At 42.8% G+C, this 72,089-nt stretch overlaps 1 protein-coding gene across 1 annotated transcript; it reads right to left on the bottom strand.

The window, feature by feature from the left end:
* Nucleotides 1-45,048: 45,048 nt before the first annotated feature.
* On the bottom strand, nucleotides 45,049-65,007 carry LOC142497807 (IgGFc-binding protein-like). Its single transcript, XM_075606156.1, has 11 exons — nucleotides 64,942-65,007; nucleotides 62,423-63,649; nucleotides 61,753-62,105; nucleotides 59,866-60,242; nucleotides 59,130-59,320; nucleotides 57,661-58,253; nucleotides 51,605-52,175; nucleotides 50,350-50,948; nucleotides 49,083-49,656; nucleotides 48,363-48,562; nucleotides 45,049-46,211 (listed from the first exon to the last, which is right to left on the bottom strand). Exons 1-11 carry the CDS (start codon nucleotides 64,991-64,993, stop codon nucleotides 46,014-46,016), a joined length of 4,935 nt encoding a protein of 1,644 aa, XP_075462271.1. The 5' UTR covers nucleotides 64,994-65,007; the 3' UTR covers nucleotides 45,049-46,013.
* Nucleotides 65,008-72,089: the final 7,082 nt, after the last annotated feature.

Raw genomic sequence — 72,089 nt, 5'->3', positions numbered from 1 at the left:
TTAATATGAGTGCCTCCCTGATTGGTAAACTCCCACTCCCCGCCGGGGTGCTGACAGATTTTCTGGGGCCCAGGACTAGAGTTTCAACTGCTCCCACCCCTGCCCCCTGGGTCGGCAGTCTTGCGAGCTTCTCCTCCCTCCCCCATTTATATCTAATCACTCTCCCCGTCCTCCTCATGTATTTATCTCCCCCCTCAGTCTTTCACTCTTCTCCCCTCTATTCCTCATTCACTCCAACCCTCATCCCTCTCTTCCTCACTTCCTATTTTTGACCACTCTCTCCTCCCACCAGTTGCGGATTTCCCCATTAGGTCCCATAGGTCTGGGCATAAAGTGGCAAACTTTTGGGGCGGCAAAAATGTCTGCCCCCATATACATTTGAGGCACTCTCGGGCCTATCAGGCCTGATGGGAAGGCATTTCCATGTGGTGGCCGCCTCTTTGCTGCCGCCCACTTTCTCCTTCCAAATCACAGCATCAAATGACGCTGTGGATGTCCCCACCTTGACATCACAGCAAGGAGGTACCCACCACATGTAAGTGCCATGGGGCTGTGGATCTTGAAATCCGCCACTGCCTCTCACATTTCCCCCCTCTACTCACTCGATTAGCCCCCTCTCACTCAATCCCGCTCCCTCAATCTCCCCTCCTCATACTCATTCCCTCCTCCCCTGCCCTCCCACACACACACACTCACGCAAACCCCCCTCCACACACAATCCCCTCCAATACTCATTCAACGCCCCACAATGCTCACATGAACCCCCACAATAATTACCCCTCACAATACCCACACAAAACCCTCCCAAATAATTACCCCTGACAATACACACACAATAATACCCACCCACACACTAATCCACCACACAAAATACATACAACACTACCCCCATCCCCAAATACATACAACACTAACCCCCATCCCCAAATACATACAACACTAGTCACCCACCCCCACATTAACAAGACACTTCCCGCATCCCCAAATACATATAACACTAACCACCATCCCCAAATACATACAACACTACTCCCCCATCACCAAATACATACAACACTACTCCCCCATCCCCAAATACATACAACACTACTCCCCCATCCCCAAATACATACAACACTACTCCCCCATCCCCAAATACATACACTACTCCCCCATCACCAAATACATACAACACTACTCTCCCATCCCCAAATACATCCAACACTACCACCCCATCCCCAAATACATACAACACTACCACCCCCATCCCCAAATACATACAACACTACTCCCCCATCCCCAAATACATACAACACTACTCCCCCATCCCCAAATACATACAACACTACTCCCCCATCCCCAAATACATACAACATTACACCCCCATCTCCAAATACACACACTACTCTCCCATCCCCAAATACATACAACACTACTCCCCCATCCCCAAATACATACAACGCTACTCCCCAATCCCCAAATACATACAAAACTACTCCCTCATCCCCAAATACATATAACATTACACCCCCATCCCCAAATACATTCAACACTACTCTCCCATTACCAAATACATACAACATTACACCCCCATCCCCAAATACATACAACACTACTCCCTCATCCCCAAATACATACATTACACCCCCATCCCCAAATACATTCAACACTACTCCCCCATCACCAAATACATACAACATTACTCCCCCATCTCAAAATACATACAACATTACTCCCCCATCTCAAAATACATACAACACTACTCCCCCATCACCAAATACATACAACATTACACCCCCATCCCCAAATACATTCAACACTACTTCCCCATCCCCAAATACATACAACGCTACTCCCCAATCCCCAAATACATACAAAACTACTCCCTCATCCCCAAATACATACAACATTACACCCCCATCCCCAAATATATTCAACACTACTCCCCCATCACCAAATACATACAACATTACACCCCCATCCCCAAATACATTCAACACTACTCCCCCATCACCAAATACATACAACATTACACCCCCATCCCCAAATACATACAACACTACTCCCCCATCACCAAATACATACAACATTACACCCCCATCCCCAAATACATACAACACTACTCTCCCATCCCCAAATACATACAACATTACACCCCCATCCCCAAATACATTCAACACTACTCCCCCATCACCAAATACATACAACATTACACCCCCATCCCCAAATACATACAAAACTACCCCCTCATCCCCAAATACATACAACATTACACCCCCATCCCCAAATACATTCAACACTACTCCCCCATCACCAAATACATACAACATTACACCCCCATCCCCAAATACATACAACACTACTCCCTCATCCCCAAATACATACAACATTACACCCCCATCCCCAAATACATTCAACACTACTCCCCCATCACCAAATACATACAACATTACTCCCCCATCTCAAAATACATACAACATTACTCCCCCATCTCAAAATACATACAACACTACTCCCCCATCACCAAATACATACAACATTACACCCCCATCCCCAAATACATTCAACACTACTTCCCCATCCCCAAATACATACAACGCTACTCCCCAATCCCCAAATACATACAAAACTACTCCCTCATCCCCAAATACATACAACATTACACCCCCATCCCCAAATACATTCAACACTACTCCCCCATCACCAAATACATACAACATTACACCCCCATCCCCAAATACATTCAACACTACTCCCCCATCACCAAATACATACAACATTACACCCCCATCCCCAAATACATACAACACTACTCCCCCATCACCAAATACATACAACATTACACCCCCATCCCCAAATACATACAACACTACTCTCCCATCCCCAAATACATACAACATTACACCCCCATCCCCAAATACATTCAACACTACTCCCCCATCACCAAATACATACAACATTACACCCCATCCCCAAATACATACACAACTACTCCCTCATCCCCAAATACATACAACATTACACCCCCATCCCCAAATACATTCAACACTACTCCCCCATCACCAAATACATACAACATTACACCCCCATCCCCAAATACATACAACACTACTCTCCCATGACCAAATACATACAACATTACTCCCCCATCCCGAATGTCAGTCCCAGCTTTTAGCGCACACCAGTGGGAGAGAGGTGCCCGGTGTAGAGAGAGACAGTCCCGGCACGAGGCCTGCAACAGATGGGGAGTGCCAAGGCCCGGCGGCAATCAGACGTCCAATAGCTGCATGCAGAATTTGGGACTGACCTCTGGCCAGGCCCAACTTCCAGCGCTGGATGGCAGGACCCCACCCCACTCGCAGCCGCTAAACCCAGGACACTTGTCCCAGCTCTTCCCCCACTGTCGGTGACCCTGCTTCCCCTCACTGCACCTCCATGACAAATATCTATTTCCCTATTCCTATCTATTCGGTCTAGTCCATTACCTCTCGCTTGTCCCTCCTCATTCCTAGTTATCATGGGATACAGACAAAGGGTTTGTTCAACCCTAGGCTTTTTTGAACCAGCAGTATACCCCATCACAGCCCATACAATGCAATCAGCTTTAGGTGTGTGATTTTTGCAGACTTAGTTCATCTAAAAAAAAAGTACTTGAAATTAACACCTGTCCCAATCTAGGGCTGGGACTTAATTATTACTGTATCAATTCTCACACTTACTTAACATAGATGTCTCATATAAACATCTACAGTATTCTGTACTTTAACCACTTAACACTTTAACCTCTTTGCACACCACTTAACTCAAGGGGCTGTTTAACATTAGGTCAATATTTGAGGACAAAGAGAAAAATCTGGGGAGGACTAAGGCTGAAGGTAATGAGAAAAATGATGTATGTGTGAGTTTGATCCACCGCACATGTACAAATGCTCACATATATAATATATACTATACACACCCATTTAAACAGAAACTCACACACCTCCTATGTACACACACATAGCACAACTTCATATTAACAAATATTAATGTAGATTCACACATATAGTCCTAAGGCATGCCTCAATACACTTCTAAATAGTAGCTCATGTTCGCACACGCCCTTTATACAAAGTCAACCCTAGAGAAACCAAGACACACACGCAGGCACACATCATTTGTCAATAATGGAACAGGAGGTGTAAAGGACAATCCCAAGAATTTGGACTTTAATAATCATATTTATTAGATATTTTATCACACACTTTATATAAATAAATATATATATATATATATATATATATGTGTATGTATATATATACGCAATATGCGCAATAATTTTATCCATAAACATACTTCACCATATTGGTATTTTTTCATCCATAGGTACATCTCGTTGTGGAATTCGAATATAGGACTTGTTCACGTATTTATCCTTCAGTTGTTATATATCCATGCACCTGTGTCTCTGATTTGCGCCTTTTGTTTTTTTTTGTACTTTGTATTTCCTTTGGGGTGGTGTACACCCATTACATTGTGGCAGCACTCATAGACATCATTGCAACACTATTTTAAATCAGTTTTGTGCACCTTATAATTTTTTCTTTTTATATGTATATATGAAGGCCTTGCTGCAGTGGAAGTGCTGTATGCTGGGCGATAATGGTGAAAGACAGGGTTGCAGACCTGTCTAAGACATGCAAATGAACATACAGTAATATTTCCATTTGCTATATGCTTTACTGTGGAGGGTTTTTGTCACTTTTTTTTACCCACCGTGTGTGTGTGTTTGGTGTGTGTGTGTATATATGTATGTATGTATATATGTATATATATATATATATATATATATATATATATATATATACCTATATGTATATATTGGAAATATTTAGATTGTATATTGATTAAGAGTAGTGCTTAACACATTGTTATATACTGTACATTTGTATCAGTATCTAAAGGGTTTGCTGTCGCAGTGTATGGATAACAGAGACTCATCATGCCTAGACTAACAAATTGCTATAAAAAGGACCCTATGTATATTATTGTACAGTACACAGTGCATGAATGGAAGAGATGAACAAATATGTGCACAAATATTACTGATGTCAACCAGAGGCCTATAGTATATGAGTAATAATTGAACATCTAGAACATTATCAAATAAAAACTAATTGAAATATAAAACACATACAAAGCAACCAGAGATAGAACTTGGTGCCTTTGATATCTAAGTGCAAACATAGGCAAGTGCAATATTAAAATGTATAAATATATGTAATGTCAGTGTAAAGTATCTTGTATAGCAATGTATTGCTAATGAATACTGTATAATCAATCACTGGTACTGATGAATCAATACGGCCTCGGTATGCTGCCCCAGATCTCAGGATCACCAATACTCTTCAGGAACAAATGACATCAAAAACAATAAAAATAGTGGTGCTTGGGCGAATAGGGCTCTTAAAAATTACAGGTATTCCAAGAATGTATTATGTATTAATGATGTTACCACTATTACTAAGGAAAAGAGACTCACAATGTCTAGGTAGCTATTAAGAAAGCCTCTATGAGTTGCTAAACTCGTTCGGGGAAGGCATTTTCCCGAGCGGTCTGGCTCCTGGCCAAACTCATTGAGCGGGTGCTGCCAAACATCTCCAACTCGCATTTTTTCTCAAATGACGCTATTCTTGTAACTCCGATGAGATAATCAGAGCTCGGAAATAGTGAGTTAAATCACTAATCTCATCTCGCCAGCCCTATGGTGGCGAGATGGGATTTGAGAGCAAAACTTAGAAAAAAATGCATTTTTTCTGCATCGGATTGCAGCCGGGAGTCCCCAGAGCTGATGCACAGTAATACCAGCTTCAGAGACCCCCGGCTTCAATCCTTTGCAATAAAAATACATTTACAGGCAGCTTCTTTACATTAACGGCTAAGGCAATGCAGGGGTTAAATACCAGTGCCTCATTTATTGTGGGTAGCGGGGGTGGGTGAAGGGGTTGTTTGGCCCATTGTGGGTATTTAGGCCTTGTGGGGGGTTGTGGGAGGAGTTAACCAATTAATTACCTTAGTGGTTATCACCACTAAGGTAATGAAGGGGTTAACCCCTCCTGCTACCCACTCAGTAGGCATAAACACGGGCCAAATACCACCTTCACCAACCACTGATACCCACAATAAACATTAAAACATAATACTTGCCAATACACCCATTCATTGCCAGTGTGGTTACCTATGCCCTCAATGAGAGCAAAGATAACCCCAATGGCAAAGTATGGGCACCCCCTCTACCCCCAACAACCCCCCTCCCCACAACACATACAGTACAGAAACGGACAACATTTCTATTATCCACATATGGATAATAGCTAATTTGCCCATTTAAAATAAAACATTATCCAGCCAGCATAAAGTAAATAAAACTTCTACTTATCCTTGCCAGGATGAAGGCTGTCCTCATCTTCCTCACCGTCCATGTCCTCATAACAATAAAAAATACAAACTAATGGGCCCTAACCCCTTAATCACCGTAGCGGTTAGTAACCTCTTTAGTAATTAAGGGGTTAACCCCCCTCCCCTGCTACCCACCCAGGAAGCCTAACCACCCACCCCGGGGCAACTACCCCACCCTCTACCTATTGAGTGGCATAGTGGCTCGACAAATGCACCCACCCGCTTGCCACTGGCGAGTACATTTTGGCCGCTGTGAGTGTTAACCTGTGATGAGGTCCGGCGGCGTGGTGCTGCGATCTCTGTCTTCTCCCCTGCAAATTGTACTCTTTCCCCTGCAGGTCTTGAAAAAATGGCCACGCGACGTCAAAAGATGCTATGTTGCCATGGCAACAGGATGTGGTGTAACGTCACTACGTCCCGTTGTTATGGCAAAACGGCATCATTTGATACCGCAGGATTATTTTTTCAGAACCTGCAGGGTAAAGAGTACAATTTTCAGGGGAGAAGACTGAGATCGCCGCATTACGCCGCCGGATCCCGCCACAGGTAAGAGTCATGATTGAGGGGGTGATGGAGTTTTTTTTGGGGGGGGGGTGAGTTACTTTTGGGGGGGGAGCAAGAGGGCTTTTCCCTAGTTTGTTGAGCCCTGATCATGCCCATATAATATGATTAAACACTATTGCAGTCAATGGGCAATCTTAAAAAAAACAACAGCACCAAAAATATACAACAATGTAAAAAACAAGCACCTAAACAACACAACAATTACATAAATCAAAGACCTATACAACACAACAATGAAACAAAAAAAAGGGCGCCAAAGAACTATCTATAGAAAGGCTGCATATAGTCTTAATTTACAATATTTGTACAAATTCAAATTACGGTTGCTCAGGAGTTGGGTTAATGCTGGTATTAGTGTTTTATTTGTGTGTATCTGCTTGGGTTAACATATATTCTTGTTCCTACCCTAGTCTGTTGAACCCCATAGATGCCGTCATTGTTTTGTTTAAATTATTTTGTTTACATTTTTGTTTAACTGTTACTATGTTTAATTTGCTCAGATGTGATTGCTGTTTGGGTTGTTTTTTTATTTACCTTTTATTTTATAATCTTCTATAAAGAGAAAATACGAGGAAGTATGCAAGAAGCCAGGCTTCACAGATCTGACAGATAATCTAAAGAGTTGGAGTCAAAAATTTTTATGGCTTTCTATATATATGATGTAAACATATGTTATATTTCTATGATGCTCTGCTTCAATGTATATGTCAATCTACAATAAAGAATCGTTAAAAAAAATAGGGGTGCAAAACATAGCATAAAATCCTTTATAAGTAATAATTAAAACATATGATATGAATACACTCATAATATAATATTAAAAAAATCGCCTGGTTAGAGAGAGCTGAGTTTCTCACTGCTTCCATTGATACTGGAATCTGACCTCCTGACTTGCCCTGAACGCTGGAATGTTTTAAAGAAAGAGCCTGTTTTGTCCACTGGTGTCAACCGACCGGCCGAATGGGAAGCCTCTGAATGCTGACAGAAGCTGTCTCCTTGCTTGGTGCAGTCTCGTGGGCTGGCAGCCCAGCTGACGAAGCCATATGCATTGTCGAAACGCGTTAGAAAAGCAAGCATCGGTGGATGGAGCATTTTTCAGCCGGGCATTAAACTGGAGAGCACTGCCTCTGCTCCAACCCGACTCCAGCCCACACTGTGAAGACGCACTTCCATTTCAAGTCATCATTTATGGGAGACTCCGTAGCAACAAGGATGCCAGCCCACGAGACTGGACCGAGTGAAGGGACAGCATCTGCCCGTTTGACTGGAGATCACCCGTAGATAAAACAAGCTCCTTCTCTAAAACATCCCAGCATTTAGGGCTAATCAGGAGAACAGATTCCAGTGCCAACAGAAGCAGTTCTCTATAACCAGGAAATACAGGTGCCTTTTTTTTTTCAACTTCAAGTTTATTGAATTTTTGTTGACAAGACATGGAGCCATTTCATGTATAAATATATGTAAACATTTTTTCATCATAATATCTGTGACACAGACCCCCTGCCTATGCAAACTTCCATGACACAAAACAAATAACAAACGTGGGATGGGGAAGAGAGTGTAGGGGTGGGAGGTCGTTGTGATGTAACTCTCTTGCTCGGTTGATCTCGGCTTGGCTTCCAATATGCCATCCTGTGGACTATCCCTTTTCTTATTGTAGGGGGGGCCTCTTCCTTCTCTTTTTATTGAGGGGGGTCTAAACGTATACCTATCTGTCCTGTGTCCCTGTCAGTAGCTACTCATCCAAGGAGAACTCATTTACCTTTATCAAAGCCATATAGTGGCATTGCTCTCCCCTTGATTATCTGTCTGAGCCAACCACGGCTTCCAGAACTTTTGGAAATTTGGGCCAGTGTCGTTGACCAAACTTGTCAACTTCTCCATCTGGCAACCTGGTGAAAAAATAGGTGCAAAAATAAGCGCTCATGCAAACATAAGTGAATATAAAACACAACCTTAGATACAATGTCCAATAGGTAGTCCTGGAGCTGCCCAAAGAGATTGTTCTGGTATCTCTAAACCAGACTTGGAAATGTGGAAATAGCAACCTCCTGTGGCGCTGAGGCAAGGGTGTAGATTGGAAACAGGATTCTTCTCTTAAACGAATACCTCAGGAGAAAAGACAAAACATGCAGATAGCCTGCAATAGTGCATTACCCAGGGACAACTAGGATCACGGATAAAAAGAGCAATTTATTACAATGTTAGAACTATACAATAAAAATCACAATTTATTACACTAAAACTTTGATGTGCCTCTGCACTGGACCAATTGATCTTGGCGGTTGATCCGGCGGAAAAGACCCTAAAACCAATGCACATGTCCTATTCACTTCTGGTGAGTAGGATTCCAATTTTTATAAAGGCGGAGCAAGTTCAAAGATCAATTGGTCCAGTGCAGAGGCACATCAAAGTTTTAGTGTAATACATTGTGATTTTTATTGTTTAGTTTTAACATTGTGTAATAAATTGCTCTTTTTATTCGTGATCCTAGTTGTCCCTGGGTAATGCACTATTGCAGGCTATCTGAATGTTTTGTCTTTTCTCCTGAGGTATTCGTTTAAGAGAAGAATCCTGTTTCCAATCTACACCCTTGCCTCAGCGCCATAGGTGGTTGCTATTTCCACTTATCCCTCTGGCAAACAAACAACATTCTATTCCTGATTTTGTCTATGGATGAAATTGCATTCTGGTTCCACAAAGCTGCAGTCTCGCACCTCATTGCTGTTGCAAAATGTGCTATTAATTTGTTTCCCGCTCTTGACACTTCCCGGGTCGGTTTGTTTAACAGAAATTACCACGGGTCCAGCTGAAGTTCGAGACCCCAAATCCTCTGTATCCAATCCCGAATTTCCCTCCTGTGCAATTTGAGGACATGACAACAGCATGTGCAACAAATCCCCTGTTTCCCCGCATTGCCTTGGACAAAGCGGGGAATACCCTGGGACAAATTTAGCTAATCTAACTGGAGTGAGATACCACCTCATTAATACCTTATATGAATTCTCCTTTAATGTTGTGCATATGGAGCTTCTGGCCGCTGCGATGAATATCTCTGTCCAGTTGTCGTCTTCTAGTGACGTGCCTAAGTCTGTCTCCCACTGGTGCCTTTTTTTTAATGGTTTTTAAGGTAACAAATTGTTATCGATGTAGCAGAGTACACTATGGTGAGTAGAAATTAGCACAATCACATATGGCGTATTAGATAATCGAATTATAATAACCTGACGGTTGTGGAGTACTTTGTTTCCAATGACAAAGATGATGATTACTATGACTTGTCCAAGCTTTAAAAGTGAGTGTACAAAACCAGCGGCTACTTTCTCTGTCTCCTGCACCATTACTAGAGAGGTGCAAAACATGTGCAGACGTTCAACTTCGCAGCGAATGTAGTGTTTATTCAAGTATTTGGCGGCAGCATCCCCCAGCAAAGGTGTGAATGCCTGTATTAGGGGACATTTGTGTGGACATTTGCAAACGAAATAAATATTCATTTTAATATTCGCCGATCTAATGTTATCACATTTGGGGATAAAATGGAGGGGAAGTGAATACGGCAGCAAGTTTACGTACATTCGCCCACATTTTCCTTTGTCAGAGACTTTGTTCTTAATCATCTATAAGGTCTCTGTGATAAATAGGTCAATTCCTCCAACTGAGGACAACTTTTGTCGAGTGTAAGGTTAAGAAATATATGCTTTTAAGGAACAAATTCATGTCCAGTGGACACAAACTGGCAGTATAGCAATGTCTGCAAGCCAGTAAACTGGAGTGGCACTAGATCCATGCTCACATACTTGTTAAAAAACACTTGCAAGTATCTGTTAGGAAGAAAGTTCATTTACACTCTGCTGTCTTTCATGACCACAGTGGTATTTGCAGAAAGATATGCTTTAAAGGCAAAAAAATCATGTCTAGGGGACACAAATGGGGTTGGATATCAATGTCAACAAGTCAGTAAACTGCATGACTTATTTGCCATTCTGAGTCAATGTATTTAGGCTAATTATGTATACATAGAGCTATTGGAGGTTTAACTTGATACACAAAATAACATTAGATTTATCAGTATCTTACTTTTTAAAGAATTGGTGAATAATTGTTGGGCTCCAGGCACATCCCAAAGAATTATAATCTGAAGCGTGGCACCTATAAACTCGGTTACCCACTGTGCAATACTTATTGGGTTTACAGTTCTTCATCTGGTGATGGACAACTCAATTCCCCCCACACTTTGCCCAATTAGAACTTTATACTTTGCCTTTCCCTAAACATGGAGTCACATTAGAGCAACGGGGACACCAATGTGACCACTAAGCACAAACCCATTGGAGCACCCTACTGTACAAGGGAGTTCCATAGTAGGGGGAAGAATAACAATTGTCGAAGGGCGTATGGCATTTTCTGGATAAAAAGCCACATAAAACAGTGAATGGCTAAACAGTTAAAAGATTTAATTATATTATAGGCCTAGATATATTTTACTTAAACAGCTCTGCAGTGTGTACATTGTATTTTTGCAGGCACAATAAATTAGCGTCCTGAAGAGCGTACAACCTCATTTTGTTGCTTATGAACAGGGAACCTGCACTAGAATTTAAAGTGGTCTGTCCCCCTTTCTAAGTACCAGTGCCCCAATGCCTTCCAGATACAAATATTATCTAATGGAATTAGCTCTATCTAGGGATCTAAAGTATGGGAATATAGTAAAAAATAAACATGTCACAAAAGCCCCTCAGCAATCCAGCTGGTCTTGGTGAAGGTTCCTAAAGTAAAGTCATGATGACATCATCCCACAGGACACGGACTCCACCGTGCACACAGGCGCCAGACCAGTGCGTGAGGTCAGGCATTCCCACCAGTGTCCAAGTGAAGCTGCAGCAGGACAAAAACGAAGCTTGTGTACTCAAGTGTACTATTCCCCAATCTACACACAGATTACCAGCAAGCTCTGAGAAACCCCAAAAATTACCACATTAGTGTGTGTGTGTGTGTGTGTGTGTGTGTGTGTGTGTGTGTGTGTGTGTGTGTGTGTGTGTCATTTGGAGTTCTACTGGGTGTGGCTAATTGTATACAACAAAAAAACAAAGAAGACTAAAGCTACATCCAATATGACAAAAATACACAGTGAAATACTTATATATCTCTTAAAAAAGGGTAATTTAATTAAACGCTTTGGCCAAAGAGTTATAAGCCTGCAAGCTACATCAAGGCATGACCATTAGCAGGTCCTAACACTAACTGATTAAAATTCTAGTTTACCCCTATAATTAGAGGAAGAATGATCGCATACTTATGGGTATTCTTGGAGGGGGAGGGCTCCTCCTCCCAAGATTCCTTCAGTAGGTCCAGAATACCCCGAGGCTGGCGTCCATATAGAGCTCAAACAGCCAGAATACCCAGAGGCTGGCGTCCATATAGGAACTCAAACAGGGAGAAACCTATGGAGGCTTGGGGAACTTCTCATACCGCAAACAATAGGAAAGGGAGAAGTTCATCCCAAGCTCGCTTTTCAGTGTCCACAAACTTCCTATGCATGGTTTTTAACGTGCGGTTAAACCTCTCTACCAATCCATCAGTCTTAGGATGGTAGACCGAGGTCTGGACAGATTTAACCTCCAATAACTTTAGGACATCCTGCAATAACTTTCGCCATGAAGTTTGTTCTCTTGTCGGTTAACATTACCTGGGGCAGTTTTACCCGAGAGAACAGCTCTAACAGCCTGTGATCTACCTATTTAGCAGTGGCTGATCTCAGAGGGAAGGCCTCAGGATATCTGGTGACATAATCTCCGACAACTAGTATGAACTTATGTCCCTTTGCAGAGGATTCTAAAGGTCCTATCATATCTACACCAATCCTCTCAAATGGGGCCGAGACCAAGGGTAGAGGAACCAAGGGAGCCGACTTCTGTCCCTTTTGGCTAGTTAACTGGCATTCAGGACATGTCTCACATAGTTTCATGATATCACCATGTATGGCCAGGAGAACCGGGGTGAGAGGCGGTCCGTGGTGTTATCTCTGCCCAGATGACCACCCCATGGGAGAGTATGGGCTAGGTAAACACTGTTTTAATAAAAACTTTAGGGACTAATATTTGTCGAATTACCTCCCCTGTTTGTGTAACCTTATTCACACGATATAGGATGCCATTCAATAGTTTGAAATGTGGAAACACCCTTACACCTTGTTCATGTTTTGTTGACACGTACCACCTTCTCATATTATCTAGACAGAGCTGGGTCTTCCCTCTGCCTCTGATGGAAGTCAGGAAGAGCCAGGTCTGACAAAATTCCCATATCTGTCTGTTCCCCATCATGGTCATCTACAGCCATGACTTGCAGTCTGTTGGGCTGACTAAGGTTACCTAGAGTCCCAGCCTTTCTTAACCAGTCCTCTTTTTCCACACATCTCTGTTTACGTCTTTAGGACATGGTTTCTATGGGAAAAAATCTCTGGGGAAAAGGAGAACAAGTCCCCGGTCTTCTCCGGTACCGGAGAAGTAGGCTCCGCATTAGTAGGGGCCAACAATATTCCAAAGTAGGGCCAGTCTCGGCCAAGTAGAACAGGGGCAGGTAGCCAGGGAGAAACTCCTACTAGTAGTCTAGCCTCTTGATCATTGATACAGAGGAGGATGTTCGCCGTCAGGTATTTCTTTGTATCAGCATGGATACATTCAATATTCCATGGAGAGTCATAGGATAGTCGATTGTTTGGAATTATGCCCTCTAGGATCAGGGTTTTTCCAGGTACCGAGTCCACCAGAGCTTTTACTGTTTTACCCTCCACCGATGCTGGGACCAACCGTGGCAGTGGTTCTGCCATAGGAGCTGTCCATCTCATCCTCGGTCTTCAGCCGGGCCTCTCGACGGGGATCAGCATTCGGACCTCTCCGCTGTGGGAAGGGATTCCCCCTTTCTTTTGGTAGTGGAATCCTCTCCACCAGGAGGGTGATGGGAGTCCACGATCTCAGGGAATACTGTGGGTGGTGTCCTCCTTTGGTGATCCAATGGCCTTAGATCCAGGACAGGCGTCTCTGCGACAGTTTGTACTAGGACCACTCCAAAATGGGAAAGGGTCTTCCGATCGGGTTGACTGGACATCCCGAGCTGGCGTTTGGTAGACCCCTCAATTGTCTGCTCTCCTGCCACTGGCATAACCGGAAGCAGCTGGTGTTTGCACGGGCCGATCCCAGCTATTCTCTTGGCTATCGTCCTCAAGAAAGTTTTCCACCAAGCGGACAGCTGAATACGAGGAAGTTACAGCATGCCTTTTTACCTAGGAGCAGGGGGAGAGTATCTGTATGAACTGCTCGAGCACAAACTGTACAAGGAACTCTGCCTTGGTACGCTTCTCTTGTTGTATCCACCTGGTACATAATTCTACTAAGCGGTGGGCTATGACCCGGGGTCTGTATCTGTTTCTGTATTTTAACCGTCCGGAACCGCTGTCGGTAGGTCTCTGGGGTGAGGCCTAGGCGGTCCAGAATAGCAGCCTTTAGTTGCCTTTAGTTGCTGATTGTCCATTGGCTCGTCTGCCGGAAGAGCCTGCTGGCTCCTTGAGCTTCTCCTATGAGGAGTGGAGACAGAGTCGTTAGCCAGCAATCAACTGTCCAGCCATGGTCCATGGCTACTCTTTCAAAAGTGATCAGGAATGCCTCTGGGTGTTCTGCTGTCTTCATTTTAGGCAGCATCACCAGCGGGTTATTTGGAATCTTTGGTCTGCCTGGACCTGGACCTAGAGACAGAATTTGGAGGAGTTTTTCTGTTTGCTGGGCCTGGTTTTCTGCTTGCTGCTTAATCGGCCATTCTGTTTGCTGGGCCTGTTTCTCTGCTAGCTGGGCCTGTTGCACTGCTTGCTTGGCTTGCCCCTCATCTTGCTGGGCTAGTTCGGCTTGTTGCTGCAGGAACGCAGAAAAAATTTGCTCTATTATTTTTTTGTGTGGCCCTTTTGATGCAGGGGCCGTCCAATCCCACTCTAACACCACCTGTGGCAGGACGGCCTGTAGGCGAGGTCAGACAATAGTCCACATGTGTAGTTTCAGGGTAAACCAAATGTTGAGTGGTTTTATTTCTCCACAATAAACATTTGGGCACACTGTCCCTTTAAGGCAAAACAAAACTTATAAAAAAAAACTACCCCCCATAGGGAGATCTTACTAAACACTTCAAGCCCTATCTACCGGGGTGGCTGGCTATATCCAGTTCCCAACCTCTAAACATACACCACAATAGTCATGGAACAATATCAAAGTTCTTACTGTGTCTTTGTGTGGGATTCTCTGTCCCTAGAGAGAGAGTAAGAAATCCATCTGGATAGCTTGCACAGGACAGCTCTGATTTCTGCAGCCAGACTAATGGCCCATCGGATTAACACAGCGGGGGCCCTGCATTTAAATGGAACTCATGCTGTGTGAATCCTACTGGGCTGCGAGTCCCTTTCAAATGCAGGGACCCCCGCTGTGTTAATCAGATGGGCACATTCAACCTGCTCTGGACCATCTCACCAGTTACTGCAAGATAGCCACAGATTGTGCAAGGCAAGTGGTCTAAAACCGGCAGTTGAATCTGTAAGGTGTTCATGTTGCTCAATTTTCTCCTAATGCAAATATGTTGGCATAATATGCAGCAAATGGGTTTGGTTCCAAACTGTTTGGCAGCATTTCAGAATAACCTGTTTGATATGTTTGATATGTGATTTTTTTCTCTTTTTCCAATATTGTCTCCCTATGGTGTCCTCCCAATGTAGGTATAATTATATAATGTATCACCTTCTGACTTTTTAATTAGTAATGAGTCATAAAATACATAACCACTATTTCTGGGGTCACTACCATTTGTCCCATGGTTGCCGTGTTGACATTTAATGCCACTGATATAGTGAAAATTGTCATTTATTCACTGCAAAATACTAGGACTTTATTGGCTGCATCCCTTGTTTATCCTTAATGATATAAAATAATATTTTATAGGAACGCTGAGTACACAAAGCCTTCATTAAGGCCTTGTGGTGTTAAAGTGCCCATTGTGTATATCCACTTTGCCTCTAATCTTAATAAGGCATTGTCCAGATCTCCCATTCTTATTCCCAGGGAAATTGGATCTATTCCCTTGAACATTAGGCATGATGTACAAATGTAGCCGGATGGTTTCTTCTGCTAGCACAGTAAAAATCTAAGAAATTTGGGGGCTATCTCACAGAAACTTTATGTGAGATTTTTATTTCTGTGAGATTTTTCTGCTATTTGAATGCAAACTAATGGCCCTTCGGATTAACACAGCAGGAGGTCAGCAGAGTTTCTGTGAGATAGCCCCCCAATTTACTAGATTTTTCCTGGGCTAGCAGGAGAAACCATTCGACTACATCTGTATCTCCTTTGTAACCTCAGTTGACTTGTCTTGCTATGGAGGTGTCATTGTTGTGCTGATGTATTCCAAGATCCGTCTTCGACATTGGCATGGGGTTTTACCTACATATTTGGCTCCACAACAGCATGTTACCATATAAATTGCTCCCATAGTTTTGTAAATAATAAACTTCCTTATGTTGTAATTTTTGGTGCTGCTCCACTTCACAAATTTCTTGCCAGGATTTACACATTGGCATGCCTTGCATATACTGAAACAGTATGTCTCCACTGTTTAAGATTTTAACCAGGTGTCCTTTTGTGGGCCCTGGTAGTGACTTATATGCCAGTTGGTCTGATAGATTTTCGGGCACTTGTATGTAATTGATGGCATTGAGTGCAGGGTTTTGTTTAGATCTTCATCCTACAAGAGGATGTGCCAGTGTTTCGCTAGTACCTTTTTGATGTATTTGTGATGTATTTGTGTTGCCGTACAACAGCGTGCAGGTCAATTTTCTTGGCTCTTTTATATGCCTTGTCTATGCACGCCCGACTGTAGCCTCTATGCGAGAATTTTTGTCGCATGATGGTAGACTGTTCCTCAAATGTGGCAGACGTAGAACAGTTCCGTTTGGCCCTTAAAAACTGCCCAACTGGCTGGAGGCCATTAGAAAGTATTTAGTGTGAACAGTTGTTTTTAATATTCCTTCCTTGTCTTTTGTAATTTCCATGTCTAGAAATGTTATTTTATCAGAGTTGATTTCGCTTATACGTCTCACATGGTGCTGTTTATTCAGTTTAATATATATTTTATTGATTTCATTTAAATTGGTCCTCTAAACAACACACAGAACCCCAGCACGCTCATTTTAGGAACCCCTGAGCCCCCACAAAATATATATGTATATGTGTCAAAAAGGAGAGCTACTAGAGGGCTGACTAGAACTTGTGGACATAGGGTGCAACAGTGACTCTGAGTGCACCATATATAAGGCTCACTCAGGACCCAGCACGCGTCTATACAAGAGTGTGAAAGGAGTACTACTATCACTTCATTTTTAGGTCTGCCAACCAGAACTCCTTTGTGGACCCTAACTAGGATTGGTTTGCTGAACCTGTTAACCCGTGGTAATAACCCTGTACCGTTGTTTTTCAACTATCAGTCCTAAAAATATGGAGTACGGCCGAGACCATTATTGTACAGTCAGTCTACCACTCACTGAGCAATAGATTAAGATTACTTACCTGCAGAGGTTTTGGGTACATTGTTTTATTATTCTTTTGTTTGTGTCCTTACCATTAAGGATTTTTTTTGTCTGTTATCCTCACTGACTATTTTAATATGTTGGAGTACAGCTCTGAATAAAGATTATTTTAACTCATTCAATACACAATCATTATACATTGTCTGAGGCACCAATCCTAATTTGTTAGATACCAGTGTCTCTCTAGCCATCAAGTACATATCACAGAGTGCTCTCGTTAAGGGGTTCTCTCTCTTTGAGGTCCTAAACTAAATAAACAAATATACAATTGAGTACTGCATAAAAAATAACTGTTTTTCTAGATTTGTGTGTAGCCCTGCTTCCCCCCCTCTCTAGAAGATGTTGCCTGGCTACAGGTGTTTGTGGTGCGTGCATACAGTACCTGTGAGTGTCCAGGAGAAGCTGAGGTTCCACGTTGGTGTGAGGAACAGGACAGGCTTCTGGTGGATCTTCAGTACTCACTCAGGGTGTCAGCGCACCCAGCTCTAGCAGGCTCCAGGATTTCCAGAGACAGTCCACCACTAGGGCAGATTCCATCCATACCCCTTACCCAATAGACTGAAAACTCAGGCAGGGGTATATAAAAAGGGATGATTTCTTGTAGCAGCCACTGCTAGCAGTACAGCGGATGCAGGAGGATTAATCTGGGTCCCTCAGACCTTTGGATGGAGCTTTGGCCTTAGTATAGTATTGAGGCCTTGGTTCAGCTTGATCTTGCTCACTCTTTTGCCTCAGCGGACAGGAGCTGAATTCCTTGCTTCCACACCCCAGGGGATAGGATCACGAACTGCTACAATTTGGAAGTGCTTCCTCTCTGGTAGAGAAGGGAAGGGCACTGATACGTTATACACAGACCCTGGTGACACCTTCCACTCTTGCCACTCAAAGAGTCAGCATGGGGGGGAGAGGTCACAAGCCCCTAGGATAACCTGTCACAGCCTGTAGCTATAAGGACTTGCATAACAGGAGGCAGAGAGGCAGTCTGAACCAACCGTGACTATATGTGTATATATGTAGAGAATGGGATTATAAAAACGAAAACTTTCTACAAACCAGTAGACTGTAAAAGTTATATTCTCTCCTCAAGTAACAATCATTCAAGATGGTTTAGCAATATCCCCAGGGGAGAATTTAAACGCATTAGGCGCAATTGTACGGATACGCAAATATTTTTAGAACAATCTAAAGTGCTAACAAAAAAATTGGAGGAAAGGAAATACAATGATACGCTAATAAAAGAAGCCGAAATACAAGCATTAAATGTAAATAGAGACCAATTATTAGAATACAAAGAAAAAGATAGAAAATACAAAGATAATGTGGTGACTTTTATTGCTCAATATAATATTGAACACAATTTTTTTTAGAAAACATCAACATATTCTTCAACAAGACCCCTTATTAAAAGACCATATCATGGAAAGACCTAAAATGATATACACAAGAGCAGAGAGTATTCAAAAGAGAATAGCACCAAGTATCCCAAGGATGGAGGAAAAAGGTGGTTGCTGGTTAAATAAGGAGCTACCACAGGGTTTCTTTAGGTGCAGGAGATGTAAATACTGTAAATATGGACTAAATGGGAAAGAATTTAGATCCAAACATACAGGGAAGAGTTTCAAAATAAAAAAAATCCTAAATTATGATAGTAAAGGGGTAATTTATTTTTATAGTGTGCCCCTGTAGGATGCCGGCTGGAACGGCACGGGAGAGATTCGCTGTCACCGGAGAAGAGTAAAAGTGCTACAGCTGGTCCCGTTTTTTTGTGTATAATCTGTTTTATGTGAATGATACTTTAGTTTTTTTTATATAAATGTAGCCATGTATTCTTTTTGGCTGCTAATCTGCCCTTCCGTAACACTTAAGCCCTGGTACCAGCGCAGGTAGTGTTAGGATCAATCCGGGGTTTCCCCTGTAGTAAGCAGCTCCCTTGAGTGACAGGGAGGAGGTGGGCCTAGAGCCTCTTTTCTGCCCAATCACGGGCTCAAACATGGAAACCTCCCCCCTGGTACATAAGGGGCTGCACCACTAAATTTAGTCAGTTGTTCTCTCCCATGATTGAGAGTAATCACTGGAAGCTTGGAGTCAGGGCTCTGACCACTTCCATCCCCTCCTCTAAGGGAGTGGGAAGATACCCCTCATCTCATAAGGGGGTGAGGGAAGAGCAGAGGACCGACTCTGGAGTCCTCAAGCCCCAGGGTTGAGTCCAGGGATCATCTGGAGGAAGGACAAGTGTGTTGTACCAGTTGCATGCTGATACCTGTTGGTAGAGAATAACATTCCAGTTCTTTTATATACTCCTGCCTTAGAGTGCAATCAATTATGGGGGGGTAAGAAGAGGGTTCTCCTGCAGGGCTTGCCTCTAGCACTCCTGGAGCCTGCAAGAGATAAAGGCGCTGAACCACCGTCAGAAGAACAAACCATCACCCCAAAAGCCTGTCTTGTCTTCCCCATACCACCAGCAGAAAGCTCAGCATCCTGTGAGCCAGCAGGTAACCAGCACAATACAGGATAAAGGTAAGTGTGGTGCTCAATAATCAGATATGGTTCCATCTGCAAGATATATACAGCATGTGTCCAGATAGCAATGAAATGTCTACAGAGTAATAGTTGAAAATGACTGGGAGGGATATGTGTCTAGTGGTGTCCACTTGACAACCACATAGATTGACATATTAATAAACACCCAACCAGTATAAATGCATGAAGTAATGTCCAGTGTATTCAGGAAATATAACAGGGCACTGTGGCCCTTTACCTGTATACTCCCAGGGACAATCCAGATATCTGCGGCGTGCAATCCATCCAGGTAAGGAATTCAAGAAGCAGCTAGTGAAGACAGAGCACAGCCAGCGGGATCCAACTTCCAACTATAAGAAGAGGAAAAATATACAGGCAACACCAAAATAGCAATGATAGATCAAATTTATTGCAGGCTAGTAAACAATAAATGGACTACATGAACGCACCTACGCGTTTCATGCAACAGCCTGTAATAGCGTAATCTCCCAGAGGGTGGGGAAAACCTGTTACATAAAGTTGGACTTTTTAAGCAGAGGCTTTGATTCTGTGTCTGTGTGCTGTGGGAGCGGAGGAGTAAAGATACATCTTAGTGCCTTGTCTCAGGCACTTTCATGGAAGTGCATATCTTACCATTCACTGTGTTGAAGATATTTGTGAACGTGCTTCACTATTTTTTAATCTCCCTTTTTTCATCTGAGGTGTGTTGATTTTCCTGGACACATAAAAACAAGTCACCCAAATTCAAAACATTTTAATCCAAACAATTAACATAAATAGAAGAAATAACAATCAATTGAAAACAAGCATTTGCCAAAAAAATGTATTAGCTATCACTGTATTTATCTGTACCCTAAAGGGGCACTGATTAATACAGTATCAGTCAATGGGCAAGCAAAAACATAAAAAGAAATAAATACAATGACAATACCTGAGAAAAGACAATTACATACATTCAATATTTATCTTATAGTACCTTCACAAGTCATCACCCGCAATCCATCTCCATCCTCCTTGAAGATCAGCATCAGGTACCAAAATCTTCTTTCTTTAATAATCTTCTTTCACCGTCTTCTATCTTCTTCTGTAATTATTTTCTTCTTTTCTTGTATCTTTTATCTCCTTTCTTTCAATCCAAACCCCATGTTAACTCCAAAACGGATGCTTCCAAGTTGAGGTCTCCCGCAAAAATGAGACATATAGGCCTTAAATAGGGCCTGTGACGTCACATTTTAGGGTCAGATGATACAGCTCCAATCCGATTGGACTCTGAATCATGTAACAATCTATTTTTTTTTTTTAAGGATGTGAAGTTATCAACAAAGGAGGTACGTCCCATCCTTAAACCCAAATGGCTGATATCACATGGTATTACAGCCAATGAGTTTGAAGACAATCCCATTGGTTCCTATACCAAGTGATGTCACATCATTTTTAACAAATGGAACATCACATGGTACATTTGATTACACATTTGAAACATACAATGTTACTGGGCTCAAAAGCTAACTCTCTTGAACCCTTATACATGGATCAGGGGTAACCAAAACTGGGCTTAACATTTATTTTAGAGCCTGGTTACCCCTTACCATCACAACCACTTCATTGTCTCAGCGGCTAGCCGCTAAGGTAATGAAGTGGTTTAAATACACATTTTAATACTAGTGTAGATGAACAGGGAGTCTCCAGAGCAGAACTGCATTGATTTCAGGTCCGGGAACCCCTTGCTTCCCGAGATACAGGCCCCGTTATGGGGTACCGGTATCTCCTATGCATTTTATTCCCACGGTCACATGACCAGACACATTTAAATGCATAGGAGATACCAGCACCCCGTAACGTGGCCTGTATCTCGGGAAATCAACACGGTTCTGCTTCAGATTCCCCCTGCTCACATACACTAGTATTAAAATTTGTATTAAAATCTTGCAATCGCTGTCAAGATATGCACCGGCTTGATCATAGTAGCTCACTGGGTGAGCCCTTTTCAGAAAGGCGACCATCACGTCGCTGGCTAATCGCCAGTTTTAGATATTTTTCTATCACAGTTAATCGCGGCTTTCTGAATACTGTGATAGCAATGCTCAAAAAACTGGCGCCGAAACCGGCTCAGTGGGTTTTTTATGTACTACATGTAGCAGGCTTCCCCCTAGCCCCCTTACCACCGCGGTAGGCATAAAAGGATCGCGCGTGCGCAGTAAAGATAGCGCACGCGGTCCCAATGCTAAAGAGGTCCTGAGTGGACTACAATTCCCAGCAGCCTCTGGGGATTGCCCTTTCACCCACATCACGTGCAGCCAGCCAGCAAATAGGGTTTTGCAGCTTCTCCTGTGGAGGAAGGCTACAATGTTGCGGGGACCACGTTTGGCAGTTGGAGCTGGGAGCAGGAAGGGGGAGGAAGTGTGTAAGGAGCAAGGCCAGGTTACCCCCAGGTCCCAGGTAGGTCCCACTCCTCAGTAGGTTAGTGGGTAAGTTCTTCGGGAAGGCCCCTTAGATAGGGACCCTGCCCTTATGTGTGTGTACAGTAAGTCTAGTCAGTGGCACAGCTGCCGTGCTGTGTGCTCTGACTAGAATATACAGTGTGGCCTTAAGTGCAGCCACAGCAGTTAGATTTGGCTGTGTCAGTGAGAGGCCCCTCATAGGAAGAAGGGGGGTTGCTTTCTAGTTGTTCAGTGTGTGTTATATCACCAGTGCCAGTTGCATGTGGTGAGCTGCCAGAGTCTGGGATCAGACAGAAGCTACAGGGAGAGATTTTCTGCGTGCAGAGACTAGGGTAGAGGTATACCCCAGGGCCCAGTTAGTCCCCTATGACACCAGAGGAAGCTGTATGGTATAGGGTCGGCCTTAGGACAGGGACTCCTTCACCATATTTAGAGAGCAAGAGGATTTCTGTCTGACAGTACCTGACTATCAGTACAGCGTGTTCAGAGACTGTGTTAAAGGATCATTCCGGCTGGAGATTCCTTTCCTGTGAAGTCAGCATGTGCATCCATTCCTGCAGAGAGCAGCGCAGCACGCCGTGGGATCACTGTGCGGTGTTGCTGAGTTCTAAGGATTTTCCTCACCAGGACTGGTCAGGGAGATAGTATACATTAAGTGCACCACCGGGCCCCAACACAGGGAAGCGCTATCCCTCACATACACTTTCTTTACTGTTGTGGACACTCAAGAGACTGAGGGGAATGTGATGATGGACATGTGGGTGAGGGGATGGTATGCATTCAGAGTGTGTCACGGTGAGATTATGGCAGGCTGTATAAGGTCACATAAATATATATAACAGATGATATATATTTATCACTGGGTCTGAACTGAAACGAGTCTTAGATATAATAAAGTGATTTTATTCCTTAGGATAGTTGAACACACGAATAATACAGTAACAGACAAGAAGTACACTTACTTAGGGATTGGGGAATGAGAAGTGAGATGTAGCATTTCTCTTCAGCAATCAGGTAATCATTCAGGTGATATCAGGTAACCATATCAGCAAACGAAGAACGAATGAAGACTCAATGAAGACTAACCAATGATATATGGGGAACAGCAGTTTATATACCTTTTGTCCCTCTATCCTGAACCTGAAGTACCTGTGATTGGTGGTCAATTATCTCCAGCCAATCTTTGATGGGGAAACTCATTGTAGGACAGGCCCCCCTGCTAGCTGGCACATGCGCAGTAGAACTCTGGGGTCTCATTTCTGTAGCCCCCCACAGGCAAATGGAATGCCAGCCAGTCTACCCATCTGGATCTCTAGCAAGATAACCTTTGTTGGAAGGTGATAACTGGGACACTGGGAGACTGCTCTGGTTTGAGCCTCCTCCACCCTTAAATCATCAGGGAGGGTGACAAGACCCTTTGAACAATACTTAAATCCTAGACATTGGGGCGCCTCTGGGGCCATCTGCTATCCTGGTATGCAAAGGAATTTCCTCTGAGTCTTTGTCCATACCTTGGGACACAGTATTAAACATAAAACATAAAAGCAAAAAAGACGGTGCAAAATAGCGCTAAAGAACATAAGCCCCTATGGGACAATTAATATAAATTGGCAGCCAGACAACAACTGACTGTACAGTCAGTAACACATGTGAAAGAAAAAAAGACAATGTCGGCGTCAAACAATGAAATCAAACCATATAATGAATAGTCCAAATCAAAGTCCTTGGATGACAGAGGTGGGTGGGCAATTGCAAACTCTCTCCAGGACGTGACGTGGTATATGAAAAACAAAAAGAAATAATTATAGTGCAGTATGCCAATACATGGGGACATAAAAACATATAACACTGACAACATAAAACATACAAGACAGACTAACAACAACAACAACAGGTCAGACTAAAAAATAATAAAAAAGCTATTTATTGACAACTAATGTTGAACTCTGGATGTGGCTGTCACACACCAATCCGGGGGGGGGGGGTAAAATCGTTGCCCTACTCACAGAATAGTGGACAATAAAAGGCAGCAGGACTGGAATCACTGCAACGAATCTAAGATGGCGGCCGTGGTTCTCTCTCCGGCTTCTCCACGTGTGGCAGACGCTGCGTGGAGCCTCCTGGATGTAGCGTTGCGCTCTCCTCTCCTGCCGATCTCCTGTCCTCTCAATCTGGGCACGTAACTCCTCTCCCCTGCCTCCCGACCGTATGGTGTGTTCCTCAGCTCCAGATGCAGTTAAATGCCTCTAAAAACGGTATCTTCCCAACGCGTTTCGTGCGCATGCGCGCACTTCTTCAAGGGATGAACAACATCCGGTTCCATTGGGTCTAGCAGAACCAAACTTCCCAGTTCTCATGGCCGGAACTGGGACACCATATGGTCCAAAAAGCGACTTGCTATGACCTACGAAACCGGAGATACACAAATGCACATTAAATCATTTTTCACTTTAATACAAAAATCTCCGCTAAAAAATAAATCTCAGCTTTTCACTAAATCCCCATTGAAAACAACGGGCCTCTCCGCCATAGACTTGCAATGGTAAATTGCTGCCATTGAGGTCAATGGGGTTTCTCCGCCATTGAAGTCTATGGGAAAAGTCCCGAACCTTCAAGGGGGTCCATACTCCGTCGGGTTGGTCCAGGAGGGTCAAGGATGGTTCTGCAGTGATGCCGGAGCAGTGACTGCAGACACCACAAAACCTTGATCCGCTGGGCTAGCCGGGACCGGAGATTTGGAGTACCAAAATACAGCATTTCACACTTAGTCATTTTTCTGAGCCGTTTTTGCCGCCGCCGGCAAAGCCTATGGCGCGACCCGTTCTTCTCGGTTCGACCCTTATCGGGGGTCCAGGATTTGGGGACACGGTTGTGGTCGAGTGGGGGGACGCCTAGGAACTAGGGACAAAAATAATTTTATTCCTAGGGGCCCTAGAACTGTTTATTCCCATGCCACTTGACGTTGACCTTGACTTGTAAGAGATCAAAGCTCTCCTAATGAAAATGTATCCGCTTTGCGGTTTGCGGTCTGGACGGCAGCCAACTTGTTCTTCGAAAGTTACCTCGAGGAACCTCCATTGAAGTCGATGGGCCCATTGACTTTCAATGGGAAACCGCCGCTCTCCCTCTCGGACGCCACCTGCTGGTCTTTATAGGAAACAGGACTAAAACAACAAGATTCCCCATTAGAATGCATGGAGCCCTAATGGCGGCCAATGGGGACCTGCAAAATGGTGCCTGAAAAGGCGGGAAAACTTCACAAAGAGCTATAATCATTAAAGGACTATTAACCCTTGTGCTCCCGGATGGATTCTAGGATGTGTGTGATGCAGACACGGATTAAACCAGACATTACAATGGAACAGGGGAACAGGGGAATACACATGTACATTACATGTCATTACAGGGGTTAAATCATTGTTCTGGGTCTTAGCCCAGTTAACCCTTTGACTCCCGGCACCATTAATGAACTCAGTCTCAGAGGGATAGTCCTGGCGTGAAAGTCCATCAGCATTGCTGTTTTCACTGCCCTTCTTGTGTTGAATGGTAAATTCAAATTCTTGCAAAGCCAAGCTCCATCTCAACAGTTTGGCATTTTCCCCTGATACCCTCTGTAGCTAACTCAGGGGGTTGTGGTCTGTGATGACCGTGAAAGCCCTCCCATAGACATAGGGCTGGAGCTTTTTGAGTGCCCACACAATGGCCAAGCACTCCTTCTCAATGGTGGCATATGCCACTTCCCTGGGGAGCAGTTTGCGACTTAGATACACCACAGGGTGTCGTCCCCCACCTGGCTCAACACAGCCCCCACACCAAAGTCTGAGGCATCAGTTTGTATGAGAAAATGCTTGGTATAGTCTGGAGCAGTCAGTATAGGGGCTCCAGCAAGCGCAGTTTTCAGGGCCTGGAAAGCAGTTCCACAGGCAGGAGACCAGGTAATAAGCACAGGAAGTTGCTTCTTGGTCAGATCAGTCAGGGGTTTGGCCAGGGCGCTGTACTGTGGGACAAATTTCCTGTAGTACCCTGCGGTGCCCAAAAATGCCATGACCTGTTTCTTGGTTTTTGGAACAGGCCACTCAACTATGGCTTCTAGCTTGGCTGGCTCTGGCTTGAGATGCCCTCCACCCACCCTGTGCCCTAAGTACAGGACTTCTGCCATCCCTACCATACACTTAGTGGGTTTTAAGGTAAGCCCAGCCTCCCTGATCCTATCCAGCACCGCAGCTACATGTCCTGTGTGGGATTCCCAGGAATTACTAAAGACAGCAATGTCATCTAAGTAAGCCCTGGCATAGCTCTGCATCTCTTCCAGTAACATATTGACCAGGCGTTGAAAGGTAGCCGGGGCATTCTTCATCCCAAATGGCATCACTAAGAACTCATAGATGCCACTTGGAGTGATGAATGCTGACTTCTCCCTAGCCTCCAGGGTCAGTGGGATTTGCCAATAGCCTTTGCTCAAATCCATGGTGGTCAGATACTTTGCCCCCGCGAGTTCATCTAGTAACTCATCCATGCGAGGCATGGGGTAAGCATCTGACACCGTCCCAGCGTTGAGCAACCGGTAGTCCACACAAAACCTGGTGGTCTTGTCCTTTTTAGGAACCAGGACTACTGGACTTGCCCAAGGGCTCTGGGACGGAGTAATTACCCCTAGGGTCAGCATCTCCTCAATCTCTCTCTCCATACTGGTCTTGACCTCTGCTGACACTCTATAAGCGTGCTTATGCAGAGGCTGCAGGTCCCCTGTGTGTACTGGGTGTTTGGTGAGATGTGTGGTCCCTGGCATGTCAGTGAAGAGGGCGCTATACTGAGCTAGCATGTCCCTGGCTTCTCCCTAGCACTCAACTGTGCCCTTATCTCTACCTGCTCTACAGTGTTTCCTTGCCTTGCCTCCCCTAGGAGATCAGGCAGAGCATTGCTTATCTGATCCTCCAGCAGTGGGCTACAAATGCCTTCACACGGTCGCCCGCCTTACCTACTCGCTGGCAGGCATCACAAGAGCGGCAGAAATTGCTCGCATCTCGGGATGCCCCCGGCCAGTAGTAACGCTGCAATAACCGGGCTCGCGTTCTGGTGACCCCCTGATGTCCCGCTAACGGAATAGAGTGAGCTACCCGTAACAATTGCTGTCGGTACCCCTGGGGCACTACTAGCTGTCGCTTACCGGTCAATCCCTTCTCTATCCCCGGGTTCCCTTCTTCTCTGTATAGGGTTCCCTTATGCCATAGGCAGCGTTCAGTGCCCTCCCCTGCCTGAGATTCGGACGCCCGAAGCCTCACGCCGGCCAGGGTAGGATCTGCTTTCACTGCCTCCCTAAACTGAGCTCCTTAGACTGGCCACCCCCCAGTCATGTCATTGTCAGGGGAAGGGGACAAGGTAAGGGGAAACAGTAAGTCAGCCTGTGGTTGCAACTGATCCTGGCTTACCTCCCCGGGCTCCTCTGTGCCCTCCGCTAACGTTGGTCCCAAAGGCTGGGGGACTGGAGCGGCCGCCGCCGGCATTGCCGCGGTCTGGCTCTGGGTAAACGCCGCCACTGCAGCGGGCTGGGGCACACAGTCGTAGGTGCAGGTCATCGGTCCCAGATGGTGGCCCAAAAGAATTTCAGCATCCAAACCGGGTAAAACCCCCACCTCCTGCACACCCTTGCCCACCCCCCAATCCAAAAAGATGCGGGCCACCTGCAGGAAACGTGGCTCTCCGTCGGTCACAGTGATCTGCATCCCAGGGCCTGGGAGCAATTCCTCTGGCCGGACCATATCAGGTCGGACCAGGGTCACTGTGGCTCCTGAATCAAGCAAGCCGACTGTTTGCCGGTCACCGAATGTGACCGGGGTAAGATGTTTGCTCCGGCCGTCCGTCTGCTGCAGGTCTGCGCTGAGATGTCCTCCGCTCCTGGCTGTAGGCACCGATGAAACCGGGACAGGGGCTGCATGGGACGTCTCGCTGGGAGTTGTTTCCATGACCGGTCATGGTTCTTTGGTGAAAGCCACCCGCACGCGGGCTACCGGCTTCGCAGCTGGGGTGCGTTGCCCTCGATAGGGTCCGTTGGAACGCAGGGGTTCTGGGCAATCAGGTCTGATGTGACCAGTGCTGTTGCAATTGTAGCACCGGTGCTCATGCCGAAGCTCTCCCACCTTTGGTGTCCCGCTGCCCGCAGGCGGCTTTTGGGTCCACTGGGGGGTACTCACAGCTTTCTTGGCTGGTACCGGCGCGATCGCCGCTTTGGCGGGTGCCTTGGTGGTCATCTGGGAACGGCTGACCACATAGTCATCTGCCATCCTCGCCGCCTCGGTGTAGGTCTTGGGCTTTTTATCATACACAAAAGCCCTCACCGCCGCCGGGCACTGCTGCATGAGCTGCTCCTGAAAGATGAGGTCCAGCAGGCGTTGGTAAGTCCTGGCCTCATAGCCCTTCACCCAGTGTAACCCGTACAAAGCCATGCGGGTCACATAAGTGACATAGGTCTCCTGAGGGTGCCTCTCCTCCAGCCAGAATTTACCCCGGTAAGCTTCAGGGGTAAAACCGTGCTGAAATAGCAAAAGTTCTTTCAGGTGGACATAGTCATCAGCATACTCCTCTGTAAGCGCCATCAATGTCTGTTTAGCCAAGCCGGAGAGTAGCGGGTCCAAGCGTGCAACCCTATGCTCGGGGAGCACCTTGTACCGCCAGCACTGCGTTTCGAAGTTCCTTAAAAACATGTCGATCTGATCAGTGCCTTCCACGTACCTGGTGAGACTGTGCTTGTCCAGTTGGAGTTCATCTTTGCGGGTTTGGACCGGGGGGCTGTAAGCGGGTCTGTTCACTGCCATTGAGATAAACTTTAGCCGCTCCTCCGCTGTCCCTCGGTCTCCCCACTTGGTGATCAGTGCCAACATTTCAGAGGTAAACGGACTGGTGGCCGTAGCCATCGGTGCCCCTCTGGTTGCACTTGGCCCGGGAGGTGCACTTGTCCCCTCCCCGGGATCCTGCCGCTCCGGCACTGGGTTCAGTCCCTGATATCCGGGCGGCTGTACAAGAGCAAGCTGAGCCGTACCCTGAGACGCTGCAAGCTCGGCTTCATAAGCTGTGATTGCGGCAACCATTTCCTCGACATCCTGGTCCACATATTCCAGTCCATATTCACGGCACTTGTCCTTTAGCTGACTTCTAGTTTTCAGGTAATAGACACTCTCCGCTTCACTCATGGTTCTGGGTCGCAGCAGGTGAGGTGGTGTGACAACTTGCGTTACTTGTTGCACTAACGTGTGTTCAATATCTTTAGACCCAGGAACTCGCAATTACCATCGAGTCCCCACTAGCTCACAGTACCCCGCAGAATACTGTAATCTAGGTCCAGTTCAATCCCAACGCTGCCACCAGTTAATTTATAAGCCTGTCACGGTGAGATTATGGCAGGCTGTATAAGGTCACATAAATATATATAACAGATGATATATATTTATCACTGGGTCTGAACTGATACGAGTCTTAGATATAATAAAGTGATTTTATTCCTTAGGATAGGTGAACACACGAATAATACAGTAACAGACAAGAAGTACACTTACTTAGGGGTTGGGGAATGAGAAGTGAGATGTAGCATTTCTCTTCAGCAATCAGGTAATCATTCAGGTGATATCAGGTAACCATATCAGCAAACGAAGAACGAATGAAGACTCAATGAAGACTAAGTGGATGTTTGAACTGGGGCGCTCCCTGGAATGTGTGGCTAGGAAATATTTCAACGCCTAGGATATATTAAATAATTAAAAAATGTAAAAATTCTGTTGTGGTGTAAAAGAGTATAAAAAATGTATACTGGCCCTTTTGATGGTTTTTAGCTGCTGCTTGACCTTGAAGAAGGAAACCCCGAGTCCTTCTTATTGTTGCAATGGAAGTATGAAGATGGTCAGCGCAAACTCATGGACCTCACGATGTTGGTGGAACAGAGTGGAGTTGAATAAAAGATGGAGTAAAATAGAATAAAACACAGTATTAGTGCATACATCAACGTGTGTGGGGGTGGTGGGGGGGGAGGGAGAGGGGGGAGGAGGCAGGGGATGTGTGGGGGGTGGTGATAGTGGATTACCACTGGATAATACAGTTAATGAAACGTGAACAATTAGTTTCAATGACTCACACGGGCTTGTGTGAAACTTCACCCTCAACGCTGACTGTGGTTCGTGAATGTAAACTCCTATGCAGAGGTGACAGTAAACATAAAACTCACACGGCCTAATGTGAGTTCGTTCCCTCAGTGGGTGATGTCAGCCTGTTTAGGTGATGCAGGTATGTCTCAGCAAACTATCCCCAATGGTGTGGTGTGTGAGTGGCTCCTTTCCCCGTCGCCCATAGACCAAAGTGTGCAAAACCATAGTTAGTAATATAAACAGGTCTTTATTGGTGACAGTTAAAACATGAAAAAAACAAGCATGGACAGAAATAAACAATGCAAATGCAAAGTGAATAAACAATAAACACACACACTGAATGGCAACTCTTGTTGCCCAGCATCAGCCGCGTGGTTGGATCCGGCAAGATCTCTTCCTCCGTTGGTGTTCTCACTGGCGCGTCCGGCAGTGGAACCGGCAAGGAGGATCTACACCGGATGTCCTGCGGGTGGCTGGGTCCCTCTCTCAATGAGCTCCGGCAGGGAACAATGCGTTTCGCAATAAGCTTCGTCAGGTTAGTCAATGAAGACTAACCAAGGATATATGGGGAACAGCAGTTTATATACCTTTTGTCCCTCTATCCTTAACCTGAAGTACCTGTGATTGGTGGTCAATTATCTCCAGTCAATCTTTGATGGGGGAACACATTTTAGCCGTGGTTTGTTGTGGAAAGTGAGCGACCCCGTCAGGAATACAACATGTAAATAAAAAACATATAAAACAATAATTGTGCAGTATTGTGATTAAACTTTGGCTTGTTTAGGAATCTTGGCTCTGGAGGAGAACCTACTTACAGCAACAATAAAGAAAATTCGCATTTGTCTGACTCTGTCAGATGGTAGAGAAATGATGAGGTTTCTTTAAGGTGTATTTATCCCCACTCGGTCATCACACATGTAGATTAGTTCAGAGATGGTGAGGCTCGAATTCCCATATGATATATGTGGACAAAGAGCAGAAAAACAGGCCGATGGTGTAGGTTGCAAAACAGGATTTATAAATAATAAAATTATAGGACATGTACTCACACTCTGTACATTTGTGCAATGCACATAAAGGTATCTTTAGCGCTTAATGCGCCCGCTGTCGCGTCTCCCCGTCCTCCTCTATCCCCAGTCGTGCCGCCGGCAATGGCGTCTGACGTCACTTCCCTCTAGCGTCTATCCGCATCCAGTGGAGATAGGCTGTGACGCGCTGGGAGAGGAACCGCGGGAGAATTCGAACGTCTGGAGTCTTCTCTTCAAAGCAGCTGCAGCTTGATGAGTTGGCTCTTTTTAGGACAGGCCCCCCTGCTAGCTGGCACATGCGCAGTAGAACTCTGGGTCTCATTTCTGTAGCCCCCCACAGGCAAATGGAATGCCAGCCAGTCTACCCATCTGGATCTCTAGGAAGATAACCTTTGTTGGAAGGTGATAACTGGGACACTGGGAGACTGCTCTGGTTTGAGCCTCCTCCGCCCTTAAATCATCAGGGAGGGTGACAAGACCCTTTGAACAATACTTAAATCCTAGATATTGGGGCGCCTCTGGGGCCATCTGCTATCCTGGTATGCAAAGGAATTTCCTCTGAGTCTTTGTCCATACCTTGGGACACAGTATTAAACATAAAACATAAACGTATTAAAATATCCGGTTCTATTGGGTCTAGCAGAACCAAACTTCCCAGTTCTCATGGCCGGAACTGGGACACCATATGGTCCAAAAAGCGACTTGCTACGACCTACGAAACCGGAGATACACAAATGCACATTAAATAATTTTTCACTTTAATACAAAAATCTCCGCTAAAAAATAAATCTCAGCTTTTCACTAAATCCCCATTGAAAACAACGGGCCTCTCCGCCATAGACTTGCAATGGTAAATTGCCGCCATTGAGGTCAATGGTGTTTCTCCGCCATTGAAGTCTATGGGAAAAGTCCCGAACCTTCAAGGGGGTCCATACTCCGTCGGGTTGGTCCAGGAGGGTCAAGGATGGTTCTGCAGTGATGCCGGAGCAGTGACTGCAGACACCCCAAACCTTGATCTGCTGGGCCCTCCGGAACCGGAGATATGAAGTACCAAAATACAGCATTTCACACTTAGTCATTTTTCTGAGCCGTTTCTGCCGCCGCCGGCAAAGCCTATGGCGCGACCCGTTCTTCTCGGTTCGACCCTTATCGGGGGTCCAGGATTTGGGGACACGGTTGTGGTCGAGTGGGGGGACGCCTAGGAACTAGGGACAAAAATAATTTTATTCCTAGGGGCCCTAGAACTGTTTATTCCCACGCCACTTGACGTTGACCTTGACTTGTAAGTGATCAAAGCTCTCCTATTGAAAATGTATCCGCTTTGCGGTTTGGACGGCAGCCAACTTGTTCTTTGAAAGTTACCTCGAGGAACCTCCATTGAAGTCGATGGGCCCATTGACTTTCAATGGAAAACCGCCGCTCTCCCTCTCGGACGCCACCTGCTGGTCTTTACAGGAAACAGGACTAAAACAACAAGATTCTCCATTAGAATGCATGGAGCCCTAATGGCGGCCAATGGGGACCTGCAAAATGGTGCCTGAAAAGGCGGGAAAACTTCACAAAGAGCTATAATCATTAAAGGACTTTTAACCCTTGTGCTCCCGGATGGATTCTAGGGTGTGTGTGATGCAGGCACGGATTAAACCAGACATTACAATGGAACAGAGGAACAGGGGAATACACATGTACATGTCATTACAGGGGTTAAATCACTGTTCTGGGTCTTAGCCCAGTTAACCCTTTGACTCCCGTGTGAGGTCAGGGAATGGCCAAATGGGGTGTAACCCCTTTAATCCCAGGCCACCCCCTTTCTCCCTCTACAGAGTGATGCACTGTTATTCATATATTGTTTGATGTTATGCAAAGAGAGTGTTATTGAAGTTACAGTTCATGCTCAGTAAATACTGTTTATTCACACGGTGTGTATTTACTGTATGGTTGTTCTGGTGAGGGCACACTCCCACCCCGTTGGGATCCCTCATCAGTGGAGGCGCTGCACCGAGTGTAAGTATATACCCAAGGTTCCCGTGGCGGAAGCTCAGCTCTCCTGGTTGCCAAACAGGTACCGCACCACACTGATAAGTAGTCAGATACACCTACCCACCCCAAATCTCACTTGGGGGGGGGAAGAGGGCTACATACATTTAAAGATATTCCTTGACAGATGCCACCTAATTTGTGCAATATGGTGGCCATAATATGGAGTGACAGATTTAGAAATTCGCCATCCATAGGCATTTACCTTGGTGCCACCTGGGCTACCACCTCCTTCGTGCCACCTTCTCCTTCATCCATCCTCCTCCTACTTCAGTGTTGCAGCATCAAATGACTCTGTGACGTCACCTGGTGTCACATTGCCATGTGACATCAAAGCGTCATTTGTGCCGGGATGCTGAAGAAGTTGGAGCACAGCTCGAAGGAGAAGCTAAGTTTACAGAGGCCCCACATCTCCCCAGCAATCAGTGGGGAAGAAAGCGGGGCCTCTGTATATGGGGGAGGTGGGAGGGGGAAAAGGGGGGAAATTTGCTGCCCCAAAATTTAGCAGCTCTAGGCCCGGACCTATCGGTCCTAATTGGAAATCTGCCACTTGATAGTATGGCTCTTTTACCACATGTTGCATCAACCAGGTTACGCAACCAAATAGGGTTTTGTTAAGTCTGAAGAAAGCAACCTATTAAGATAGAGCCCTTGCATCCCTTCAGTCTGCTTGGCCTGATCTGACTACAGATACAGTACAGCGAACAAATGTACTAAAGAAAATTAGAGTTTGTGGTTCTATTAATGACCTCAAGTACTAGGCAGACCTCATCATTAATTTCTTTCCCCTACAAGGAAATATGCATGCATATTAGCCTCACACACACAGAACTGTTCCTCTGTGGGAGTGTTTACTCTTATTTGTGGATCCTGTTTGCTGAAGGATTGATGTGTGTACAGTACCTGAACATTAATACATGCTGATGTTAGTAACACACGCTTTACATATGAGAGCCAGTGTAAATAAATGTTACTACGCCTTGTGTTTTCCAAAGAAACACTGAGAATAAAACTTAGTCAATATGTATTTCAATATAAACAATTATCCTAAGAGGACTTCAGCACGTCACTGTCACTGGAATAACAGGGTTGTCACTGGCTGAAGGAGAAACAAATGTGCGCAACCCAAAAGAAACCAAATTGTGTTAGAAGAACAGTGTCTATAACGTGATAAACCTCTAAATAAAGTGACCCTTCCTTAGTAAACAATAAGGGACAATAATGCAGGCACAACCCTACTGTGGAAGTGAAAAAAAAAATATATATAACCATACAAAACCGTTGGTTGATTGCGTTTGCTGCTACAGTAAGAGGAAGATATACTTCACTATGCGTTTTGCGCTTGTTTTTTTGTCTTTTGTCACTGGCTGAGGATGCTAGAAGTTACTTTAATCTGTTTAGATTTTACATAGTTACATAGTAGATGAGGTTGAAAAAAGACGTACATCCATCAAGTTCAACCTATGCTAAATTTAGACAACAGATACTTTATCCTATATCTATACTTACTTATTTATTTACTTACTGATCCAGAGGAAGGCAAACAAAAACCCCCAGAGTCATATCATCCAATGATGTCTCATAGGGGGAAAAATAAATTCCTTCCTGACTCCAAGAATTGGCAATCAGACTAATCCCTGGATCAACATATTTCCCATGTATGCTTATTTGGTATATCCCTGTATACCTTTCCCATATAAAAAGATGTCCAACCTTTTTTTTAACAAATCTATTGTATCTGCCATGACAGTCTCCATGGGTAATGAATTCCACATTTTAACTGCCCTTGCTGTAAATAACCATTTCCTTTGTTGCTAGTGAAATCTCCTTTCCTCCAGCCTTAAGGGATGGCCCGAGTCCTTAGTACTGCCTGTGGGATGAATAATTCTTTTGAAAGCTCCTTGTATCGTCCCCGAATATATTTGTATATAGTTATCATATCCCCTCTTAGACGCCTCTTTTCTAACGTAAATAAAACTAATTTAGCTAGCCTCTCCTCATAAGTTAGATTGTCCATCCCCTTTATTAATTTGGTGTCTCTCTCTAGTTCCATAATGTCTTTTCTTACGATTGGTGCCCAAAATTATACTCCATATTCAAGGTAAGGTTTTACTAATGTATTGTAAAGGGGCATAATTATGTTTACTTCCCGTCCATCCATTGCCCGTTTGATGCAAGATAAGATCTTGTTTGCATTTGCAGCTACTGCATGACTTTGGGCACTATTGCTAAGCCTGCTGACTACAAGCACTCCTAAATCATTCTCCATCAAGGATTCCCCCAATTTATCCCCATTTAATTTTAATTCGCCTTTTTATTCTTGCATCCCAAATGCATAACCTTACATGTATCTGTATTAAACCTCATTTGCCATTTACCTGCCCACGTTTCCAGTCTCTTCAAGTCCTTCTGAAGAGAAATTACATCCTGCTCTGATTCTATTACCTTACACAATTTAGTATCATCAGCAAGGATGGAGACTTTGCTCTCGATCCCAACCTCAAGGTCATTAATAAACAAGTTAAAAAGCAGTACCGATCCCTGAGGTACTCCACTCACGACTTTAGCCCAACCTGAAAAAGTTCCATTTATGACAACCCTCTGTTGTCTGTCCTTTAACCAGTTTTCAATCCAGGTGCATATATTATTACTGAGTCCGATTTTCTTTATTTTGTACCAACCAACCTCTTGTGTGAAACTGTATCAAAAGCCTTTGCAAAGTCTAAGTAGACCACATCAACTGCATTATCCTGGTCTAAATTCCTACTTACCTCCTCATAGAAACAAATAAGGTTAGTTTGGAATGATTTATCCTTCATAAATCCATGCTGACTATTACTAATAATTTTATTTTCCATTAGGTATTCCTGAATATTATCCCGTATTAAACTTTCATGAAGTTTCCCCACTATTGAAGTCAGGCTTACAGGTCTGTAATTTCCCGGTTGTGATCTAGCTCCCTTTTTAAATATAGGCACCACATCTGCTTTACGCCAATCTTGTGGAACTGAGCCATGTGGAAATGGAGTCCTTCAATATTAAATATAATGGTTTGACTATTACTGAGCTTAACTCCTTGAGAACTCTTGGATGTATGCCATTGGGGCCAGGTGCCTTATTTACTTTAATTTTTTCAAGTCGCTTATGAATTTCTTCCTCAGTTAACCAATTGTTCATTAATATGGAGGTTGTGGCTTCCTCCTGCGGCGCTACTATTGAACTTGATTCTTCCCTGGTAAACACAGAGGCAAAGAATTTGTTTTATACCTCTGCTTTTTCCTTATATCCAATAATCTGTCTACTCATCTCACACTGAAAGGGTCCTATATTTTCTTTTCTCATTTTTTTGTTATTAAGGTACTTAAAGAACATTTTAGGGTTGACCTTACTTTCTATTGCAATCCTTTTTTCATTATCCATTTTCGCTAATTTGATTGCCCTTTTGCAATTTTTGCTGCATTCCTTATAATTCTGATACGATGTCTCCGTCCCTTCTGATTTAAATAATCTAAACGCCTTCCTCTTCTTGTCAATTTCCTTTCCATACCTGTTTATTTAGCCACATTGGTTTTGACTTAATTATTTAATACTTATTACCCAAGGGTATACACTGATAAGTGTGCTTTTCTAGCAATGTTTTAAAGATTGCCCATTTATCTTCTACATTTTTCCCTGCAAAAACATCATCCCAGTGTATTACTTGTAGATTAGACCTCAGTTTATTAAAATCTGCCTTTATAAAGTTTAAGGTCTTTATTGAACCCAAGTAATCTGTTTTTTGATAATTTATTTTAAATTTGACCATGTTATGATCACTGTTACCCAAATGTTCCAGGACTTGAATATTTGTTATTACTTCTACATTGTTTGATATGACCAAATCCATAACTGCCCCTCTCCTGGTTGGTTCCTCAATAATGTGAGTCATATAATTGTCTTTAAGCACCCCCAAAAACCTGTTTCCTTTTGTTGTCATGCTAATCTCATTGCCCCAGTCTATGTCTGGATAATTAAAATCCCCCATTATGCAAACATGAACCAGTTTTGATGCCTTCTCCATTTGTAAAAGTATTTTAGCTTCCTCAATCTCGCAGATATTTGGTGGTTTATAGCATATTCCCACAAACATTTTCTTTATACTTTTACCTCCACTGCTAATTTCCATCCACAAAGTCTCTACATTTTCATCATTCCCTTCATAGACATCATCCCTTATAATAGGTTTTAGATCCGGTTTATCATATAAACATACTCCACCTCCCCTTCTATTTGTTCGATCCTTCCGAAAAAGGGAATAACCCTCTAAATTAACTGTCCAGTCATGAGTTTCATCCCACCATGTTTCAGTAATGCCTATGATGTCATACTGCTCCCTTGCAGCTATTAATTCAAGCTCCCCCATTTTATCTGTCAGGCTTCTTGCATTAGCAAGCATGTATTTCAGGTTTTTTTCAGCCTGTACTATTATCTTATCTGCTCCTTCCTTTCTGCTCCCACTTGGTTAAGTCTTTAGAAGTTTTCTAGTATTAACTGTATTTACTATGGGTGTCTCACTGCTTATTATTCTCTTTGCTTTTGGATGGACATAAATATATCTATTGCAGAGCAAATAATGACAGATCTATTGAAAAGAGATAAGGTTCATTGTGCAAATCTTGATCCCTCAATTCTCTCCAAAATACAAATTCTCCTGTGACTTGCTATTGGGGCTCCCTCCGCTCATCGCGTTGACGTCGGAGGTCACGGGTGAGACTGTTCCGGTATCGGGAGCAGAGGGTGTTTGTTTGGTGCAGAGGTTTTCAACCACGCTAGAGTTGATTGTAGACCTATTATTGGTATACTTTGTGATTAGTGCGGTACATGATTTGCACCACAGGCACCTCACTGGCTTACATTACCATATTGTGGTTTTCATATTATCCACCATTGTTACACCCATTCATGCATGTAGTAAGGTAGTTACTGAAGGGGATTTACAGTGTGGGGGATGTTTATACTTATAGTATTGTCCTATACATTTGACACACTTTATTATTGAGATCTACAGTTGCTATCCCCTACATATGTTCCCTTGTACCACGATACCTACTACCTACCTTACCCCCCATTCCGGGTACAGTTCAGATCAGAAGGGTTTATATGAATACTGGAATATATACCAATTTCCTTTCTGGTATCACCCCACACCTTGTGTTTCAATATGTTTTTAATATTGACTATGCGTCGTTGTGTTACACTATTGATATAACAATAAAACTTTATTATTTTGCCCATAAGGCTTTTATTGACAACCGCTCACCCTCCCATTTGGGTGCGGTTGCTTTCTGTATCCCTTACAGTTTCTGTGACTATAGATCAGGGAGCATTTTACCCCTACCATTAATTCATTATAGCCTGGTTGTGCAGTGATAGAAGGGATCTGTGGAAGACTCTCTGTGTCTTCTCATTTACTTGCTTGTATGTTTCGTAGACAGATCTATTGTCTATGACAGATATGCATATTGCTTACTGGTCTCTTTGGTAGAAGAAGAAACACTATTCTTGAAGAAGAAGGGGTCTTGAAACATATGACATTGACTATTCCATAATGTACCATCACTTAAGTAGCAGCATTTGATTCTGCTCATTCATTTGTAACCCCCCTTCCTGGTGATGTTGGTTACTAAAGTAAAGTAGGAGTTAACAGTGATATAAAATAATAATAATAATAGTTTGTTCTTGTATAGTGCTGCTAGTTTTATGTAGCGCTTTACAGAGACATTTTGCAGACACAGTCCCTGCCCCATAGAGCTTACAATCTATGTTTTTTTTGGTGCTTGGGAACAGGGAGATAAAGTGGCTTGCCCAAGGTCACACAGAGCTGACATTGGGAATTGAACTAGGTTCCACTGCTTCAAACTCAGTGCCAGAGTCAGTGTCTTTACTCACTGAGCCGCTACTTCTCCATAGAATAGATGTTAAGCTCCACCCAGTGGTTATACAGCAGTACTGTATCACAGGAGGAATAAAGGATAGAAGCAGAGGAGTCTGGGGGGGAGTTCCAGCATGGCAGCAGGAGAGAATCTTCAGAGAGTAGAGGTATGGGAGATGTTCCTCAAAGTATAGTATATATATATATAGTATACTACAGTATGTCAATCTACATGCACTGTGACTGCAAGCCTTGGAAGATTGCAGGTGTATAAAAGCTCTTGGCGCCCATCTTCCCTTCACCCTACTGACCACAGACAACACCCCGAGACAAGGTAAATAAATGTGGATGTTTAATACACCACTACACTGATGTGACCTCCCTATGGAGCCGGGCAGGGAGGGTTACAATTAATTTGCTGGAATTGGACATGTCATCTTTATAGGCATACAGCTACCACACATTTCAGTTACTCCTAAACTTAATAACAACCCTTGGTAGATCGCCAAGGGTTCCCCAACAAGTCATCAATTAAGTCTTCTTTCTAGTTGCCACACCAGACACAGACAGTACCAGCATACGTTCTTGGAAGAGGGACTATTAGCATGCTATACCTGTAAAATCCCGAAGCTTGTGGCCATAAAACTGCTGGAAAGCCCAGTGTTTCAGTGCAGTTGATCAGCTGAAAGTAGCAATAAACCTGTGGATCCCTTCACATATGATTCAGATCTGCTATTCTGATTTTCGTTTCTCTCCTCTTTTTTGTATTCTTTCTCTCTTTATTCTGCTTTTCATTTGTAAATATTTTCTCTATATTAATGTGTCACTTTAGATTTGGTAGGGTTTCCCAGGTGGTGCATGTGGATATGAGGTAGCTGCCGTTATTGTGCACGTGTTACCCCTTTAATTTTAGCTCTCAAACTTATGACTTTTTGCTGAGGCGGGGGCCCGAGTCCCTATTACTAACTTATTGGGCCACACATTGTCTATAGTCTGACGGCAGGAAGAATACCGATACAGTATGGGTGATACAACTAGTTTACTTATACCGTACTAATTCGGTCACCTTGTGATCCTCTACCGAGGATCACTATACACCAGTGGTTCCCAAACTTTTTCGGTTCAAGGCTCCCTAAGTATTCTGGAAGCCAGAGGGTCACGTGTAAGATGACTTAGCTCAGATAGTGTCAACTCGGCCCTCTTTTCCAAGCACGACAAGGTCTGTTTCTTTTTCTTACTTTATTTGGAGAAAGCAGGGAAAAAACAGTCTCTTGTGTAGAGGTGTAGGTCTAAATATCTCTGTGTGTGCTTAGTAGTAAAGGGAGGTGAAAAGATAATCTTGCAGTACCATTACAGGGGTTACAGCAAGGTACTCACTAGTCCAGAGGAATGGTGGAAAGGAAGTGCCAATGTATGCTGGGTAGTAAGATAGTCTGGGGACAGGCCATCTGTGGGCAGAGCAGAGGGGGAGAAAGCAGACTAGCCCATTTGAGAGAAAAGCTGGGGCTGCTATGGCAACTCACAGGAGTATCTGGGGGAGCTACAACATGTAGCAATAATGTTGCATTTCTAATACAGCAAGCTGCTGGGAGAGAGGAAATGGCACTGTATTATCACACAAGCGCTGTGTTTGTGTACAGAGCCAAACACATACAGCTGGCACTAAGAAGCTGGCAAGCAGGGCTGCAAGGAAAGGGGGGGGGGGGGGTGAAACAGAAGTGCAGACAGGGGTATTCCTGTTCCATGACACTAAGTCTATCAGAATTTTTTCAGGGCTCCCTAAGGTGATCAGGATTTTTCCACGGCGCCCAAAGTGAAAACAAAGTTGTATAAACATACATAACAGTTGCAGTGCGCAGCAGGTATGTCTCTCACGCAGACTTTCGCTCTCTCAGACACGCTCACGCAGACCCTCTCTCTCACACACGCAGACTCTCACACACTCTCACACACGCACACTCTCACACACATGCACACTCTTGCACACTCTCACACACACGCGCACACTCTCCCACACGCACACTCTCGCACACTCTCACACACGCACACACTCTCACACACACGCACACTCTCGCACACTCTCACACACGCGCACACTCTCACACACGCACACACACGCACACACTCTCAAACACACGCACACACTCACACACACGCACACTCTCGCACACTCTCACACACTCTCTCACACACTCTCACACACACTCTCACACACACTCTCACTCTCACACACACACTCTCACACACACACACTCTCACACACACACACACACACACACTCTCTCACTCTCACACACTCACTCTCACTCTCACACACTCTCACTCTCACACACTCTCACTCTCACACACTCTCACACACACACTCACTCTCACACACTCACACACTCTCACTCTCACACACTCTCACACACTCTCACACACTCACACTCTCACACACTCACACACTCTCACACTCTCTCTCTCACACACTCTCTCTCTCTCACATTCTCTCTCTTTCACACTCTCTCTCACACTCTCTCTCTCACGCTCTCTCTCTCACGCTCTCTCTCTCTCACGCTCTCTCTCACACTCTCTCTCTCTCACACTCTCTCTCTCACACTCTCTCTCTCACACTCTCTCTCTCACACTCTCTCTCTCACCCCACTGCCTCGCATGTATTTCTCTCCTGCTTCTCACTCTTACTCCCTCTTTTCCTCACTCACCCCCTCTCTCCTCTCCCTCCGTCAATTACCCCACACTTACTCATTCCGTCTCCCCCCCACAATTCCCCCCACAAGATATATACCTAAAAACTTCCCACCCCCGAATACATACAAAAAAATCCCCACCCCCCAAATATATACAACCTCCTCCCCAAATGCATACAAAAAACCGCACCTAATTTTTTATTTATATATATATATATATATATATATATATATATATATATATATATATATATATATATTAATATATATATATATATATATATACACACACCCCCAATACATATAAAAATTACCCCAATACATATACAAATTACCCCAACACACCCAATACATATACAAATTACCCCAACACCCCCAATACATTTACAAATTACCCCAACACCCCCAATACATATACAAATTACCCCAACACATAAAAATTACCCCAACACCCCCCAATACATATCAAAATTACCCCAACACCCTCAATACATATAAAAATTACCCCAACACCCCCAATACATATAGAAATTACCCCAACACCCCCAATACATATAAACATTACCCCAACACCCCCAATACATATACAAATTACCCCAACACATTAAAATTACCCCAACACCCCCAATACATATACAAATTACCCCAACACCCCCAATACATATAAACATTACCCCAACACCCCCAATACATATACAAATTACCCCAACACCCCCAATACATATATAAAATTTACCCCAACACCCCCAATACATATAAAAATTACCCCAACACCCCCAATACATATATAAAAAGTACCCCAACACCCCCAATACATATATAAAAATTACCCCAACACCCCCAATACATATAAAAATTACCCCAACACCCCCAATACATGTAAAAATTACCCCAACACCCCCAATACATATATTTACCTTGGGGATGATGGTCAGACCGGTGGCGTGCCGGTGATGCGTGGGGCCGATGCTGCAGGGGGGGGTATGGCTGAACGGCCCGGTCCATGCACGGGGGAGGTCAGTGCTGCGGGGGCCTGTGCCATTTGGGGGGAGGGCCGGTGTGCTGCAGGGGGAGGGCCGGCGTGCTGCGGGGAGGGAGGGGGGGGTGTGAGGCTGCAGTGCTGCTGGGAGACATCTGTCTCCTGGTGCTGCTCCTCCAGCGTGCGCGCCGGGCCTCCCTCTCTCTTACTTCCGGCGCTGCCAGGGAGACCCAGCGCCGGGTTCAGAGGTTTTTTTTCAGAGGTTTTTTTTAAAAATTAACTAGCAGCCCTTGTTTCCCGCTGCTGGCGGCCCTGATCGCGGCGACCCTCTAGCCAAGCCGCGGGTCACCAGGGCGCCGCGGCACACACTTTGGGAACCACTGCTATACACAGTACACAAATCCCCAAATAATGATGCATGTGTGAATCAATCAATGTTAGAAGTATATTAGCCACCTCAATCCTGGGTATGTGTGCTTGTGATAGTACACAACAAGCTTGCACAACAAGCTTGCCTGCACTAACTGTTACAGGCATATGCTTCCAAAAGCGTGCTTCAGTACCACTGTTTTTTGTAGCCATTTAGGGTCGCTTCTGACAGCTCTGGAACTGCTGGAAAGCCCAATGTTTCAGTGCAGTTGATCAGCTGAAAGTAGCAATAAACCTGTGGATCCTTTCACATATAATTCAGATCTGCTAATCTGATTTTTGTTTCTCTCCTCTTTTTTGTATTCTTTCTCTCTTTATTCTGCTTTTCATTTGTAAATATTTTCTCTATATGAATATGTCACTTTAGATTTGGTAGCTTTTGGCTGATATAAGATAAACAGGGCTTATATTTCTCAACACCACAACAGGACTGATTAAGGCTACTATTAAGATCAGTGACATATTTAAAGCTGCAGTTCAGTCTTTTTTTTTTACATTTATTTTTTTACTTCAATAGTTTCATGTGTGCAATCTCTAATTACCTAAAGAACTGTATAGCTGCAGCTCAATTCGTTTTCCATGTATTGATAGGTCGAAATTTGGTGACATATTAAAAGCTGGCATTTGTTTATAATCTGCTTGACTGGCAGTGGAAGCTCATGAATATTCATGAGCAATCCTGAACTGACAAGTGCTAGAGGGAGGGCAGGGCTGACAAAGGGGTGTGCCAGGGCTTGTGACAGGACATGAAGGGGCAGTGCCTTAGCAAATGGCTGTTAAATAGAATACAAGAAAATTGGTCTTTCAAAGTTGTTTTTTTAAAAACAGAAAATGCTAAAAGTATTTTTTCTTACTACAGAACTGATTTATGAAAAAAAATAAAACATGCAGGATATTGACTAAACTGCAGCTTTAAGGCTTCAGCCTCCACAAATGTAATAATGATGGGGTCAAATGTGGCTCAAATGTATCTTTAAATTGATAGATACTTAACAGCAAACATAGCTATGCAGCCAGGAGAACAGTACTATTCATAGGGGAGGTATGCAGGTACCATTCTAGGATTTAATGCTATTCATACCATTTCTGCATTGAATATATGTTTATCGGCAGTAGGTTTGTTAAGACATCTGATATGTGCATTAGAGGAACTGTCCTCCCTATAAAATCAAATAATATGTATCTCTTGAGGACTATGAAATATTTACCATTCAGCCAATATTAAAATAATAATCATTTGAAAGTAAGAGAAAGATTGTTATAAATGATCGATAATGTGAGGATTCCTGGTTGTAAGATTGAGCTACTAAAATACACAATGATTTGCAAAGTCTGCTTACAGGTACCACAAACATGGGAATGGACACTTATCTCGCTAAAGCATGGGAATGCATAATACAGGCCATTTAATACAATCCTCCAAGTTAACAATGCATTAACTTTCATTCCCCTTAATCGTTACCCTTTTTCTCACCAACTCAGTAGGTGTGACCATACTTGTGTATACATAGTATGCTTTTAGAATACAAAAATAAATCTGATGTTCTACTGAATGCACACCATTTTGGCTTTATTTTTGTTAAATAAATCATGACACGGTGTAATATGTTATGTGTTGTTTTTCATCTGAGGTTGTATTTACCTAATTTTAAGACCTGCTAAGGAACAGATGATTGTTATTATGTCCTGATATGTAAAACCATAGAATTCAAAGAGGGTGTACTTTCTTTTTCGCACAACTGTAATTAGCTATGTTGTTTCCCTATTTGCAATTTACAGTAGATAGAGACTCTTCTGGTTACTATACACAGACGCTATAATCAACATTGTTACAAGAGTGTTATCAATAAGCAAATATTTCCATTTTATTTTAATTAAAACATAGTAGGATTTCTTTTTTGAAGATGCATGCTGACAATAAGTACTAACTAGCATAAAAACAAGTCACTGATGTTGATACGTTTTTGTGACGGCATACTGTACTGTAGGTTTCTTGTTTTGACATCGCAAGAAGTGAACTACTGTATGTAATTTTTCATGTGATTTTTCATGTGTAAGTTCATGTACACTATATACTGTAGGTCAAACACAGCCAGTATAATTCAACACTAATTAATCATATAGCCCATATTCCCCAGAATTGAAATGCTGGCAGCTATTAAATGCGCAATGAATGAGCCCCTTTGCTAGAGGTCTCAAGGAATGTAAAACTCAATTGGGAAAAAGCTTTAGGGTGTGTAATACAGGAACATAATTTCAGCTGTTGGACTCTTCGTCGTGGTAAGCAGAGTCATGGGGGGAATCCTTTACTATTCCCTTGCACATCAGGGTTCCATCGAGTTGACCCTGGCACTCAGTCTGTGTTTTGCAGCTGTAGGTCTCACATGTCACAATGCAGGCTGGATGACAGGTACATTGCTGTTGGCATTTATTTTGCAGGAATGTCTCATTTATCTGTGAAGAGAAGATATAAGTGGCAGCGTGTGGAGTCATACAATCTGATAGTCTTTGGACAGCTAAGATCTGCATCCTCCACATGTAGGTCATTGTTCTCTTACTTCCGAAGAGATGTTACCTCTTAAAAGTTGGAGAAGTAATAACTATGACATATTGTAATCTACTTGATGTGGACTCTTGTCTGCAAACGCGTAACTGAGCAATGATGTATTCCCCCCCCCCCCATTTATTTTGCCTCATGTACAAGTTTCACACATCTCTATTCTGTTTTGCTCCATCTTCACAGCAGAAGATGAAAGAAAGGAACAATTGTTAGGGTACGAGAATATTATGAGGAAGAAGTCCATTTTTTGAGGAAAAAGTCATAACGAAACTTTCAAAATTAAAAGTAGACATGCCAGGGGGGCAAAACAGGAGACCAATGAGGATAATAAAAGATCTTGGGTAGGTGAAGGCAGCGTCCTAATAGAAATATTTAACCAGTCATTATAAACAATTTTAGTCCCAGATGATTGGAAAAGAGCAAATGTAGCCTCACTTAAAAAAAGGGGAATTAGCGAAGAGGCTATTATTTTAGTTAATTAACAAATAGCCATTTCTCTTGCATGAGCTTGCAATAAGTTGCAGATTTTCTGGCATAAGAAGAGTTAAGTGATTCCTCTGGTATGCTGACATTTCTATTTCTGCTTGATATTATTATACTTGTCTAGAAATATGTTCTTTATACTGTACATTCAAATTCACTGTGCAAGTAAGCAAGCCTTGATGTTCATCTAGACTACAGTATTAGCTGTAAAGAACATGCTTCTCAGTAGAGATGAGCGGATCCACCCAAATCCGTTTCCCGGATTTTCTCGCATTTTCCCCCCAAGATCCATTTCATGGTGTAAAATCCGCAAACGGATTTGGTCAATTTTAATCCATGCGGATTCATCAAAAACCGCCATTTGGATACAACCTGTGAATGGATTTGTAGAACCCAATCTGCGGAATCAGCAATCTACTGGCGGATCCTTATGAAACCGCCAACGGATTGCTGAATCAGTGAATTGGATTCCACAAATCCGTCCACAGGTTGCAGAATCCGTGGAATGTATTGGTAACAATTATTTATAAATGCGCAAAACGCAAATCGCCCTTTCAGAGATTGGTCCGCTGAAATTCGCAGACCAAAGGACCCGGCCGATCTGATGCGGATAAAATTCGCCCCCAAAAATCACCCATCTCTACTTCTCAGTGGCTCCTCATTAAAGATGTGCAAAACTTTTCACCCAAGGTCAAGAATCAGGAAAACCAACAAAAAGTCAGAGTCTGCAAGCAATTTGCGGGAGCTTTAAAAAGCAGAGGGATTGTGGCACCTACTATGGAGTTAAGTATATCCGGAAGCAGGGGGTCCCCGGAGCTAACAATTATGGGGTTCAGCTCCCGGAGTACTCCTGCTTCAATCCCCTGTAAAAAAAAACAAAAAACTTCTGGAAAAAAACAACTGCTTGGATTGCTTCTTTTAGCTGAATTATTATTATTTAGATCTGACAGTATCTAACCATGAATAAGTTACAATGACTAGCCTTACCACTTCTAATGTAGTCTCATGCACAGAAAGAATCTTGGCACTTCAAAGTACTATATGTGCACTACACGTTGAAAGTGCTACCAAGTCAGGATATATTTTATTAGGTATTACTGCTATTAAAAAGTTGCTATGGTTAAAAAAAAAAAAAAAAGCATACAGTAAACCCTACAATAATATTATGCAAAGCAATTTTTGGTGTCCCAGGAACTGAACCTTTTGGGTGAGCTCCTATTTACACACATTTTACTGCTGCTAAATGACTTGCATTATCAGTCCAATCTTATTCAAACAATTATACCTCCATGAAAAAGAACCCTTAGGGCTTGGGAGGCAGTCCCTCCTTGGGCAGGAGTGAGCAGACATTGTGCAGGGATACAGAGCCTGTCACCTTAGAAATGGAGTTTCAGGGATTGATCATGTGGATACAGACTGTAACATCTAAAGAGGTGGTATCCTAAGAGAATGAGACTAGGGACTAGAGGCAAACAGCCTCTAAGATCAAATAGACCTGCAACATCCAAAAGATCAAGACATCCGTTTAAAGAAAATGTTTTGGGGAGATGAGACATCGATACCTTGTAATATCTGTCATTGATGAAACAACCACACTTGTCCAGTGTCACACAGCGCTGTGCCTCCAGGTAATAACCCTCATCACACTGGCATCCCTCTGAGCATTCGATGGGACATGTGATAGGAGATGAAATTCTGGCACAGGTATTTGAGCAGGTATCAATGCAAACCTCATAGTGACTGTTAGGAAAGCAATTCAGAGCTGGAGAGGAAGACGGAGCGTTAGAAAACCGACTCATTGGCTCCCTCTTCCAAATCTTACATTTTCATTCCATGCTGTGTGGTGGAAGGCTTGAAAAGAGCAAATAATTGTTAAACACAAAAAGAGTAAAAGTGGTTTCACAGCATACACCAAGAAAGTAAGAAAAACGAGACTGAAGGAGACCAGAAAGCAGAAAGAAAAATAGCCAGAAACATTGTACTACTGTAGGACATCCGAGTAGAAAGACCCAGGCAAAAAAAAAAAAAAACATCCATTAGAGAATGATGGGGAAAGAGAAAAAAACAAAGAAAATTAGAGAGATAAAGGGGCTAATTCAATATGTGCCAAAGCAGTGCAATGGTCCATTGATACTCAGCGTATGTACAGTAAAATTAGCCCCTAAAAGAGAGATGGTATTAAAAAGAGGGAAAGAGAAATACATAGTTTTTTTCTCCCATCCTCAGCCTGCATGTATTAATCCTCCACCTTGCATTGCATTCTCACTCCCTTCCCAACTCACGACAGAAGGTGTTGCTCCTCCATCTCAGTTCGGTGATGCCTGCATTCTGGCAAGCTGATACATAGCTCTGAATATTGTGGCACAGGAAGCTTATGTTTCCCCTTCCATGGCACAGGTCAAATACACAATTGTTAAAATACACAGTGGGGTCCACACGATTACGACAAGAAGTGAACGGCCCTTCTGGCGTGAGCAGCAGGCCACAGTAGTTTTTTCCTTGGTACAGGCTCTTCTTGACACAGTGAGGGCAGATATTTTCTGGTCCTCCGCATCCAATACTACACACCTTCCCGGAACTATTGGTCTGCCAAGCCTCACCAAACGCAATCACATCACGGGCCAGTGATCCATCTGGCAGCTGAAATTCGTCCTTCTGGTTACCATTGTAGTTGCCACACAGACCACGGGTCTGTCTTCGGTAGCTACTAGGGATTGTTACCACAGCTTGATAGGCCAGGTCATAAGTCACCTGTAGTCCAAAATCAGCTCTCAGAATCACGTTAATCCCATGCTGGTAGACCCAGACTCCTCTGTTCCACAGAAGCAGGGGAAGGTTAGAGAGAGTATGGTTGATCTACAAGACACACATAGAGACATTGTGGCATTTGTTTAACTTAAGCTGTCTGGGAGCATTGGGTAACACTAATAAAAACTGCAAATGAATTCAACCATCCTGCTTAATTATCGTGTTGTTGTTATAATTATTATTATTATTACAATTGCTCTCCATTGTAATACGCAGAAGGTTGAATGCATACATATCTGTTTGCTTATGGAGAATTTCTGTTAATGCTTTTATCACTGTTACTTTAGAAAAAACACAGTTTACAAATGAATTGTTCATTAGTTTAGAACTAGAAGGAAATACATATTATAGTACAGATCATTTCAGGAAATAAATTAACTCAATGTAACAGAAAGAGGTGTTACAGAGAAATCGCTCTCTTGAAGGCCATTGCTCACAATGAATATGTAATGTGTTATCTAATAGACTGCAGGCCATGTTTACTAAGAGGTGCTATGCCATAAGACACCTTCTGACCCATTCAATTGAATGGGCTGCGCAGAGTCTTCCACTACCGGAAGGTGTCTTCTGCATAGGTGGACCCTTTCACTCCTGTCTCACTCAATAATGAATAAAGGAGTCTCATCCCTGCCTCCTACTTGCTACTACTAATACCAATTTCTATACAACATATACAATACCGTGCAGGACATATAGTGAGGTGCATATTGGGAGATCAGTTCCCCTTTCATTTTTGATTACCTGGACCATCCCGTAAATTCCTTGTAGTAGGGAAATCTGGACGTCATTCACATTAACTGTTACCACTTTGGTGACCGCCACGGAGCTGCCTGCACATTTCTTATTCTCCACTGTGACTATGAACTCTGTTAAAGGTGTTTTACCCCGGGTGCAGATCTTTGCAAGTATGTAACTGCAATTGCCCTGGAAGTCATAGGTGAGCCCATCAAATGTGCTGTAGTGTAGGCCCCCAGCAGCTGAGCACCTTGCTGATCCAGTGGGATGACACTTTCTTACCCCATCCAATATATTACAGTCCTCATAGGGACCACAGGCAAAGGGAGTGCAGTGCACAGAGCCGCCTGGCTTGCACACACATTGCTGCTCACAGTTAGGGGTAGGATAAAATGTCTCATTAATCTTGTAGTAGAAGCCATGGTGGATGCAGCCGCAGTGGGGGATACGGACACAGAGGTCAACATTAAGGATATATCCATCGTTGCATACACAGCCCTCTTTACAGATGTTAGAGCAACTGAGTGGGGAACTCAAGCTGCTACAAGTCGCGGCACAACCAACGGAGCAAAGCTTGTAGTAACTGTTCTCTGGGCACCACGGCTCTTGGAAAAGAAAGAAACGTGGTAAGGATATTTTAGGTTCTTGGCAACCTGATCCTGGGCAGCATTAAAAGGGTATGTACTCTTTTGGTAAAGCCATAGACAGCTGTTGCCTTGTACAAAACATTTTCAACAACCAATAATACTATTTGTGTTTCCACCTTAAAGCTTGTTGCTGTGATATCTCTTTGACCCATTTCATTGTCAGGGGATGAGCAGAGAGAACAAGCTACTGTAAAACTGAGATCAACGTCCCCGTTCAAACATGTCTAGCATCACCAAACTGTATGAACTATGAGTAGAAAAACCTGTAAAGCGGCAGTTCACTATGTATTTAAATACTTTTATGATGATGTTTAACATTATTTTGCTATGGGCTTCCAAAGTTACAGTACCTCCTTACAATATACAGAACTATGGTGTTTGAACATTACATTTTTATTTCCTTTTGTCAAGTAAACATCCTATATTATAACATTATTGAAAATGGTGGCAGCAGAATATTCTCAATAGCCTTGAAATAATATTTTGTCCCTACTGTGTTTAATATATTTGTTTTCCCCAAAATGATATTTTTGGGAAAAGGGGTTAGGGAATGCAGCTCAAACCCTAATAGCCATAAAATTAAAGGAAGTTCCTCTACAAGGAAATTTACTTACTGCAGAAGTTCTCTTTCCTCCAGGAACACACAGTCCCACCTGCCTCCTGACAAGCTCCAGCGTAGGCTGCAATCACCTGGCAGAAAACATCTTGCCTCCCACTATAAAAGCAGGAGTCATAGAGACAGTTCTGAAAAAATCCCTCTGGGTCTACAAGTTTATGGCACTCTTGGAATGGACCATTCTTCTGGAGGAGTATCCCACAATCATTACGGCTTCGACTTTGAGATTTGTCCATGGTCTTCAATAGTGGACATGGCCTTGGTTCCACTTCTTTACATTCCATAGGTGCCTCATTTGTCCTCCAACTACGCCCAAAGGCTGAAATACTTGTTGTTACCTGACCATTTCTCATCATCAGCTCATCGTCTGGCCTGCCATTAAAATTACCACAAAGTCCACAAACAGCACCAGAATAGGAATGGGGCACTCTAACTGTGACCCAACTTTGCCAGTCAAATGTTACCTTCAAACCAAAATTTGTAATGATGACTACATTCCAGCCCTGCTGAAAGACTTTGACCCGGTCGAGCCCAAAACAGTAGGGAAGGTTAATCAACACACCATTTAGCTGTGGAAGAGAGTGGAGTTGGGTGTCTAATTAATATAATAATATTCTTCCTAATATTTCTTAGATGGCGCTGTGTGCACATCATATTACATAATCCTTATAATCCTTACACATCTACTTACAGGTGCGGGCATGTGTACTGTACTGTACTTATCTTTTTTTGTGAATGCATCCATTTAACAGGATTCATTGTGCTTTGTAACATGATATTTTTCTTTTGTTTTATGATGTTGCAATGCGGAATTGTCACCACATACAACATCATAGAGTTTTTACTGAAATGAAGATGCTGCCACTTTACATATATATAAGTCAATAGGACGAAGCTTGATAGATAAACAAACTATTTTAGCATTTCTAATGATGACTCAAAAATGAACAGGATGTTGTATATTTTTAAGAGTATTTTAATGTTATGCGCTTTTTTCGTTTGAGCTGCTACAGGGGACTGCTACTTAAAATCAGAAGGTGAAGATCATTACACACCCGATCTTCAAGACTCGCCTGGAATTTCACTTTACAATTAAGCATTTCCATACGATGTAATATGATTACATGACCCACTGCATACACACATATACCCTCTTAACCTAGAACTATAACATGTGTAGTTCTATGTACAGTACAGATAAACCTTCTATGTATCTCTGTGTGTTTTTCAGTACATCATTTTGATTGTAAGCTCTTTAAGCTCCATTACCACAATGTTTACTTTATATTCTGCACTTATCTCTAATTGTATTATTCTTCCCTGCATTACAGTATATCTTGCATAATATCCATGCAAAGCATTGAGTACACTGGGTAACGCTTTATAAATACGTTGCATCCGTTACAAATTGGATGCAGATTTTGGCGAATAAAAATTTAACTTGTGAGCACATTCACATGTCTCAGGCAGGTCTGAAACCCTGCTTTTCACTGTTATCATTCATCATACAATGCTTTCACTGCAGCCAGGGATTCTGGGTAATGACATGCAAATGAGCACACAGTGTGTCACCTTTTGCTTTTTATCCATTTTAACATAGAGCCCAATTAGCTAATGCCTGCCGCATTACACGGCATTTACAGCAGTTAAAGAAGTGCGTGCTCAACAAACCTAGTCACAGACAGCTGTTTTGACATTTTGGGTCTCATCAGTGTGAAGGAGATGGTCACTGACTTACAATCTGAAGCTGCAATAGTATTGGACAAAACGACTCTATGCTGTCCCATCAAGGAGTAAAGAATAAGGTGAACGTTCATACTTTCAGATTCAGTGGTGTCTATGTACAGGAGCAAGGCAAAAGTGCTACAATTCTTGGGCAAAGCAAACCACCAAATGTACAGAATTGTAAAAGACGTTATTGAACCTATTAACACAAAGTTTTATGAACTTTAAGAGTTCATAAAAAAAATCGCCGGGCCATTTAAATCGCCTTTTTTTTTAGCGTTGCTATCACGGTATTCAGAAAGCCTCAATTACCTGTGATAGCAAAATTCCCAGAGCGGGTGAGTAGCCAGTGACGTTATGATCGCCTCTCTGAAAAGGCCTTACCCGGCGATTCCTTTCAGCCTCAGAGTGAGCATGCGCAGAGAGAGCCGCCTCTCCATGCGCAATCTTGACTGAAATTAATATTTTTTTAATAAATATGTAATACTAGTATAGCTGAGCAGGGGGTCTCCTGAGCAGAACCGCGTTGATTTCAAGTCTGGGGACCCCCTGCTTCCCGTGATACAGGCCCCGTTATGGGGGTGCCTGTATCTCCTATGCATTTTATTCCGACAGTCAGTGATTCAGGACATTTAAGTGCATAGGAGATACCGGCACCCCATAACGGGGCTTGTATCTCGGGAAGCAAGGGGTACCCGGACCTCAAATCAACACGGTTCTGCTCCGGAGACATCCTGCTCATCTGCACTAGTATTAAAAGTTATATTAAAACAGCTTCTACACACAATAAACATTAAAACCACAACAACACTAATACCCACCTCCTCTACCCCCACATGATTGATACCAGAGGCCGGGGTGGTTGATGGTCCTCAGGTGGTCCCTGCGGGTGTTGGGGGGTCCTCGAGTGGTCTTCCTGGATGTCTGGGGCCCTTGGGTGGTTCCTGCAGGTGTCAGGTGGCCCTAGGGTGGTCCCTGTGGGTGTGTTGGGGCCCGCGGGTGGTCCCCACGGGTATCCTCAGGTGGTGTCCGGGGGTCCTCAGGTGATCCCCACGGATGTCTGGGGGCCCTCGGGATCCCCAAGGGTCCCCACTGGCCTGTAGTACCAATCCTGCAGCAAAAAAAAAAAAAAAGTACAATACATTGAAATAAATACACATTTCCCCCCCCCCACAGTACAGTAATGGGCAAAATAGGTATTATCCAGATATCGATAATAGTGCATTTGCCCATTATAAAATAAAACATTAGCCAGCATAACTAAAGTAAATAAACCTTTCTACTTACCCCTGCCATCATGAAGTACATCCTCATCCGCATACTACAGGTCCATGTCCTCCGATGCCAGCAAGAATACATGAAAAAATACAATCTAATGGCCCCTAACTCCTTAATCACTGTAGCGGTTAATAACCGTTATAGTCAGTGTTCGACAAACCTATACATTTGCTCACCCCGGGCGAGTGGATTTAACCCCCGGGCGAGTAAATATTGGCACAAGCAGCACACGTTTGGTACTACGTGGCGAGTAGATTTTTTTGTGTGGCGAGTAGATTTTTTGGTGATTTGTCAACCACTGGTTATAGTGATTAAGGGGTTGACCCACCATCCCCCGCTACTCACACAGAAGGCCTTACCACCTACCTCGAGACCACTATACCCACCCTATACCCATTGATTGGCATAGTGGTACATCATACCCATATAATATGGGCATGATAAGACACTATAGCAGTCACTGGTCTCCCTAATAAAAAAGCCTGAAGGCCAAAAATACACAATAATAAAAGATATACACAAGCACCTAAACACCCCAATTCTAGAAATAAAAGCACTAGCCAACCAATTAAACAAATAAAAGCACTAGCCAAACAATTAAATAAATAAAAGCACTAGCCAACCAATTAAATAAATAAAAGCACTAGCCAACCAATCAATTTAATAAATAAAAGCACTAGCCAACCAATTAAATAAATAAAAGCACTAGCCAACCTATCAATTTAGTAAATAAAAGCACTAACCAACAAAACAATTAATTAATTTTAAACGCTAACCAATTTTAAAATGTACTAAAAACAAGTCATCCAAATTCCAAACAATTGAATCCAAACAATATAAACAAATAGAAAAAAATACAATCAATTCAAAACAAGCATTTACCAAAAAATGCATTGGCAGCGACTGTATTAAGCTGTACCCTACTGTAAGGATCTGGGAGTCACACTGCTCTCTGCGCACTCCCGCCTTACCTCAGACCGCAATCAGGGGTTCCGCTCCCCTATTCCATAGTGGAGAGGATCAATCCGGTGGCATATCGCCTACACCTTCCCCTGTCTATGAGGAATCTCCGTGTTTCATGTCTCCCTATTGAAACCAGCCTTCCAGAACTCTCGATTTCCAACTCTTCCTCACCTCCAGCATCTCTCTTCGTACAGGGGCAACAAGAATACGAAATTCAGTCCATAGTGGACTCCAAGATCTCCAGAGGATCGGTCCAGTATGTGGTGCACTGGAGGGGTTTTGGACCTGAGGACTGGTCATGGATTCCTCATCACCGTCTCCACGCACCTGGACTTCTTCGGTAGTTCCATCTGAGGTATCCCCTCAAACCTTTTTGGAGTCTCCCGGAGGTTGCTCCTGAAGGGGGGGGGGTACTGTAAGGATCCGGGAGTCACGCCACCCTCAGCGCGCTCCCGCCTTACCTCGAACTGCAATCAGGGGTTCCGCTCTTGCAACACATCGTCGGGACCCGCGTCTACTGTCAGCAGCATTGCGCACAAGCACGCATCCAACACACAGCTTAATGCAGAAGGGGAAGGTCCCGGCTACCTAGACCGACCTACACTCCAGACGCGGCCACATGGCTGTGGGTGGTATTTCTATCCATCCCCACCGAGCACAGCATGATACCTACTGCACAGATTAATACATTACCAGTCAATGGGCAATCACAAACATAAAAATAAATAAATACAATGAAAAAAAGACATTTACATACATTAAATATTTCTCTTACTTTTAGAAGTCTTCACCCTTCGAATCCTGTTGTATCTGCAAGCTCTCTTACAGCGACTTCATCGCCCCGCAATCCAATGCCATCCACCTTGAAGACCAGCATCAGGTAAATAAAATCTTCTTTCTTTTATCTTCTATCACCGTCTTCTTTCTTCATCTGTCATTACTTTCTTCTTTTCTTTAATCTTCTTTCTTCATCTGTCAATCCAAAGCCCCATGGTAAATCCAGAACAGGATGTTCTCTCGTCGGATTCTTGAGGTAAAATGAGGCGTACAGGCCTTATATATGGCATCCTATTGGATGCAGTATCATGTGCTCGCCTCTTTTAATTTTTTAAGGATGTGACGTCATCTCCAAGGGTGGTACATCAGATCTTTAAAACCGCATGGCTATATCACATGGTATTACAGCCAATGGGATTGAAGACAATCCCATCGGTTGCTGTACCATGTGATAGGCTACATTAATTCAAAAGTATGTGACATCATCCCTTAAAGTGACGTCACATCCTTTAGTCTACAGTCCATCCACCGTCCTGTATCGCCGCCTCTTAGCAGCTTCTCACCAGCCTAACGCCAACTTTTCCTGGCGTGAGGATTTGGGGAGAAACGCGCCATTCTGGAGCCACAATTAGCCTCGATAGGCCTCGCTAACCTAATTGCGGCTCCTAGAATTGCACGAGTTTCAGACCCTGCCAATATGTGGTTTATCGCCTCTAACCCAGCGATTTTTTTATGACGGCTGAAATTTTTGGTGATTCATGCCTTTATCACCCACTTATCGAGGCTTACTGAATAGCAGTAGGCATTTTAGACAATAAGTGCTCGATAAGTGGCTTATGAACGCTTATAGCATAGGCCCCAATGTGTTGTGTTAAGACTGGCACGATATTTAACCGTGGTGCTATTGAAAATATTGGTTACGGAGATAACACGTGTTATTCAACATGTTATTTTTTTTTGTGTTAACTCCCGGTAATGGGAATAATAACATCTGCCTAGTCTGTATCAAAGACAAAATTCCTATTGATTTTAATGGGATTTTTGTCTTTGATTCATGTTGTGCAGATTTTTGCCCCAGAACATGACCACTTTTGCCTTGCTACACATTTAACTCCGGCAGTGAGAGTCTTAAGCAGGGAAATTTAAGCCTGATGTAGCACCTAGCAGATTTTTTAAATGATAAATAACGTGGCGCAGTGATGCAGAATTTAATACATCCCATAATATGTGCAAGATATAAATGACAATATATCTACAAATACCACATGTGTATTTCATAAGCACACACAAAGCAAAAAAGCATCTACTCACCAGGGCTCTGCCAGGGCTCCCTCTGCTGACCTGGATCTCAATCCCATGTACCCTGATGCATACAGCGCCGGTATAAGAGACGCTGCGCCTGCCTCGGTTCTGGTTCAGGACGTGGACTTGGAATTCAGTTAGCCCCCGATTCTGATCACACAAGCCTGAGAGCTGGTATTGGCAGGTGCCCTGGAAGTCGTACCGGACCCCGTCAAAGGTTATGTAGTGAGGATCCCCAGAGGCAGAGCAGGTGCTGTACTTGACTGGGTAACAGTTTTTAATGCCCTCTTTTACTGTGCACTCCTCCCCTTCTCTGCAGCTGATCTTCCAACACTCCACTTTCCGTACCCCAGGAAGGCACATGCACTTTTGTTCACATCCAGTGCCTCGCCAAAAGACCTCGTTGGAAGGGTAGTGGCGGCCCCTGAAGAAGCAGCCACAGCTGGTCTTAGGGATACACTTCCCTTCACTCAACACAAACCCAGGGTCACACTCACAGGTCTCCACACAAGGTCTCAGACACTGTGATGGTTTGCCAGCACATGTGGTGGGACAGGCACTGCCACAAGAATTATACCGACTGTTTTCAGGGCACATAATCGCTGTGGAGCAAGAGGAGAATATATTATGCTGTCTGTAGTTTCTGTTCCTACTGTGTTGGAAGGCAGTTTCAGACTCATTCACCCCCAGCTTTAATGGTTCTAAAGACTTCAATGGAGATGAAGTTATTAGAATTCCAAAGTCAAATGTTCAACCCCAAGACATCTCACACATTTTGGGTAATAGGGTTTTAACGTCAATGGAAGGATCGTTAAATACAAGAGCAGAAGATGTAACATGTAATGGGTAAGTAACTTAGTGATTGATTCACCAGCTGCAAACCCAGGGTAATACCGGTACAGCAGAAAAAATATATGGAATATTTATCTTTTATATACTTGGTGCTGCTTATTGTAATAGTATTGCAGTCAGGAGACTTTGATAAACAACTTACTGTACATTGTACTAATGAAACAGTATTCCTCAATGTAGCCCATCAATTTTGTTTGTAAAAATTTCTTGCATAATATTATGAAGTAAAGTGATTTGGGCAAATAATATAAAATTACTAGTAATTATTCAAATGCAACAATGTCGGAAATAAAAACTATTCCATGCAGTAGGCACAAGTGGCAATGTTACAACTGGCACCAATTTGCTTTTCCGTTTAACTCCAATACGTTACTGGCCCCACTGACAGCAATGGAAAATATGAATACACCATGTTTGCAAAAAGAAAATTCTCCATTTACAAGTAAATCAAATTGACTCCCACCCACCATCCCGCTCCTAGGACTTTTTTGTTTAATTTTGATGCCAAGAGAATCTGCATCCATAATGGAGAAATGATGCATAGTGTTACAATTATGTTTCAAATTCTTAGGTTTCATCTCTACTTCACCCTAGTTTCAGTATCTAGAGGAACACACGGTACGTACCACAGTCTACAATATTTCTCCAATTTTCCACATGAATCCCATACATCTGACATGCTACCAAGTACACAGTAATTGACTGGCACAAAATCCTCTTGTAGCCTCCATTTTTGACCATATCGTATATGCAGCTCTTCAGGAAGGGCGTATGGTCAATAGCCAGGTGACAGACATTGAAGGGTCCATGCTTCAGGCTGCTCAGAGACAGTATAAAATCATTGTTTATTAGAACAGGATTTAGTTGTGCTTGTACGTTCTGGTACTCCTGTTGGAGAGGAAAGGCAGAGAGAGAGAGAGAGAGAACAGAGGGACATAGAGAGATAGAGGGGGAGACAGAGAGGGCGACAGAGGGGCAGAGAGAGAGAGACAGAGCAAAGGAAGAGAGAGAGAGAGAGAGAGATGACAATAGGTAAAAGAAAACCTGGATGTTTTGAAATATTTGAGATGAATTAACACATTAACTTTAGTGAACTGAGTGCAAACTTGGCAAACATTGAAAACAAAATCAGATATTTTCATATTTCTTGTACTATTTACCCCAAGTTAAAGACCTACACTTACTGTAGTCTATGGCCCTTATTCTGTAAGGTGTGATAAACGCAGATGACGTGTTATCGTATGAAAAGCCCCATTGACTTGACTGTTTTTTTTCCTGCGATATTATGTAATCTGCGCTTATCACACCTAACAGAATAAGGGCCTTTGACTTCTAGTGATCATTGTCTATATTACACATTACCTTAATATCCCACATGATGCAGGACCTTGATATATAGAACTAACACCAGATTGGACAGATTCACATGTCCCATGGCAGTCGTCCCAGCAAGTATCGTCCACATTTTCCACTTTCCAGCTCTTACCAAATTCCACAGACCCAGGAACCTGGATTCCTACAGGAGTCTGGAAGTCATCAGCTTGCTCACCGTTGTAATTACCACACAAACCACAAACATTTTCATAGAAGCTGCTGGGGATCTGGATAAACAGGAAGATGTTCCAATCATACTGAATCCGAATGAAATCAGTCTCCAGGAGAGCATGGAATCCACTGGGCATAATACGTATTCTTCCCCCATCTAGTGATATGGGGAGGGTCCACCTAATGTTATTCACCTGCGGAACGATTAGAGAAATACATAAAAACAGACAGCAGAGTGAACCCTTTGTTTAATATAATCTACACATTGTTCCTATTATAAGTAATATATTCACAATTTTTTCTCTTATTACTAGCCTATTTCTAATTATGTTACTCCCTTATCCTCTGGCATTTCTGCTGATAGTTAGGTGCATCTACTGTATTTCCATTTGGACTGGGTATTCTCTAACATTGAAATCTGTGTTGAAAGAAGCCCCCACCATTTGGGGCGAGAAACCAGTAGGGAATTAGTTTCCTGGTGTGCGGTACAGTGCATTTCTTGAGAGATCAAGTTATGCCACTTGAAGAACTCATAGCCTTCCTGGCCAGAAGAAGTCATCGCCCTTTGGGGAACGAGCTTCTGCCTTTGGGAAGTGAAACCCGCGAAGACAGGGAATCAGTGTACTGTGGTGTGGCACCCCAAATGTCTTGCATGAGCCAGTTGAAATCTGCTATCAGTGGTTGGAGCTACAGAGGTAGAGTATGATAACTAATGAATGGATTAAGCTATCTTTGACTCATGACTAATGAAAAGGAAACTTACCATGAGAAGTATAGTGGTTTTGAGACTGAAGAGTTGATGTAGCTGTGAAAGGGTGAAGTGTTGTGAGGCGGCTGTGCGAGAGCAATAGAAACTGGATATGTGTGCGAGCGCCCATCAAGCCTGGCCTGAGGCAGGTGCCAGGACCAATTGAGCAAGTCCTGATAATGGTAAATTCCCTGTTTGTTTAACTGTAAGGCAGCAGTGAAATAACCAAAGATTGGATCACGTAACATATAGCGGACAAAAGGGTGCTGCATGGTGATAGTGCTGGGGACATGCTGGAGTCAGTTGAGCCCATCCTAATAATGCAAATCCTATCTATTCCACCACAAGCTCCACACCACCAAGGAAGTATTAGTCTAATATAAAATGATAAAATATTTCGAGGAGGTGTATAGTGCGGTTAATAACTTCTTCTTTTACTTTTTCTAATGGGAATTTGACATTTAAGCACCACCAAATGAAGGTGTTTTCACCCCCCTGTAATGAGCAATGAGTAGGTCGCTATATATTACTTTCTAATATTTCTCAGATCTTCTCACTTTCCCCCTTCATTTCAAGAACCCGTGCTATTTTTCTCTTGTCAAGTCTTCCATCCTGTATATTCTAGCTATAGCAGCATGAGGTTTTTTAAGTCCCTTTCCTACTCTCCTTTCTTTTTTTTCTAGGATGTTCATAACGGGGTCCTGCAGTGTCTGCTGATAAGTTGCTTTGTGCAAACTGGACACTAGACTATAGGGCCTCTTAATTATTTAGGTGGCTTTCCGTATCAGAACTCTACATAAGTGTTAACTATAATGCTTAATATCAGGGCAGGGTGCAGCCTATCAACCAGCTCTGGTGTTTGCTGCCTCTTTCACTCAGCTAATACCCCGTTACAAAAGATAGGATACTCCTAATAACATGGTTAACTTTTATAAGTAGCATTGTAAGTTTCTTACCCTGACAAGTCCCACTTCAGACCGCACCATAGTGATGTTGTATCCATGAACCTGCACAGTAACCACTGCAATGTAGGAGACATGAACACTTCCACGATTCTCATTTTTAGCCTCAATACAGAATTCTGGTAAAGTGGGGTCACCTCCAACTCCGCTGGGCCCCCTGCATGTCTTAGCTACAATGTAAGTGCAGGTCCCTTGAAAATCATAGTTGTGCCCATCAAAAGTGTGGTAATGTGGATCTCCCCAGACTCGACAGATAACCTCAGAATCTGGCATACATATTGGTTCATCCTTTAGGAGTTGGCAGGACTCTTTTTTCCGGCACTGATGATAACTGCAAGAATTTTTACCTGATAATAGAAGAACACGAGATAAACTACTCAATTCTATTCTACTGTGGGTTTCCTGTATACAGTATCACTATTGCCAAATGTTGTATTGATATAGTATACTGTACACCCTACTGTAAAGATTAATTAAATTCTAGAATATAAGGAATTACATAGACATAATGTGGTTACTGTGGATATGGATACTATTTTCGCTGTGACATTAACTATCCTAAGCTGGAAGGACCTGCAACATGGATCAATGTATTTGTGTCAATTTGATGCGTTTACATTCTAGCAATACATTTCCTAAGGAAGAGAGAGAAAAAACAACTCACGTTTGACACACACTCCTGACAAGCCATAACTTGTTTGTGCTGATAAGCCAACACTAATGACTCCAAATGGTGATTCAGAATTGTGCAAAGTGTGAGATTGGAATTGGCGTCCATAGCGATATTGGGCCCATGAATACTCAGTTCCAGGGATCTTCCTCCATTGGATCCTGTCCAGAGATTTCCTGTCGAATAGAATTCCACCAATGCTTGATGTCTTGGCTGTAATCAGCACTGCATTGATGACATTATGGAGACCATGCACCTGGTATGTGGTACAGAACTTGGAAGTATCAGGGACATTAGCAAGGAAAGGATGCAAAGGGATACCTTCAATGATCCCACCAGTGCAGTAAAACATGACTTGGACTGAGGCATTGGCAGAGATGACCAAAGGCCAATAAAAGCGAACAAAAATCTTTAACACATGTCCTGCATTCATCAACTGACTATGCTGTGTAGCACCTAATGTATAGTTGACCAGCGTCTTTTGGGAAGCAACAACATATGCAATATCAGAGCGGTATAGGAAAGGTAAAGGGGCTACTAAATATTTCTTGCCCCAACTGGAGACAGGAAGGAGCTGTGCATAGATGTAGTCCCAACGACTGTTCTTCCACAAGCAGCTGTCTCCGCTGAGCACAGCTACTGGCTTCTCAGACAGCACTCGGACTCCTGAAAGATCTTGCTTGCTCTTTAACTGCAGGACCTGTAGAGGTTGTAGGTCTACTTTTAGAGTGTGGTCGGAGGTGTAGTTCTTACCTCTAAAGATTACCCATTTTTTGATGAAGATCTTAACAGTCGTTGGCAAATTGTAATTGACCACAGCCAATGCCTTTAAGTTATCCCTTGGCTCATCATTTGGCGATACTATGTAGTATTCAGTGCCCAGCTGGTTCACTGGATACACTATAGTACGATATGATGAAGAGCCTTTAGAATTCCAAGCCACCACAGAAATGTCTTTGTCGGAGGTTATCAGGACTGATGAGTTAAATATACCACTGCCAATCAACGCTATATCTTTAGGGAGACTTATTGTTTTTGACACTTGATTATTGAGCAACAGAGTCCCAATGATTTGGGGGCCTGGCAATGACACAGTGACAGATGTTTGGGCATTGAAGGCACTAATAGTAAGATTGAACTGACTACCTTGGGAGGAAAAATTTGCATTCTGGGGGAAGACGGTTAGAAATTCTTGACCGAGGTGGCTGGCAAGATTAGTACCTAGAAAAAATAATAATAAGTCTGTGATTAGCCTATGTTACTGGGTAGGTACCACTAATATATACCAGAAGTAAAGAAAAAGACAAGTCACACATTCATGACAACCATCAATAAAATCCTTCTTGGGCATATACTTCAATTTATTGTGACATGGTGGCCATACCAGCGAACACAACACTTTGGGTGCTTCTGCACCCTTTGTCAGGCTTATCGAGCTTTGCAGCGTGCAAGTGTTCCGGAACTCCCATTTTTTTTTTACTTTATCAGAAGACCTGCCTAACTGAACCCCTATTACATAAGAGATTCAGATCCAGTTTTTATTTTCCAACTGTAACATTGATGAATCACGGTTAACAATGGTACTGTATTTCTGTGGAAATTGAAACTTGGAGAACCAAGCCTGGATTGGACTCACATAATTACATTGAGTTAGTCCTGTTCAGCTAGATTTGTAGCTAGTTTAGCAAATGTTAGTTATACTATTGTACTGGAGCAAAGGGCTGAGCACAGGGTTGCTTTGAACAGCCTCTATTAAACACTAATGAACCCTCCAACTATTGAACCCTCCAACATATGGCCTGAAAATTGGCATACTTTAGTTCCTCTATCAGTGCAAGATGGAGGAGCATCCAAACTAGTAAAAACCTCATGTGGGTGGCATTTTAATCTATAACATTTGTGTGGTTTTTTTTTTTTGTATATACTTATATAAACATATGCAATAGAAGTTGTAAAATCCCTATGAGAACCCTTGATCAGCTCTATATTTTTATTTACATGTAGTACAGATATGATTATTGTACCCAGTGACGCCTTCAAAGATCACAGATAACATGATTTCCGTATAACTTTTGGCAACCATTATGTTTGTTTAAATGGAGCTTTTCCAAAATATTGTATTATGGATTTCACACCCAAAGGTGTCAGCCGGTGCAATAATGTCTAATAGTTACCAGCGGTTTTGATAAGCTGAAATTTTTGCATTTCAAATAACATGTAGGGGACTATCCCTTGATATCTCACAGAGGCAGAAATACTGTAAGTCTCCATTAAGTACCCATAACAGGTACTGTACTTGATATATAAGTAGAGGTGGGGGTTATGGCTGCTTTTAGTCCTCCTCCTGGGAACTGCCACAGGACTGTGAATGAAAAGTTCTGGGTTCAAGACTAGCATCATACAATAGTCACCTTGTCTGTGCTACTCAACTTTGTACTACTCAAGTAGAGAGGCAAAAAAAGACGGTCTATCTAGAAGAAGAAAAGCAGGAAGTGAATACATCGTTTACTCACCACACAGCAAAATAATGCAGATCAGGAGATGAAAGAGTGAGCTGGGGACCATTTTGAAGATGCACCACTAAAATTAAAATATGTTAAAGAAGGAGGTAAACTGGGAGGAGAGTACTGTATATGTTGGAGAGGGAGATGAGTGGACATAAACAAATAATCAGAGAACAAGAAAGCAAGTATATTAAGAGGAAAATGCAGAGAGTAAGGAAAAGTCATAAGGGTTTATTCTATATTTGCCACAGGGGAACATCGGGCCTTTTTGGGTCAAAATTACCCATTGAAGTCAATTGGGAATTTGGGGCGATAACTGCCCTATCGACCTCTACTGCGGATATAGAATAAGCCCCAAAGTCAGGTAAGTAGAAGGAAGCAAAGTGAGATGCAAATGGTAGCGTTTAAACACAAAGAACATTAAAAACTAGAATACATACAACCAAAGGATATATAGAAGAAACATTGTGTAGAGAAGGGAAGCAGGTAAAAACAGATCCAGTAATTCACATATTTTATAGGATAATAAACCTTTATTTGTACCTACAGATATAGCAGGCATTATTGCACCCACTGGCACACGCCAATCAGGCCCGTATTTAGGCATAGGTCTTCTATGCCCGGGCCTCGGGGGGCATCAATGCCAATGTGTGCAATAACACGTTAGCCCCTTCTTTGCGCACTGTAAATTCAGACACAATGGTATCTGCTCCCACTGCAATGCCCCACAAGGAGCATCAATGTCTGCTACAGTACATCTGTACATGACATGTTCCTTATACTACTGTACTTTTTATTTGACATGTTTTTTCGATACCTTTCTCTTTTCCATCACACATAAGATGTAAAGTTCATATGACCTAATATGTTTTATATGCAAAAACAATGGTCGTTATTTATCGCATTAGGTTCGGCTTAATGCCATGTAAAGTTAGTACTGCCTTGTGATAACATGATTCACGTTATGCCTGTGTTAACCTAAACGTGGCATTAGCTCCGTCCAAACCCTGAAATGGTTTGCTGGAGAGAGAGAGAGAGGCCAACACTGAGAGATAGAGATGCTGGATAGCTCCACTGTCACTGCATACTTTAGGAGCTCTACTCATACTTGTCGACTCTCGCCTCGCTCCATTTAACAGCAGACCCCTTCCTGCTGGCCAGTTTGATGTGCAATGTGCACAAAAAAGAGCACTATTTGTTAATAGGATATGCAAAGTACAGGAATTAAGCTAGAAGGAGTTTACACCACAAGTATTGTATGATTAACTACAGGTCTGAGCAGTGGAGCATTAAAGTATGCTACCAAGCAGCTGGTTTAACTCATAGTATAGAGCTGCTGCCCTGAATAGCATAGGTTATGAGCTCTGATCCTGCTGGGCCTGAGACTTGTACCCCTTCATCATACATGGCCTTAGGAAGTCAATATAGATCTTATCTGTTAAGAGGTAATTTTAAATATACTTTGCATATCTCCATGTATCTAAGGTGTGTCTCCATATGTTATTTGGAGAGAGTTTTGGGGGGCTATAGTGGTGCTTGGGACTTAATTAAAGTAACTATTTCTGTTCCTCTCCCATTAAACCCATATTTCAGGGCCTGGGTGAAGGTAACACCACCTTTTTAGGTACAGTATGAGCTAATGTATCTTAAATCCCTGTGATATCCAAATCGAAAAATGTAGTATTTGGAAACACTATGGGTAGAAAGGGACAAAAACATCGAAATTTGTTTCACAGGTTTATTTTAGAATTAATTTTATGAATATTTTCTAATTGTCAAATAAAAATAGAATATTTCTTATAAACCCATTAGCGACAGTTATTTTTTTAACATTCCCTCCCCTCAAAAATTGTCGTTTTTCTAGTGAATCTGAATTCTGGTGAAAACATCACCTCCCCCTAACTGTGGGTTATCTTACTAAGCAGGGCTAAGCCATGAGACACATTGCGCCTCATTTCCGGGAAGAGGTCATCAGGAGCCTTAAGTCTTGGCACCACTTAGTAAATAACATATAGTTCTATATAATGTCTCTTCCAGTTCGATGTTTAATATGTTATATTTTCACAACTTTCCCGAGCAGAAAAGTATATATTTGTAATAGCACAGGTAAGATAAACTAAAGTAAAGAGTTACAGTAACAGATTTTGATGTATTCTGCCATAATAATAACTTTTTTTCATATACCGTAGCACTTTTACCCCAATGGGGCTCAAAGTGCTTAACAATTACAGTATAGCGTGCGGTACGCAGCACATAGAATTATTACAGGCCCTGCCCCGTGGAGCTTACACTCTATGATTTTGGTGCCAGAGACACATGAAGATAAAGTGACTCGCCCAAGGTTACAAGGAGCTGACACCAGGAATTGAACGTGACCCTTCCTGATTCAAATTGCGTGTCATTATTTTCAGTCAAAGCCTTTACCTACTGAACCTCTCCTTCTCTGGGCTTAGTCCTATTGAGGTGCAAATGAGTCATTAGCCTAAAATGTTATATCAACTAACGGACGTTATGTTTAATGCAGGGGAAAAACGCAACCCTAAATAAGTAATACCAAGAAGAGGTGTTCCTCCCAGTCAGACCCCGAGTAATCTCGTTTTTGGCATTTGGCATTTGGCATCCTAAACCCAGGGGAAAAAACATGGAGTACTATTAATTCTAGCTAACCTAGCATTATTTTCTCTGATTTAACAGAACTTACTGTATCTGAGTTTTCTATGAGGACAGTACTTTTCCAAAAGAACAATAATTTGTGGTCCAGACCCCCCATATCTCAGTGATTATAGTCCTTGGTGGTTGGAGGTGAGTGTTTTTACGCACATTTAAAAGTCTTTCCTCTGTGCAACATTGAAAGCAATTTCTAAACAATATGAGGCACGTATTGTTCATGTTAAAATAACAGATTGGATGCTTCTTACACCCAGATAGAAGCTGGTTTAAGAAACAATGCAATCTTCTGACATTACCTTGTTCACCATCAGGATGACAAAACAAATCTTCTCAAAAGTAGGGGAAATAAGTTCAAAGATTTTTCTTAAAAATGGGCATTTCTATAACTATATTAACCCTTTATTCTTCCTCGGGCTGAAGATGAAATAACCTTTTGCCCTGACCTCCAGCCTTTGGAATCGGCAAGTAACACAACGTTACATTTAATTACAATGATTGTTATTGGTTTACATCTCATTTTAGATATCTGTGCATTGAAAAGCGCAGTTGTACGATGCAACATACCCCTGAAAAAATAACATCTGCCCCATAGAAAGTTATGTTCGGTATCATTTTAATGGTTGGTGTATAACACACACCCTTTAGTACCAGGCAGGCAACACATTGCAGAAGGTTTCTGCCCCTTTTCATAGCAAAAGGTTTTCATTGTAAAGCATGGCTGGCTTCTCTGCCTGCAAAAGGTGGAACGCAACAACCCTGCTTCACTTTATTTGATTTATTATTTTACTTGAGAGATGTTTTACACTGATTTACTGCTCTTTCCTGGAAGTAAAATGTCAGCATACCTGTCAACTAATGGGAGGTCACCAGTATATTGATGATTTACTCCTGGTCATACATTCCATCTGCTAGCACTATGTACTGTAACATTGGAATATATGAGAGAAAAACTGGCCTGGGTCATTATCACATCAGCAAGTCAGAGAGTAAAGAGACTTTCACTAGTGGATGCTACAGAGTTACATTGCTTTACAGTGCTAAAATAAATTAAAAAAAAGAGAGAGAGATTGATTGTTTTAAGTAGAGTTGCCATTGACTTATATACCTTGGAAATAAGAAATTAGCTTATCAGATATTTAAAGTAGATTATTTTGAAAGTGAATTCACAGCCAAGTGTCTCTCAATGTCTTGTATAGATGAGTGATTGGGAGGCATATAAGTCAATGGCCTCTCCATCTCTCCCTCTCGTTTTGGGATCTATACAATTGCTACTCTATCACAAAAAGATTTTTCGCAGAAATCCAAGGGCCATGGTAATCTCCTATTTCCTGCAGCCTTTATAGCTGTATATCTCCAGAACCAGGGTACTCTGTGTGGTAAGACCGGCATTATCTTCCATGGGGGTTCCCTCCTTACAGGTTGTAGGAACAACAGGGTTCCATATTTGAGAGGCTTACTACAAAGTTGTTATATGGTATAACAATTCCTGAGCTAGCATAAAGCATTTGCAATGTCAGCCCACCCTGCAGTCAATGGGTTGATGTATATTTAACAGTATTTACTAGGGACTACGACCTAATGGAGGGACAAAAGGACCACCCAGATTTACAGTGATTAGGGCTAAGTAATAACACGTGGTTTAGAAAATCACAATTCTAGTAATTGTTGCAAAGAAGGGTGGGTAGCCATGATATACCCAATGAAGGACCCTGAGAGGTTCAAAAGCTTGTAACATATTAACCAGTTGTTGGTCCAATAAAATGTATCATACCACCTACTCCCTCCCTAAGTCTGTTTTTGGACACCCTTCAGGAAATATTTATCATGCAAAAATAAAGGCAATTAAAGTGGGGCTACACTATCAAGAGACTGCAAAATACACTTCCTGTGAAAGGAGAGTGCAATTGTTTATATATCCCCTAAAACTGGAATTGAAAAAAAACAAACAAATGAAAGAATCTGGAAAATGACCAAAAAAAATCTTGAAGCGTAATATCATCAAAACTTGCACACTTTACATATACATGGACAATCTTGCAAGGTTATCATATATATGTCAAGAAACTTACCTGTATCGGGAGCCTGTTCCAAATTTTATTCCTCCCTCCTAATCAGTCCTTTATATGGAGTAGCGTTAAAATATTTTAGCCAATAGGAGTGTGGTGCAGCCTCTTGGACATCTGTACTAGGTTGAGGTTCCTCAAGAACATAGTAAAACAGTCACACGCCCATCACATATGCGTCATATGCATCTTCTTCAGTAACTTATTGGTTTAAGAAGAACTACATAATGAATTATACTATTGTCAATTGTTTCCTGACCTGGTCTTCATCAGAGCTTGAAGTTGGATTGAGTAAAAAAAAAAAAAAAAGAGGTTTGAAACAAATATGCTTGAGAATACTCTGTGTATTAGAAGCAGAGTTTGGTGTGCTACATATAGTGACAAATCAAATGAGTATCCGAAACTAATACCGTCACTGACAAATCCAGAATTATGCATCAACAAGGACTACTGAAGCAGGTGGCAACATAATGGCAAATTATTTCATTCAAGTTGGTCCAAGCTCAGTCCTAAAGGGCCAGGTTACCTGGATTAACAAGTCATTACCCTGCTCCATTTCTCATTAAGACCACTTGCTTGGGAATGCATTGCACCGAAAACCTGACCTGTTGGTGGTCCTTTGGTAAATAAACTTGGACAAGAAATTAACAATTTTTAACACTCACAAGAATACTGCAAAGGTTTTGGACAGCTTGTCACTGCTTAAATGCAGGAGATCATCACAGTTCTTTAAAAAGAGGTACACAGCTCGATTGAGACTGTTTCTAACCACTTTCTAACCATAGTCTGGAGACAAATAATGCTAGTTCTTGGACAATAGAATCTAGTCTGCATAAAGAATGGCTTTGACCTTTCTGAAACAAGCTTGTAAGGCTTCATTCCCAACCATGCCAGTGATTTGTATTGTGTTAATACCGCTTTCTTGTTTGGTTTAGCTAATCGTTTTTTAAGCTGTTGTATACAGTAGCTGTACAAATATGTTATGTCAACCTGTGCTCAGCGAGTGGTATGCACAGGTACAGTCAAACAATAGAAGATGTAATCAGTCTATTATAACAGCTCAGTTTGTCCGTAGGTGTACAGTAGGGAGCAGATTCTCTTAAAGAAGCTTCCCCTCCTTCCTTAATAGCAATAATAGTTCATGTAAGATACAGAATCGCCTATGATGAAGGAGTCATTTGGACGAGATTTTACCATGGGGGCTGTCATACTAAATATACTACACCCCGAGTATGGTGTGTATGTGTGTATATGTTCGCTTCTGTATTTTAGATGAACTGTTGTGTAGTTGCGCCAGTCTCCGTAGATGCTGGCCATGCTCTTCATTCAAGTGTCCGAATTGTTGAAAGAAATGAGCTGTATCACAAATGACACTTGTGATGGATTTTTTTTAAGCGCCCCTTCTATCGATTCTGTTCACCAATGACACTTTTGGGAAGTCTCTTTGGGGGCAGATGCTAATATTTCAGTAAAAAATGGAGAGAGAGAGATCAAAATTTAAGCCAGATAGACGCATGACAATGAAGCTCTCGCAAGTTATGGTAAAACTCATGTATCTCTTATATTAATAAAATAGACATTTCTATTATGGTCTCCCTTTTGGTGGCAGTGCGTGTTATCTCCAGGAATCCTTGATATGAATTCTTTGTCTCTGTATATCAGTCCACCGTCCCCAGGGGCAGGAGGGGAAGAAAAAATCTTGCTTGAGGACAGTCCTTAGCCTCCTTGACGTCAATCTCTGCATTGTATGTACACTGAAGACAGACTACAATCCTCGCACACTGACAGCTCGACCTAAAGAAAAAATATTACCAAGCTACAACAAAAATAATATTTTAAAGAGTAACTTTGTTTCCAAACAAATGTTTTTAACATTATTTGAGGTCAGTGTCCTCCTTCAACAGTTCTTTGAAATGTTTAGCCACATTGTCAGCTAAAACCTAGAAAATATATATTTATACACCTTTTTTTAATGTCAAAATTTTAAAAAATTGCAATAAACTGATTGATTGGCTTATTTTGCATTTAACTACTGTTATTCTGGAGGCCAGGGTCATGAGTAGGATGATTAGCCCAGATAGGTTCAACTCAGCCCTCTTTTCAAAGCACAACAAGTCCTGTATCTTTTCTTCACTTTATTTGGGGAAATCAGCATAAAAGACAGGCACTTGTGAAGAGATGTTGGTGTTTAGATAATGTCTCTCTGTGGGTGCTTTGTAGTTAAGGACAGGTGAAAAGGGTAATCCTGGCACTAGAGCAGTTACAGAGAGTACTCACTCAGCCAGTGATGATGGTGGAAAGGAAGTCCCAATGTATTCTGGGTAGCAAGATAGCCTGGGGACAGACCATTTGTGGGTAGAGCAGAGGGGGAGAAAGCAGACTAGCCCATTTGGGAGAAAGGCTGGGGTTGCTATAGCAACTCAC

This window comes from Ascaphus truei, chromosome 6 (genome assembly GCF_040206685.1).
Source record: "Ascaphus truei isolate aAscTru1 chromosome 6, aAscTru1.hap1, whole genome shotgun sequence".
Lineage (NCBI taxonomy): Eukaryota > Metazoa > Chordata > Amphibia > Anura > Ascaphidae > Ascaphus > Ascaphus truei.
The sequence above is the reverse complement of the archived record's forward strand: the minus strand, read 5'-3'. Positions and strand labels throughout refer to the sequence as shown.

Coding starts and splice junctions, on each gene's coding strand:
- LOC142497807 (XM_075606156.1), bottom strand. CDS start 64,993: ATGGTCCCCAGCTCACTCTTTCATCTCCTGATCTGCATTATTTTGCTG. Junction 60,243..61,752: donor CTGAAGTGGGACTTGTCAGG/GTAAGAAACTTA, acceptor ATCGTTCCGCAG/GTGAATAACATTAGGTGGAC. Junction 46,212..48,362: donor TCAATGACAGATATTACAAG/GTATCGATGTCT, acceptor TTCTCTTCACAG/ATAAATGAGACATTCCTGCA.